This window comes from Conger conger, chromosome 18 (genome assembly GCF_963514075.1).
Source record: "Conger conger chromosome 18, fConCon1.1, whole genome shotgun sequence".
NCBI lineage: Eukaryota > Metazoa > Chordata > Actinopteri > Anguilliformes > Congridae > Conger > Conger conger.
Window position 1 is genome coordinate 30146279 of NC_083777.1, and position 65000 is coordinate 30211278.

At 46.7% G+C, this 65000-nt stretch overlaps 2 protein-coding genes across 5 annotated transcripts in view; one reads left to right on the forward strand and one right to left on the reverse strand.

Annotated features, from left to right (window-relative positions):
* Window positions 1-7658: 7658 nt before the first annotated feature.
* On the reverse strand, window positions 7659-52716 carry ptpn20 (protein tyrosine phosphatase non-receptor type 20). Its single transcript, XM_061227604.1, has 46 exons — window positions 52593-52716; window positions 52192-52355; window positions 51728-51793; window positions 51432-51617; window positions 50763-50829; window positions 49753-49839; window positions 49319-49394; window positions 48359-48506; window positions 47800-47871; window positions 47507-47681; window positions 47186-47321; window positions 46630-46768; window positions 45438-45590; window positions 44593-44778; window positions 44047-44206; window positions 43369-43585; window positions 40949-41040; window positions 39957-40034; window positions 39596-39703; window positions 39183-39299; window positions 38243-38442; window positions 38027-38128; window positions 37534-37627; window positions 37253-37338; window positions 35325-35508; window positions 33156-33379; window positions 31964-32062; window positions 30378-31435; window positions 29508-29766; window positions 28595-28765; window positions 27920-28094; window positions 27246-27456; window positions 27043-27080; window positions 25674-25754; window positions 24674-24738; window positions 24082-24243; window positions 23125-23308; window positions 22140-22237; window positions 21375-21457; window positions 20225-20385; window positions 18990-19138; window positions 18289-18379; window positions 13547-13881; window positions 11167-11382; window positions 10126-10188; window positions 7659-9739 (listed from the first exon to the last, which is right to left on the reverse strand). Exons 1-46 carry the CDS (start codon window positions 52714-52716, stop codon window positions 9644-9646), a joined length of 7236 nt encoding a protein of 2411 aa, XP_061083588.1. The 3' UTR covers window positions 7659-9643.
* Window positions 52717-58540: 5824 nt separating this feature from the next.
* The window catches only part of mapk8a (mitogen-activated protein kinase 8a), a 15107-nt gene continuing 8647 nt past the window's right edge, over window positions 58541-65000 (forward strand). For 3 of the 4 annotated variants that reach the window (XM_061228576.1, XM_061228574.1, XM_061228578.1), the window contains exons 1-6: window positions 58555-58757; window positions 60665-60843; window positions 61483-61612; window positions 62749-62807; window positions 63265-63403; window positions 64352-64517. In XM_061228576.1, coding sequence (XP_061084560.1) covers window positions 60722-60843; window positions 61483-61612; window positions 62749-62807; window positions 63265-63403; window positions 64352-64517 — 616 coding nt within the window. In that variant the 5' untranslated portion in view covers window positions 58555-58757; window positions 60665-60721. Of the gene's footprint in view, window positions 58758-60664; window positions 60844-61482; window positions 61613-62748; window positions 62808-63264; window positions 63404-64351; window positions 64518-65000 lie in introns of all 4 variants that reach the window. The other variant, XM_061228577.1, reaches the window with a different exon arrangement.

Consider the following 65000-nt stretch of genomic DNA (forward strand, 5'->3'; position numbering starts at 1 on the left):
TGTACATCAGCGTTAAGAGTGCTCAGTTAAAAACGTCGTAATCACATATTGATATGATTTCATAAAGGGTAAAATATAATTCTGCGGCGTTACTTGCTGTTTAATTATTCGCAGTGGTAGATCCTCGACCCTAATTGATGGGCTACTGCCCCGTATGATGTGTAATTAACGCCTCAGACATCCCCACAAGTGAAACAGTCTGGTGTTCGGTGTCGACGTGTCTCCGGATGTCGCTGCTAACCAGGGTCAAATGAACATCCCAAGACCCCGAGCTGTTTCCAGCGCCGGATGCAAATCATTCTCAGGCGCTTGGGAAATATATTTACGCGGATTATCACCTCACATTTGTTATGTCACTTTCTCATCCCAAACTGTCATTCGCTTTTGTACAGCTTACACATCACAATGCTAAATCAATGCTACACATCACAATGCTAAGTGCTGATCTCGGATCAGTTTCGCCTTTTAGTTGATAATGAGCATGGTTAGGGTATGGACGGGTGAACGGTAGGATAAGCACCCCTTCTCTGACTTTAAATGTGAATATGCGCCTCCAGACTCTCCGCAAAGTAAGTTATTGCCGTTGAAGCAATTGATTTCGACTGCGATTTCTGCTTTGGCGACAAAAGAATAACACACAGCTATGATCGAATCGTTATTTTACTTCTTCTTTTTTTTCAAGTTCATGCTATTTACTGCCGTATATAATTATTATTTCCATTTTCTAAGAAATTACTTTGCGGTTTACTTCAACTTTTTGAATTTGAATTCATATTATATACTTTTGTTTACGGAATTCCGTGACATTTGTGACCCAAACCAATTTCGTTATTGGCGTTAAGGATAGATACCCTTTAAATAGGCCTACGTATCTCTCCCCTGGAAGGATTTATAATAATTACTCAATGGAAAGTTCCTCTTGCACTCTGGAAGATAGGCCAAAAACAAAACATTGGTTGTGGATACAAAATCCAGTGATTCATAGTCTCCGGTTTAATTTAATGGCTGAGTTTTTTTTTTAATATATCTGTGACAGGAAATCAATATTATTTCTTGTTTAGTCTTTGGACAGGGTGGACTTTTTCCATGAAGTACTATTCCTTGAGCAGAGCTCCTTGCTTGTATCCAAAGCCAATGTAAAGTAGCCTCTGTAGCCTCGCTTGTGCATACTGTAAACTTAAAGGGACACTTGCTTCAGGTGTAGCCTGCCTAAGCAGGCAGCCGTGGAGCCTCGTGCCTAAGGTACATGACTGGGACCCGGAAGGTTGGTGGTTCAAGCCCCGGTGTAGCCACAATAAGATCCACTCAGCTGTTGACCAAGGCCCTTAACCCCCCACATTGCCTGATTGGGGGTCTTTTATCAAAAGCGAATGAGAGTGGGGCGACATGGCTCAGGCAGTAAGAGCAGTCGTCTGGCAGTCGGAGGGTTGCCGGTTTGATCCCCCGCCCAGTGTCGAAGTGTCCCTGAGCAAGACACCTAACCCCCAAATGCTCCTGACGAGCTGGTCGGGGCCTTGCATGGCAGCCAATCGCCGTCGGTGTGTGAGTGTGTGTATGAATGAATGGGTGAATGGAGAAGCATCAATTGTACAGCGCTTTGGATAAAGGCGCTATATAAATGCCTGCCATTTACCATTTACCATTTAGAGTGAATGTACGTCCACATTGACCACACTGTTACAGGAATTGCAGCCCTTTAAAACCGTGTCCCTGTCCAAATACTTACGCACCTCACTGTATTCGTTCCCCTGCCGGGTTGTGGCTCCCGCAGCTGATGGAGCGCGGAGGCTCTTAATCCACCGAGCCTCGCGCGTTATTAAGACCCATCAGGCTCCGTTTACGCTCCAATCATCCCCGCTAATTGCAATCATGCAAATACGAGCCAATCAATCATTCTGCTGGAGCGCCGCTGTCCTGCTAGGACCCCCGTTCTGGATGCTCCTTCCCCCTCGCAGCGCGGAGAGAGAGAGCCACTGAGGTGTGACAGAGTCACTTCAAAAACTGCGATGACAAGGGGCGGCCAGACAGTCAACAACAAACCCATTAACCTCGGCGCTGTTTACCTCCCGCGCCTGGAGGTAAACCAAGGTGTTTCCGTTTGTCGGGAGCGAGTCCCTTTAGAAACAGCCCCGTCGATAACCCCCGTGAATGTTTTTGTGACGCGCGCGGGCCAAAGTTGTGATTTAAACCTGAACCTTGGGAACCTCGAGAGGCTTTTATCCAAAATGGCAGCCCCCACCGCCAACCCTCACACACTCTAAAACTGACACAAACAAACGCGATTCCAGCAGCCCCACTCAAAGCAGACCTGGACACCCAATTGCCCCAGAGAGAGAGAGCGAGAGAGAGAAAAAAAACAAAACAAAACACTCCCTCCAGTGCAAGATAATTAGAAGCCAAGCCCAGAAGAAAGGCCAATCATAATTGGCTATTCTTGACTTCTGGTACCCCTCGTCTCTGTAAATAGCGGGGGCCCCGCGGTGTAGCCCCTCTTTGGGCCGCTCATGAAAGGCCCCTCTGTCCTGTGCCTCTCCTTAGCGGAGTCACCGCGACAGAGCCTCGCACAAAGAACAACGTCAAAAAACAAACACACGAGCACCGCGCTGTCGCCGGCTCTCGACCCGGCCTCCCCCTCGGGCCCGGCGGCCTTTGTGTCGTTATTACCCACAATCCCCCTCCCCGTGATCCCACGCGAGCCGCGGAAGAACTCGCCCGCTTGGCCTCTCCGTCTGACTTTTCACCAGAACGGATCGCGCGTTCTCACACGGGGGAACAGACGTCAAATAACCGGTCTGTTTCGCCGTAGACGTAGACTAAGCTCAGTCCTGGACTAAACTGAGTTTTGTATGTATCAATCAATTCAAAATGGAATTCAGTCTAGGAATAGTCTTAATGTGTGTTTTAAGTTTCTGCAAAACTGGCCCAATGTGAAATTGTATTGCAGCTGGATGTTAACCAGGACTGGATTGTTAGTGTCAGGAGGGAGAGTGAGGCAGCGTTTTGTAGAAGATGCGTCCCCTTCAGGGCAGTGCTCCTGTTTGATGGCTGCATGAATTGGCCACAGGGTCAATGAGTGTAGAACATGGCGGTACAGTATCTAACCTGGCTTTCCCAGTCTAGCACCAAATCATCCCTCAGTCTAATTGGGTAAAAATTGTGAACAGTGGAAAGAAATCAAATCAAACATTCATCCATCCATACAGTTGGCTCCCATTTAAAGTAAATGACTAGAACGTTCTTAACGGAACATTCCAACGCTGATGTAACAATCACTTCTGGTGTTTGAAAGCAGTGAAGAGTTCTAGAACACTGATGTTGAAGAAAACATTCCAGAAAGGCTGCTCTTGAACGGGTCACAAGGCAGGGACAAAACCATCGAGGACCCTGAACTTGTGTGAACCTACGGACTCGGGGAAACCGCGCCGGTTTCTGGAGCTCTGGCGCATGTTGCGCTGTGAATTAGAAGGGAAAATTAGTCAGATTAAACGAGGGAATGCAAAACTGACTTTGTTTGGCGGTATAAAAATCTGTCACGGTTGTTAACCGGCATTGCGCTTCGGCTGTGGCTCCTGGCGCGGGCCGTCGTCCGGGGCTGTTGTCGTGGTGACAGGGAGGAATGTAGGCACTTGGGCCGCTTGTGAGGAGCTGAGCGAGCGCTGCCCCCCCCCAGCCCAGTGGGGGGGCCATAACTCATGTGTGAGCCTCACACTCACCACTGAGGAATTCACACGGGACAGCGAACACAGCATCCCACACTGGGGTCCCCCCCCGGTACCCAACGCCGACATCCTGTCTCCCTCTCCACCACAGGGGGGCACGGCCCCCTTTCCTCCAGGCCCCGGGGTGTCCGTCCGTCCGTCCGTCCGTCCGTTTTCTCAGCGCTAGATCCGGGTCAGGGTCGCGGCGGCAACAGCCCAGACCCCCCTCGCCCCAGGGACTTCCCTCAGCTCGTCCCGGACGATCCCCAGGCCACCGCAGGCCGGCGGGGGGCTACAGCCCCTCCAGCGGGCCCTGGGTCTGCCCTGGGGTCTCCTCCCGGGCCGGGGGGGGTCTCTCACCAGCTGCTCCGGCTTAATTTCCTAAACATCTGTGTGCTGCACTGATGGGGCGGCCTGGAGCCTCGTGGCGGAGGTACGTGACTGGGACCCGGAAGGTTGGTGCGTCAAGCCCTAGTGTAGCCAGATAAGACCCGCACAGCCGTTGGGCTCTTGAGCAAGGCCCTTAACCCTGCATTTCTCTGGGGGGGATTGTCCCCTGCTTAGTCTTATCAACTGTAAGTAGTTTTGGATAAAAGCGTCAGCTAAATAACTATAGTGTACTGTGAGGGACCACAGTGAGATGGCATCACCAGAGAAAGGCTTAGTCTGTGGCTTTTATATTAAACGGTCAGGTCAAATAAAGGATTGGGTTTCCTAACCCAGGGACCCTCAACCAGGCTCACAAACATCCCGGGGACCCCCATCAAAATTTTAAGAGGGTTATATTTTTTAACAGTTTTAGAAAATAAAAACCTGCCAAAATGTATCGGCAATGGACACATCTGTACCCTGCTGGAAAAAACCCCCAGCTCAAGCTAGGTTTTGAAACAGCTGGTAGCTGGTTGACCAGTTAGACCAGCTCCATACATACTCAACATGGTTTGACCAGCTCAAGCTATGTTTTGAAACAGCTGGTAGCTGGAATTTAATCACTGGATTTTACGCCCCTCCAAATATGTGAAGTATGCCTCTTATTATTTTATCTTTGTGAAAGGTGAGTAAAAGGTGACACCATAAATGAATGAATGGAGAGCAGAGGTTCAGGAGCAGGGCAGCCCTGCTCTAACGGGTCTGCTGCTCCAGTGCAGATATAGTGCAGGTCTCTGGCATCTCTGAGAAAAATATATAATTGCGTTACCACTGTTTTGTTTCTACATTCCGTGTCTGCGTTGCTCTTTCTCTGGAAGTGATCATAAGGCCGTAATACAGTGTAGTCCCCATTGTGTAGGTGAAATGGTTTAAATCTCAACAACCAAATATTATACTATACACGACACAGGATATTCAATGAAAATAAATGTGATAAAAAAATGTGTTTTTGTCATCCAAGGCACATCCCACAACTATTTTGTTAAAAAAGATTCTTAAACTTTTTTCCCCTGCTGGGTCTCAGGAGAATGAGATGATCACAGGATCCTTTCTTCCATGTTGCCGTGTCCCGTCCTAAAAAGGTGATGAATTCCAGGCTTGGGCAGTAAAAACAGAGCCTCAGTCTATTTTTAATCACAACAGCCACTTAGCACTTTAACACAGCATCTTTACTGAGCAAATGGCTCTGAAAATGAACATTAATGTGCCAATTGGCTTTTTTTAGACAGGCCTTTTAAAAGACGCTCTGAATTGCACATAATCGCAGTGGACAAAATGTGTGTGTGAGTGTGTGTGCGTGAGTGTGTGTGTGTGTGTGTGTGTGTGTGTGTGTGTGTGAATGAGTGTGTGTGTGTGTGTGTGTGTGTGTGAGTGTGTGTGTGTGTGTGTCTGTGTGTGTGTGTGTGTGAATGAGTGTGAGTGCGTGTGCGTGTGTGTGTGTGTGTGTTTGTGTGTGGCTGTGTGTGTGTGTGTGTGTGTAGGCTTGCATCTGTGTGTGAGTATGTGTGTATGTGTGTGTGTGGTTAGAGGGCAGGGATGGGGCAGAGGGCCATTATGCGTGGGCTATTTTTACTCCATACTGTGTGTGTGTGTGTGTGTGTGTGTGTGCTGCGCTGCACCCAGCAGTGAGAGGAAGCCGCTGGCTCGTAAATCTGGGGCCTCCCAAACCAGCGCTCCAGATGGGCTTCCCACTCCAGCATGTCCTCCTCCTCCTCCACAGCCTGGAGCCGAACGCAGGCCTCCAGACAAACTCAGGCCTCCAGCCGAACGCAGGCCTCCAGTCTCCTCTGCTCCCGACGCTGTCTGCAGCCCCAGCGGAGGACCTGGCCTCTGAGCAAGGTTCGGCAGCAGAGATGGATCGTCGCCGCCCCCCCCCTACTCCCCAGCACGGGGGGTCCTGCCGCACTGCATGCTGGGAGCGTGGCGCCCCCCCCCCCCCCCCCCCGTTCGAGGGGCGAAGATCGCAGGCTCGCGGGGAACACCCCGCCGGCCAGCGCCGTTACCGAAAACGCACGGGCACTCCGCCGAGGACACAAAGCGCCATTATTGGAAACGCGGCTAATTGGAAACATTCAGGGCTCGTTCGCCAGCGAACGTGAGCGCAAATGCGGACCAGATGGATCCTCCTGGGCTCTCGGAGAAACCCCACACAGCCGCGACGGAGGTCTGAAAGCCGAGTGCACCCAGAAGGTCGGTGGTTCAAATCCCAGAGTAGCCACGATAACTTCCGTGCAGTTGTGGGCCCTTGAGCATGGCCCCTTAACCCCACATTGCTCCTGCAGGAGGGATCGGCCCCTCGCTTAGTCTAATCAACTGTAAATCGCTTTAGATAAAAGCGTCAGCTAAATAACTATCTTCTTCGCCGGAAGGTGTCTTCCAAGCCATATACAAGGCTATCAGAGTCTCACTGGTAAAAATCCACCTCGGAGCATGGCATTATTACAGCCGAACCCCTGAGATACTTACCATAGAGCTCATCCATGCACTAGAACAGTGCCTTAACAGATACCGGACCATAGACCCATACATACTTCTGAGCTCTCCTTTGGGCCTTAGTCGCGATGTAGCTGGACTACATCCACCAGTGACTATTGGCATTGTTCAACTGATTTTTATTACCACCAACATACACCATTGGTTTAGGGAACTCGTTTATGTAGCAAGCATTACGAGCGTCGTGCAAGGTGACAAGTGTTGGGAAGTCTCATCCCCTATTTTTATCATCCTCGCATGTACCTTCTGGAATATTCTGTGGCTGCTGAGCCATGCCGTAAAGCAGCCCAATGCAGGAGGAAGTTGTGTCAGCGCCGGCCTTACATGTGTACTCTATGTCAGATGGCTTAGGCTAAACAGTGCTGCTTCCCTCTTTGGACAGAGTCTCAGTGGGGCTCTCAAGTGGCGTGGGGGTGGGGGGCTAGGGGGTGAAAATTATTATTTTTAAACGCAGAATCTTAAACATCCTTCACGGGTCACGGCTCCGCGGACCGGCGGAACAATCACACCATTTACCCAAGAAACCTGCGTGCGGTATTCAAATCCGCCGACGAGTTCGATCGCTGAACATTCCGAGGAAACAAAAGAACCGCGGTCAGTTTAAAAAACGTTTTCTTAACCCCCCTTTTTCTCATAATTTATTCCACACAAACCTCCCAGGCGATGGGGTGCTTCAGGAAAGCTCACTCGCTATCGCGTTCCCCGCTAACCGCTAACCCTGCCTGGACCCTACAGGCATATACCGGGATGGAGCAGCATTTCAAATGTGCTTAAACAATCAAAGTAATTATAATACCGCTTATCGTGAATGGCTGTATTGTGCAGGCTCCTCGTCCTAATAGTTGTAATAACTTTAACATTCCGCCTAGATGTCCCACACCTAAATTACACTAAGTACAGCAGAGGAAATGAAATTATGGAGAGCAAACGTATTTCATAATGTTTGAATAAAGGAAAAACAGTTGTGCCGACTCGTATTTCAGACGGACACGGGACAAGCACGTACAGTTCACAAGGAAGTACAGTACAGCGCGAAGATTAGAATCGGTCAGTTTAATAATGAATCTGTTATATTCACAGGGTATGAACGAAGGACAGAATATCCACACGCTCTTGATAATACGGTTGATCTGATAGCATAGTAGAGAAGGCAATTGTTCATCCTTTGTGAAGATGCAGTTCAGAAGAATTACGTTGTACACAGTCAGGCCCCATGACTGCTAACATCAACGCAAAATGTCGGTGAAGAAGCAGTATATTAGGAACAGCTGACAACGATATATATAAAAATATCAATATTAACATCTCTCCCTCAACAATTCATGTTCGCTGAAGGATTACTGTATTGTCAGGCTTCTGGGTTGTAGCAGCAACATAGACAGCAGTGTCTGCATGTGAGCAAGACACTACAAGAAACAGCTGATTATTCTTTAGGTGGGGGGGAGGCATATTGCATATTGAAGTGACAGGAATCCCTGACCTCTTATTAAAAGTCAGGCTCACAGAGACATGAGTTGGAGGAAGACGCTTCATGTGCAGCTCCACTGACAGAATTGCAGCTAGAATGACCAGTGACCAGTAGGGGTCGCTGATGAGTAATGGATCCCTGTTGTCCCACCAGACCGAAACTCTCCCACCAGAGGGAAGTAACTGTAAAGGGGCAGCCGACCACAGTGGGAACTGGCACGGTCCGAAATTCACACCAGACCACGGGGCTCATTCCTGCTGTAGAACAGTACCTTAACAGGACAGGCCACCCAGTAGTGGTTCAGTAACAATGATTGCAAAAGAAATATTCTGAAATTAATCCTTTTCATATCATTATATAGGGTACGTTTTTGTTTCATTGACATTTCTCAGGGTTCTGCAGGCCCGGTTGATGATTTTACCAGCGTCTGAACAGTTGACATTTCAAATAAATATCTGAGCCAGTTCAAAGTTTTTTCCACTTATCTGCATTATTGTCACAATGCAAAGGTGAAGCTGCAAATGTTTGAGTAGGTCTCGACTGACAAGCTCACAAAACCGTAATAAATGCACACATTCGCGAGACTTAGCCGTCACACTGTGGGGAAACGTGTTTCAGTGGCTTGATGACGCTCCTATAGTTCACTGCTGTATGAATGCCTTTAACGCTATTGCTATGGCAACTTGCCCAAAAAGGTCCACCGAGTTTGGTCGGTTCTAAGGCACATTATTCTTCCTCCTTGTGATGGCTGTCATACATACAACCTACAGTCAGCATCCGTGGAGAGCGAACAGATGTGTTGCTGCAAAACAAACAACAAATAAAACCAACCAAAAAAAAACCTTTCCCTTTTAAGAAAACCAAACCTGCTAACAGTCTTCATGTGAATGCAAAAGCACTTAATTCCCCTGATTATCACTTGTTTCTTCATTTTTATATGAAGTCTTAATTGCGTTTTCTTAATTACTATTACCTAACACAAAACTGCACAATGACACATAGATCCAAAAAAAGAAATACAAAATATTTCAAATTATTGCTGAGAATGAAAAGGTAAAAAAAAAAAAAAAAACAGTCTACATTTAAATTCAGAGGAATTAAACACAAACGGAAAAAGTATTAGCAGTTCAAATTCAAATTATTCTACATTTCCTTCCAACTAAACGTTCAAGGTGGGATGACTACACGTCCCAGAAGGCCCTGAAATCAGCGGCCTGGTTCAAACGCTGAACTGAACAGCAGCACATAAATCTGCACGCGGCCAACGCTACGCACCAAACATCTGCTCGCTGTTTCAGATTTACAACCGGGCGGCCGTACAGCGGACACCAACACAGCTACGACTGCATAGTTACGCTTACCTCAATATCAAACCGCACACTTCAGCTGTAGTCAGAGCATTGAAATATCACACACACGAAAAAAAAACAAAACAAGAAAAAAAAACATATACAAATAGATATATGCCTAGAAATATATAGATATAATCTCTTCCTTGGGAAGTGGGGACCAGTGTTGTGGAAAATAGTCGTGGTTCACAGGGATTGGCTGGGAGTCACAGGGGTTTTTCCGGTTGCCAGCGGTTACCGTGCCGGAGCAGGATGCTCTGCAGAGCGTCCAGCCAGACTTTGTAACAGAAGAGGTACTGTTCCTGAAACCAGAGCGCACAAGGGATTCCACCGTTACACAGGCCGTCTGTGCCGGTTATTAGGCCCCGTACATCATATTTACAGCGGGGGGGGGAATCAAACACTCTCTGCAGCGGAGCGAGGTCCCAATCGGATCCCGTTGGATGTGCGTTCAAAGCGTTTAAACGAGGAAGCGCATGTTTAATTAATTAGCGGTTACCTGGGGAAGACCCGCTGCTGCCGCTGCCGCTGCATGCAGATGTGAATTCTGCGTAATTACAGGGGACTGGGAGATGACCCGTCCTTCCGTGTGAATTTATGTCGCCGTGCTTTCGCAGCTGATTGGCCCACTAGCTGGTGTGTGCGTGACGGAGAAAGCAGTGTTTTGTTCTCCTGGAGAGCGCTGTACCTTTGTCTGCACCATTCCATATCGCTGCGATCTCATCTCCTTCACGATATCGCTCACGTTGATCTGTGGAGAGACACAGCCAGGGGTCAGGCAGTGGTGTGTGTCAGGACATCCAATACATGCTGTATATTACATTCGCAGGTTTCGTATGTAATGGGAGATGCTCCTCGTTATTTCTCTCTGTATGGTTTATGACTTTACGACACGTGCAAAGCGATACGCTTCCATCGTTTTAATTGGAGTTTACAGATACATTTATTATGGAGGAAGTTTGGCTTGTGTACGTTCCCCATCGGTGGAAGGACCCATGGGTCGATGAGAGAGAGTTGGCTCGGTAGCACTTGATTAAAGTGCACTATAACCGCCAAGTGATTGTCAAATTTTGTTCTCTTGGCGTCTTCCGTGTAGGCAGCCATTTTTGTTTGCCGTGGACTACCTTTTCAAACTGTTGTTTTCAAAGTTTTAATATGTTGGCGAACATTGTGAGTCAGGGTTAAGTGTGAGTGGGGTTTTGAGGGGGTTATAGTGCAGGCTATTGTGCAGGTCATAGTGAGGGTTTGTTTGAGGGGGTCATAGTGCAGGTTATAGTGGGGTTATAGTGCAGGTCATAGTGAGGTCATAGTGCAGGTCATAATGAGGTCATAGTGAGGTGTTTGAGGGGGTCATAGTGAGGTGTTTGAGGGGGTATAGTGAGGTATTTGAGGGGGTCATAGTGCAGGTCATAGTGAGGTGTTTCAGGGGGTCATAGTGCAGGTCATAGTGAGGTCATAGTGAGGTGTTTGGGGGGTCATAGTGAGGTGTTTGGGGGGTCATAGTGAGGTGTTTTAGGGGGGTCATAGTGAGGTGTTTTAGGGGGTCATAGTGAGGTGTTTGGGGGGGTCATAGTGAGGTGTTTGAGGGGGTCATAGTGAGGTCATAGTGAGGTCATAGTGAGGTCATAGTGAGGTGATTGTGGGGTCATAGTGAGGTGTTTGGGGGGTCATAGTGAGGTCATAGTGAGGTCATAGTGAGGTTATAGAGCAGGTTATAGCGCAGGCTCACGCTCAGGTCCCTCTCGATCAGCCCCAGGATGACGTCGGTGCAGATGAGGACGCCGGTGCGGCCGATGCCGGCGCTGCAGTGCACGATGAGGGGCCCCTGGGCGTGCGCCGCCCGCATGCAGTGCAGGAAGCGCAGCAGCTGTGCCGAGCTGGGCGGGGTGCCGTGGTCCGGCCACCGCGTGAACTTCAGGTGCTTCACCACGCGCTCCTCTCCGCTCTGGAACGGGGCGAGGGGCACCGTCACACCTATCACACCCGCACACGGCCCAACACAACACCCAACACCCACACACGGCCCAACACAACACCCGCACACAGCCCAACACGACACCCAACACCCACACACGGCCCAACACCACACCCGCACACAGCCCAACACGACACCCGCACACAGCCCAACATGACACCCAACACCCGCACACAGCCCAACACGACACCCAACACCCACACACAGCCCAACACGACACCCAACACCCACACACAGCCCAACACGACACCCAACACAGCCCAACACGACACCCAACACAACACCCGCACACAGCCCAACACGACACCCAACACAGCCCAACACGACACCCAACACAACACCCGCACACAGCCCAACACGACACCCGCACACAGCCCAACACAACACCCGCACACAGCCCAACACGACACCCAACACAGCCAACACAACACCCGCACACAGCCCAACACAACACCCAACACGACACCCACACAAAGCCCAACATGACACCCGCACACGCCCCTGCACACAGTGCTGCCAAACCCCGGGCACTGACATTCCCCAAATCCAAAGTCTGTAAATTTAAACAAAAAGTCGCCAAATACACAGTGGGGGAAGTGTCACTCGTGAAGTCGGTTTTGTCCTAGTGGTTGTCAAAAAGTTTCCAGATTTGGAGACAAATTCCCCAAATTTGGCAACACTGCCTACACAGCACTGTGCAGAAATGCTTCGACTTTCAGAAGGTTCTTCAGTAGATGTATCCTGGGGTAGGCAATAATTCGTAGACACGCAGCTGAAATATGTTCATGTGTGTAGTGCTTACAGTATGTGAGGGCTTTATCTCGCTGGGTCTACTGGATAGATAAACTATAAATAAGTACAATTTCATATGGGTTGCCTCTTATATTTGCTCTTAATGCATGACTCTGTGCAACGTGTAAAGCAGCCAGCACCCCTAGCTGTGGTTCACAAGGGGATTTGTGTTTTGTAGATGAATGCATTTTAGTGTCATTTGCCCATCCGTGCCGGTTTACCAAAACAATCACATCGTGAGACACTCTGAGGAGATCACTGTTCTGCTGCAGCTACCTCTTTAGACACTACCTCAACACTTCCTCTGCGCTTAAATTCTCCGCCTCTTAAAGCCCTGTTTAATGCCTTTAATTGCGGTCTGATCAAAACTCCCCTCCCTCTGTAATCCAGGCTTCTCCCTCAGTCGATTCCGTCATCGTAAAAAAGCTTTCAAACAACGGCCATTTTGTTTTTCATTCGATGTTTTTGGGATGATGTCACTTCCCTGGATGCTGAGTGACACAGCAAGTAACCGAGGCTTCGATAGGCAGCTCCTTCTACAGACATTTACACCTGAGAGGTTGGGTTCTTGCTTGAAAATGACCACGGATAGTCAAACAGGGAGAGGAAAGTTGTGTTGTTTTTGGTGAAAAACATAGAGGAGCTCCACCAATCATGTACACTGTTCTGCTTCATCCTATCAAATAACCACCGGAGCAAGGATGGTTTCCCAGAAAGCAACATTTCCCACCAATCACCCAACTAGCTGCTACCAAACTACTATGTAATTGGTGGAGTCTCTTTTCTCCCAGTAAGGTGCTGTCACCGTTAACCGCTCGCTCACATTTACATTCTTACTTTTACATTTTAGTCATTTGGCATTTTAATCCAAAGCGTCCTACCAGTGCGCACAGGTTCTTCCACAAGTTAAAGGTACAGTAGATCATTTTGTACTTCTAATGGTCATGTGAGGAATTGCAGCAACAAACATGCTCAAACCACAACCCTTTTATCCCACCCCTTCTCTGTGAAGACGCTGACGTTGAAACGCCATTGGCTGCGGCAATTAGAACCAATTTCCAACCAATGAGCTTTAATTATTGTACAGCTGTACAATGTTTTGGTACAGAGTGCCGGCCCGTCAACTGCACATTTTGAAACCCGAATTTAAGGACTATAGACACCGGCAGAGGGTGAGTCAGCATGTCAGCGAGCCTTTTTCAATGGTAGGGATGGATTTACAACGGTCTTGTAACAATGTTTTAACACAAAAACCTTACCTATTGTACCTTTAAAAGCACCATAGTCCATAAACAGCGAAACGCGCATGAAGAGCCGCTCTAAACAGAAAGACGAGGCTCACCTGCTTCTCCACCACCCTGATGACCTTGACGTGGAAGTAGCCCTGGGTCTGGGCGTTGTCCAGCAGCAGCCGGTAGCGCTGGGTCTCCAGGGGCGCGCGGGCGCTCTCGGGCCAGTACCGGTGGCACTTGACGCGGCCGCGCTCCACCTCCCGGGTCATCATGGCGACGAGGTCGGCGCGGCTCTCCCACACCATCTGCCAGAAGCAGTCCAGCGTGCCGGGCAGCGGGCCCTGGGCCGAGATGTAGCGGAACTCGTCCGGGCCCACCCGCATCCGGACGTGGCTGGCGTTGATGTACTCCCGGGCCGGGCCCACCAGGACCCGCGTGCCGTCGTCTGCGGGGACCCCGGGGGGGGGGGGGGAGGAGGGGGGCGGACAGCACGTCACGCGAAAAAACTCAAACTCGTAAAAAACTTTTATGACACGCTGAGATATTTAACCGCATAATACGGCGTAGCTATTAATCGTGAGCTGAGGATTAGAAGGTTCATATTTCATAAATATGTTGTTTATTATAGGGCACTGGATGCATGTGTGAAGTTTTATACGAAAAGACCGTTTAAAAGTATGAAACAGTTTCTAAATTTGAAGCTCAATGTCTCGAACCTCTCAGGACGCGGATAGAACCTTATAATTCTCAGCTCACGAAATGGGACTTTTATGCCTCTTTTATGACATGCTGAGAATAGATACTTCTGACATAATGTGGCTTAACTAAAAATGGGATTTTTTATTTCTCGTGGCGAAACGGTGCGTAGCTATTTCTGACCAAATGTGGCTGAGGAGGGTGAAATATTCCCTGAAAACGATTAAGAAAAGTTAATGGTGCGTTAAAGTTCTGGGATTCCAATTGTGGTCGGGACTGAAAAACCGGCGTACACAGGGGTCCTCGTGACCGGGTTTGATCTGTCGTTAGGCACGCTTGCTTCTTATGACATTTCATTACATTATTGGCATTTGGCAGACGCTCTTATCCAGAGCGACGTGCAGTTGATTAGACTAAGCAGGAGACAATCCTCCCCTGGAGCAATGCGGGGTTAAGGGCCTCGCTCAAGGGCCCAACGGCTGTGCGGATCTTATTGTGGCTACACCGGGATTAGAACCACCAACCTTGTGGGTCACAGTCACTTACCTTAACCACCTCACTACAGGCCGCCCCTTCATCGCCTATTCGCTGTTCGTCACACTGTTGTTTAACCACCAGGCATCTCTCTTTGCTTTTCTTTTTTGTTGCAGATTTGGGCATTTATTATTTATTATGAGCAAATATGTTTTTCATTTTTCCCGCCTGGCCTTTAGGCTAGACAGCACAAGAGTTCAGTTCTGGTGTATCTGGTGTAAGCCCTACTTCATGGGTGTGCTAATGACAAACCCAAGTCCTCCGTCTCATTTAGGGTCTGATAGTCAGGACTTCCTGAATAATCAGGGTCAATTACAGAAATTCTGAAATTTAGTATGAGTAGTATGCAAGTATGCGGTTTCACACACATTCAAATGAATAACTGAATCAACTCGAGGATACTCTAAAGCTGTCTCAGCTTTGTTTATGAAGAATCATATGAATATTTGAACGGACATGGCCATGTAAACTATTAATATGAATCATATTTATCTATAAATAACAATAATATAATGTAATATTGAGAAATCCTAACTTATTTTGTGTGTGGGTGAAGTGGCGTGAATATTATTTTCTCACATGAACATAATGTATCGTATTTTAAGTGTCCCATATTTATTCATTTAAGAACACAGAGGTGCTGTTTTCATTAGCGATTGTGTCCCACTGTGGTTCTTTAATGGAATATAAAAAAGGCACTTGCACAGCTAGTAGCATTTCCAAATTGCTGGTTAGAATTAGATTTGGGGTATTTCGGGTTTTTTATGAGGCGGTGGGCAGATAATTAACTGGTAGCACACTGTGACTGATTAAAGCTGAACACAATGCACACTTGTGCTGCTTTCAGGGGAGCACAATGTGAACGTGTTACTCATTGGCGAGTGGATACAATGAAAAGACAATGACTTCCCTCCGCGGCTAGAATGTTCTGGAAAATGTGCTACAGCCGCAGACCGAGATACAGGCCTGAGATTGAGGGAGGAAGAGGAGGGTGAGGTTCTTCGTCATTCCCCTGACCAGCACACAGCCTACTGCAACTCCACACTCTCATACTGTTTTTTTACTTGAACTAAACTCTCTGGGGAAAAGGGTTCTTTGGCTTGTCTCCATCGGGGAACCCTCTCCACAGTATGGTGTGAAAAGTGTGAAAGCTCCCATTTTGAACCCGACAAAGAACCCTTAAACTTGTAGGGGTTCCTCTGTGGAGACACAGAGGAGCCTTTTGGAGCCCTTTCTGTCATACAGGTAAAATCATATAATTTCTGTAAAATGAATATAGCCCATGTATATGTACACTGTCTTCTGCTTTATCTCAGGAATACAAATGTTTACCTTATTCACATTATTATTATGACAAGCGATTAACTATAACTTCACTGATAAATATTGTTTTATAAGCCTAAGGTACAGATGCCTAGGGTAGAGGTTGTAACTTAGCAAGCGTTATAAACAGCAAAACAATACTGCTAACACTGTAGCAACATACGTAAATTGGATTTTCCACATCAAATGTACAAACAAATTAATGGGGGTGTATGGGTGTGTGTGTGTGTGTGCATGTGTGTGTGTGAGTGTGTGTGTGCGTGTATGGGGGTGTGTGAGTGTGTGTGTATAAGTGTGTGTGTGTGTGTATGTGTTTGTGTATATATGTGTATATGTATGCGTGTGTGTGTATGTGTGTGTATGTATGTGTGTGTGTATGTGTGTGAGTGCGTGTGTGTGTGTGTATGGGGGTGTGTATAGGTGTGTATGTATGCGTGTGTGTATGTGTGTGTGTGTATGGGGGTGTGTATAGGTGTGTGTGCGTGTGTGTGTGTGTGTGTATGTGTGTATGTGTGTGAGTGTGTGTGTGTGTGTGTGTATGTATGGGGGTGTGTATAGGTGTGTATGTATGCGTGTGTGTGTGTGTGTGTATGGGTGTGTGTGTGTGTGTGTGTGTGTGCGTGTATGTGTATGTGTGTGCGTGTGTGTGTGTGTGTGTGTGTGTGTGTATGGGGGTGTGTATAGGTGTGTGAGTGTATGTGTGTGAGTGTGTGTGTGTGTGCGTGTGTGTGTGTATATGTATGTGTGTGTGTGTGTGTGTATAGGTGTGTGTGCGTGTGAGTGTGTGTGTGTGTGTGTGTGTGTGTATGGGGGTGTGTATAGGTGCGTGTGTGTGTGTGTGTGTGTATGGGGGTGTGTATAGGTGTGTATGTATGCGTGCGTGTGTGTGTGTGTGGTAATGCCACCACAATGGGTGGCGTGAAGCTTCCTGTCGCGCAGCGCGGCTGCTTGAACGGCGTCCAGCAACAACAGGCCCCGGGGCCCCTCGCATCCCGCCGTCTCCGCCGCGCGGTACTCAGAGCAGCAGGCCGGCGAGAGGCCGCGATAATAAACAAACACGGCTGCACACTCTGCAGCACTGCATTGTGGGCCGGCGCGGGGGCTCCCGCTCTGTCGGGGGTTCGAAACAGAGACCACCGGAGTCAGGCCGAGGATCGGGGGTGGGGGGCGGAACAAACAAACTGCCACGGTCCTGTCACTCAATCACAACAACAATAATGCAGAGGTATTTCTGTTCTCTTTAACCTCTCTTTTAACTCCTGGTCCTGCGGGCCGCAGTGTCTGCAGGTCTTTGCTTCAACCGTGTGCTACACCACCTGATTTCACCTGATATTTTATCTGCTTGGTTCAGATAATAAGCTGATTAGTGAAATCGGGTGGTGTAGTGCACGGCAGGAGCAAAGACCTGCAGACACTGCGGCAGGACGTGGAGTTGAGCAGCGCTGGTTTAAAAAAAGGGTTCTGTCAGAGAGTTCTGCTCGCCAAGTATTTCAGTCTTTTAACTGAGGTGACAGTTTGACTCATTTCAGAGTTTGCCAGTCGGGTAAGACAATTTCACTTGTCAAGCACACAGCTAATAACAAGCTAATATTTCCTGCTCAAGACACGAGAAGTGGAGACTTTTTTTTAGTGTTCTTTGGCTTTGCCTTTTCGGTTCTGTGCAGGACCCTCTCTAGTAGGCGTAAAAAGTGTGAAGTCTCCCAAGATCATTTTGACCGACAGAGCACCCCCATACTCGACCGGCTCCTCCGTGCCTCCACAGAGAAGCCCTATTCGAGCACGACCTCCCCCTCACCCCCGTGTAGAATAATAAATAGGAGTGAGCGGGATCCCTTTGGCCCGTTATGAATATGAATATGAATGTGAATGTGGAAGCCGGGCCATTTGCGCGGCGTCAGGGACTTTCCGAACCTCCGCGGAAATAAAGAGGCAATGTTACGGTAAGCCCCGGTGTCGGCAGGGTGTGTAATGTGATGCGTGTCGGGACACCCGGCGCACGGGCGCTGTACCGCCATGCGTCTCGTTTCGCCCCGGGGCTCCTAGCACGTTAGCGCGTCGCCGCGCACAACCGCGTCCTTGTCCTCTCGCGAGCCGCGCTCCCAGACTAAACACTTTGGGCTCGGCGTTCCGCGTTTTTGTCAACACTGAAGTGCTGTGCTCCCCCCGGCTCCCCCCCGCTTGTGTGTGACTCAGAGTTTTAAAGAGAATTACCGCGAGTACGGCAGCTCATAAAATGACGGATTAGGGCAAGGAGTGAAAGTGTTGGCGTGTTGTTATTATGGTTTTAGAGGGGGCTTACAGGGCAGGATATCCCGGTATCGATTCTTCTCCCGGTTTTCCGGTGCTTTGCCAACCAGGCAGTTGTCGGAGGGTTTCAAATGTTCCAGTGCCTGAGGGGGAACAATAAGACATTCTGTGGGTTAATCACCATATTCCAGTTTGGGATAATCAACTCCATACGGGCTGGCATCTCCCTGCCCAACCCCCCCTCCCCCTCCAGTAAAAGGCCAGCAGTGTAAGAGCTGTATGAGCAGGGTTTCTCACGGCCCGAGGTGCTGCAGCGCAGGGGTGAACGTGGAAAACTAAGGCCGTTAAACAGCCTAGGAGGTGAGGACCATAACGAGAAACAGCGCGCTGACCTGCGCTGTTATTCTGCGTTTATAGCGCCCTCACCCTGCGCCACCGAGCGGGCATCCCCCCCCCCCCCCTGTCACCGGCTTCTGAGTCCCCTAGAGTAGAGAGGGCGTTTCCAGACAGAAAATTTCACACACTAGTCAAGGGTGAGGACTTGTGTGCAGATATAGCCTGTAGTGTAATGTGTTGAGGATGTTGGGTAGTGGGTTGAGGATGTTGGGTAATGCATTGAGGATGTTGAGTAATGTGTTGAGGATGTTGGGTAGTGGGTTGAGGATGTTGGGTAATGTGTTGAGTATGTTGGGTAGTGGGATGTTGGATAATGTGTTGACGATGTTGGGTTGTGGATGTCGGGTTTCGCAGTACCATGAATTCCTTCACCAGCTCCTGCTGGTCCAGCTGGTGCTGCAGGATCTGAATGAGCGCTTTGACCCTTGACCCCGAGTATCGGCCAGTGCTGGAGGGGCGTATGAGCGGCAGGCTGGACAGCTCCTCCTCTGAGACTATGGGGGGCCCTTCATAAGAGCGGGAAAATGGCACGCCTTACGGGAATGCACAGTACTGAATTTATGTTCACAGTTCACTTAAAGCACTGATGTCAATGCCGAGCTGGCCAGAACCTCCTCAGGAAATAAAAATGGAGGTGGTTCGAACAATTAAAAAAAAGCGAAAGTATATATGATGACAATATGAATATTTACACGATTCATAGCAACATAACAACAGTGAACTCAAAACCCACATAAATAACTATTATGAGAGACAAAGCTCTTGTACAATAACAGGGATTTCTGCATTAGTCACTTCCTACGTTTTAGGATGTGTTCATGTGCGTCAAGAATCCTTGCAGATGACTGTTACCGCGTCATTTCGAAATTTCGCGAAATAACAGGGGAACACACACAGACATGTTAAACAGGAGCATTAATCTCATCTTTTGTGTTCCGTAACCGAAGAAAATGAGAGTGGAGTTGGTGTCAGCGAGCAAATTGAGAGGATTTTGTGAGGATTAGTGTTGGGCGATGGGAAAGTTGTGTTGCAGGTACTCTTGCGTGGCGGTGGGTGATGTGTACAGGAACTGCGTCTTGCCTCAGTTGTTTGAAGTTGTTTGAAGGTGAGAATCCTCAACCCTCCAATTAACTTCAAAGGCTCATGGCAGACGAGGGTTTTTCAGATGGGAAAACGACCTTGCTCAAATATCCCTCAAATATCAAATGAAAACAGAAAAACTACAGCAACGGTGTCCAGTCTTACCCAAAAAGGGCTGGTGTGGGTGCAGGTTTTTGTTTTAGCCCAGCGTTACGACACCCAGCATTACAATTTCCAAATTGGGTTAGGTTTTGCTCATTCCAAAGACCATATGTAAAGAAATAGCCTTGTATTATAATCATAACTCCCATCTGCCCCTGTTCCCTTTCTGAGATGCGGGTTTTCGCATATTTTTACAGCACACAGAACACGTGAAAGAAATTGTAGTTATGAATGTGCCCGTGTTGGGGCATATGGTAAGAAAGGAGTCGCTGTTCCGATATCGCTGCTCAATCCTCCGGAACATTCTGGTTTTCCCGGCTGGGAAGGACTGGGTCGGTCGAGAGCTCTACCTGAGAGAGGCGTGGGCTCGCTAGCAGAGGGCTTAGACGAATCTCCGTCTTCATCATCATCATCATCATCATCATCATCATCATCGCTACTCCAGCTGTGAGAGTGACCTTTGACCTTTTCCGTGGCAGATGTGTCTTGGTGTGTGTGTTGGGGCTGGGTTCTGAAGGGGGATCGGGGGGTAGGAATGAGGAACATGGCTACCATTCGGCGGTGAAAGTCACGCAAGGTGGATTTTCCTGCGATTTTTCCACCTAGAGGGTAGAAAAGCTTCTAATTGTAACAGACATGTAATTGGCGGATACCAATTACATGGATCAGTCTCCTGACCTGGAGGAGAACACAGGGGACGAAAAAGGCATTCACAAAGCACACATTATATCTTTTTATACCTCTAAGCATGCAAAAGAGAACTTTCTTCCCATTATCGCTCCCTGTTTACATAAAGGTCGATTGATTATTTTTAGCCTTGTTTACCCTACAACTTGTCATTTGATGCAACTTGCATCTAGACTGTGTCTGGATATGATCTAACCACATTGCATTTCCACTTGGTAGTCAGATGCATCTCCGGTTAGCCAGACTGAAATCAGATTGCTGTTCAGTCTCTGCAGTTGCTCCGGAAAATTGACGTGTGCCAACTGCAGAAATAATTTAGTAGAAGGAGCACATCTACTAATTGCAATGCATTTGTGTGCTCCTAAACTTTTCAACTTACAGTAGGAACGCACACATAGTTAGCGAACTGCCCCGTAACCAGGCAACAGAGGCCACCAGCCGGCACCAGTGTCTGTCCCGGGGAGGCCCTGCCACTTTAACGCAGGTTCAGATTACCGGGCTCCAGCAGGCATGAGCACTGCGCTGTAAAGTACGCAGTGACATCAGATTCCCGTCTCTAAGTCCCTGCTCTCCTATCATCCCTGGCTTTCTGTCACCGTTTAAGCGGTTTGGCCACATCAGTGGCTCTCTGCTTCCTCCTGGTGGACATTAATGGGACGTCTCACCAGGCGAAACTGCTCGATATACAAGATATTTGAGCTGAGTGCTGTGATCGATGTGGCACACATTGGCTGGTTGTTCTCAGAGTGAGAGCTAACGGCTGATGGGTGGGGGTGGGGGTGGGGGTGGAGGGGTACAGGGAGCGGTTCCTACCTATCAGAGGCGTCCTGCAACATGTCTGAGACACACAGGGGAGGGCAGCAGGTCTGGGGTGTGGGGGTAAGGTTTCGACCTTCCTGTGGGGGGGGGAGAGAGAGCGAGGGAGAGAGATAGAGAGAGGGAGAGAGGCGGGAGGTCACTCAGAGTTGTTCTCATCACCTGAGTTTCACACCCTTCTCCACAGGAGAGAATGTGACGCTTCAGTAGCTCATCTTCTAGATTCCCACGGCCTGCCAGCCTGGCTCTCTTTAGCACGTTAGCCTCCTCTTAGCACGTTAGCCTCTCCATTGTCCACAATCTCTTACGTCTATCTCTCATTTGGGTATGATTATACGCATCACCCCTGGGCAGTGACAAGGTCCAGACATACGAAGATGCTGATGTAATAGGTCTGCTTCGTGATGTCAGATTGCATTTATATAGCACTCTTCATGACCTCAAAAGAGCTTTGCAGTGCAGGGAGGACTCTCGCCTCAGCACCCACCTGTGTGATTAATGGCAGCCATTTTGTGCCAGAAAATTCATAAAATATCAGTTAATGTGGAGGGAGGGTTATTGCACCAGTTGAGCTGTGATTGCTGGCGGCCATTTTGAGAGAGCCGGTTTTAGAATTTTGCCAGGACACCAAGGAAAGCCTCACCCTTTTACAAACAGTGGCATGAGACATTTCAGATTCCGGCATCTATATCCTACCGCAGCATTAGTTAAAGGAAAGTTGTGGAAAGTTGTGGATGTCGCTTTTAGGCGAGCGTGTTTCACCTTGTCTAAACTCTCAGGCGATTCTTCCTGCTTTTCTTCACTCCAGGACGTCCGTGATTTCACCAGATGCTCTTGAGCTTCTGTTTCTATGGTGATCTCTGCATTCCAAGCAAAAGTGCACACATGCATGGACATGTCAGTGACATATCTAAAGCTTCTATGGTTGGTCAGTGTTGCAGGGAAATTTCAGATAATTGTTATTTACTCTAAGAGTTGTTTATATGGTTTACTTTGCAATTAGCATGTCCATCAGCACAAACCCAGGATTGACAAAAAACAGGGTAAAATATGTTCTGGAAAATATTGTATTTAATTGGATTAAGTCATGCTGGGTAGTCTTAAAGGTACAGTAGGTAAGATTTTTGTGTTAAAACATTGTTACAAGACCATTGTAAATCCCTTCCTCTCATTGAAAAAGGCTCAGTGTTGACTCACCCTCTGCCTGTGTTTATAGTCCTTAAATTCGTGTTTGAAAATGTGCTGTTGACAGGCCGGCACTCTGTACCAAAACATAGTATAGCTGTAGAATAATTCCAGCTCATTGGTTGAAAATTGGTTCTAGTTGCCACAGCCAATGGCATTTCAACGTCAGCGCGTTCACAGAGAAGGGCTGGGATAAAAGGGTTGTGGTTTGAGCATGTTTGTTGCTGCAATTCCTCTCTTAACCGTTAGAAGTCCGAAATTACCTACTGTACCTTTAAATACATTACAGCTTTCCATTTTGACAGGGAAGCAATGTTTTTACAAAGAGCAAGTGTTCTTGTTCCATAAAGCAACACAGATTTCACAGTGTTAGTAATGTGACATTACATTACAGTTATTTAACCAACACTTTTATCCAAAGCTACTTACAGTTGATTAGACTAAGCAGGGGGAAAGTTAAGCACCTTACCCACGGGGCTATAGGCTGCCCTGCGTGTCCTATGTGTCTTACGGTGAGAGTTTTTGCTGGTGTGAGAGGGGCGTGTCTGAGAGTTAAACTCACCTGGTGAATCCTGATTGGTGGTGAGCACAGGCTCAGGGGCGGGGTTGTGGGTGTGGTCTGGGTTGTGGGCGTGGCCCTGCGGCGGGCTGTCTCTGCTGACCGTGAGCTGCACGGAGCCCTCAGTGTGACGCAGAATATCCACCACCTTACTGTGACTGAGTCCAGAGACAATGATCCCGTTCACCTGTACACACACACACACACACACACACACACACACACACACACACACCACCTTACTGTGACTGAGCCCAGAGACAATGATCCCATTCACCTGTACACACACACACACACACACACACACACGCTCACACACACCACCTTACTGTGACTGAGCCCAGAGACAATGATCCCATTCACCTGTACACACACACACACACACACACACACACACACACACACACACGCACGCACGCACACACACACACACACACACACCACCTTACTGTGACTGAGCCCAGATACAATGATCCCGTTCACCTGTACACACACACACACACACACACACACACACACACACACACGCACGCACACACACACACACACACACACCACCTTACTGTGACTGAGCCCAGATACAATGATCCCGTTCACCTGTACACACACACACACACACACACACACACACACACACACACACACACACGCACGCACACACACACACACACACACCACCTTACTGTGACTGAGCCCAGATACAATGATCCCGTTCACCTGCGCGTGTACGCACACACACACACACACACGGACAGATAAATGCACACAAACACAGAATTGATCTGAACCCCTCCCCACCCCCCAGAAAAGACCTTTTCTGTTCTATGGTCCCTATGACCCTAAGTGACCCCAGCAGTCCTCCAGAGTCCTTACTGATATGATTTGACATGTGACTGACGTGTGATTGAGGTGTGATTGACGGGTGATTGACAGGTGATAGACGGATGATTGACAGGTCACCTCCAGCAGGATGTCCCCCTCCTGCAGCCTCCCGTCCTGCTGGGCCAGGCTCCCGGCGCAGATCTCCTTCACCCTGAGCACGCTGCCGCTCACGCCCCCCGCCAGCGAGAACCCCAGGCCCTCCTGAGCCCGCCTCTGGAACTCCACCTGCAGGACGCAGCTCTGCGGGGGAGAGGGAGGGGGGGGCCGGGTCACGCTCTTCCACAACCAGGCCCCTATATGCCCTACACCGCTAACAGCGCTGGAGAACAGCACAGGCTCAGGAACACTGACAAATTCGTTTTTTCTAACAAACCATAGCAGTTCAATAACAGTAGAAATCTGTAAAATCATGGTTGGGAGTTGGCCTGATTGTCTAAGCTGTAAAAAATAACTGCTGTAAAACGTATAGTAATTTACGCCAACAGAAGGCCTATAAAAGGGCCTGGTTGATGAGAAACGAGGATGACGCTGTTATATATTTTGGAGGGAAAGGCCAGTGGAACATTCACGGGTGAATCTAGCGAGGGGGCAGCCCCAGGGGGATGGGAACGGAGCGGGATTAGGGGGTCAAGGGTCGGGGGTCGGGGGTCGGGTTTCAGGTGTTGGGTACCTCCGGCTCTGAGGTCATGGAGAGACGCCGGCGGAACTTCACACTTGCCTTGGGCGTGGCTTTGACTGGAGAGAGAACGAGAGTGAGAGAGAGAGAGATGGGGAAAGAGAGAGAGGGCAGGAGGGAGAGGGAGAGAGAGACAGAGAGAGAAAGAGAGAGAGAGGGCAAGAGGGAGAGAGACGGGTCAGATAGGCATTTAATCACCCATAAGCGCCCAAAACTACGCTGGTGTTGAGCACAGCTTTCTGAGTCCCTGGTTAGTGGGAGTCATTATGGCGTTTTCCCTGTAAGCAACATCATCTTTCCACTCTTTCACGAGGCTTCATCATGAAGACTCAAAACCACAAAATCAGGCTCCAGTTGATTAAATAATATTCACAATTACTAAACAGCTACTAAACATACTAAACATTGAAGTTCTTCCAACCCGACTAAGAGAACTGACTTAACAAGCTTGAATTATAAATATGTTGAAAATTCAACTGAAATGTTTTTTCTGAAAGCAAGTGACAAAAGACACCTTCACATGGTAATTGCAGCGTAGGCGACATTAGAAAGCAAGATTACAGAAACATCACTCCACAGCGCTATACGGAGACGCCACAACGCAAGACACCGAGTCGAACCCAAACCTGTCCAGAGAGCAGAGTCTGAAACAGGTGAAAACTCACGGCGGCGTTCCCCCTGTGCTGCCATTTCAGCGTCGGAGCGGAGCTGCCCTCCATTTCATGATGTGTTGATGAACGTGTCTCCTGCTCACCTGATCGACGCTTTCCCCTTTTCAAGAGCTACCTCCCGCCTAGCCGTCTCCCGGGAAACCGCGGCGCGGGCGGGCCGGGCTAGCGGACGGCTCGCACACACACGCGCACACACACACGCAGCCCAATACTCCGCAGGAGGCCGAGTCTCGCTAATAATTAATCCCCCCACCGCCCCGCACCGGCCCCGTCTGTCAGCGGGGGAGCCGCACCGCGTGACGGGCGCTGTCAGCGGGAGAAACCAGAGTCCCTACCCTCCACCGCCGCGCTCTGCTCCTCCAGCCGCGGGAAAAACCGCATCTCCTTCTTCCACTCCAACAAACCTGCAGAGGGGGTGCCAGAACGTGTGTCAGATATACACGGAGGGGAAAAGAAATGATTGATTTTTATTTAAATGTTCCACTGTCTTGTGAAAACATGGAGCATTCTAATGGACCATCACCTTGTATAAGACGTAAAAAAAGATTTGAAAATGCATTCCCAGAAAATAACGGTCTCTCTGTCGATCACTGAATTTGCCCTCACAAAATTACACTCATTCCGAAATTCAAAATGGATTCCTTAGCCTATATATACACACGCGTATCCAATATGTCCTGTGTTCAGCGTACATTTTGTATGTATTTAGTCTCAGTGGTTCCTGTGCTAGGTGTGAATGAGTAAAAGCCTAGTGCGTTGGTGATGAATGGGGGGTGACATGGCTCAGGCAGTGAGAGCAGTCGTCTGGCAGTCGGAAGGTTGCCGGTTCGATCCCCCGCCCGGGCGGTGTCGAAGTGTCCCTGAGCAAGACACCTAACCCCCAAATGCTCCTGACGAGCTGGTCGGGGCCTTGCATGGCAGCCAATCGCTGTGAGTGTGAGTGTGAGTGTGAGTGTGAGTGTGAGTGTGAGTATGTGTATGAATGGGTGAATGAGAAGCATCAATTGTACAGCGCTTTGGATAAAGGTGCTATATAGATGCCAACCATTTACCATTGATGAAGTGGGCAGGGGGTTCTCTAGCAGGAGCTGACACCTCCCTCCTCATGTGGAGGGGGCACCGGGGCAGGCAGTGAGCAGCTCTCCGTCTCGTTTCCGTCACTCCTGAGCGCGGTTAAACCTGTCGCCCCGCCGCACTGGGGCCAGCGTGGAGACTGGCCGAGGCTCTGACAGCCCGCGCGCCTCGTTAGCCCAGGGGAGGGGTACACGGACACGCAGCGCGGTGGGCTGAGCAACCAGCCTGTCCACTGCAGACCGCGGTGACTCAGTCTGAGCGAAGGCAGAGGTACGCTCCGCCAGACGGTAATTATTTCACGACATGGTGGAATATAAACGAATCTGCAGAGCGTGTCGGTTACCCGGTGGACAAAGGCATGGGTGCATGAACCAGGTGCAGAGCTGGTGCTTTGGAATGTTTTAGTTTTTTTTCAAAAGTCAGTGTTCCATTGCTTTCAGTTACCAGCAGTGGTTGTTACATCAGCGTTAGAATGTTCAGGTGAGAACATTCCAATCGCATATTTCTGATCTTTAAAACATCTTAAAGGGCTATTGGTGCCCTGCTAAAATAAAAAAATAAAAACCTGCAACTGCAGAAACTACAGAGGCTTTATGAGATAAATTTATGAAAACATACCGTTCCATTTGCCCTTCGACATCACGGGCTGGTCATCTCTAAACAAGAGAGACACAAAACAGAAGAGTCAAACATCACAGCACTGGTCAACCAATCGCAGATGGTTTTGTTAGCACTTTGATTGGCGGGTGAACCAATCTCAGATGGTTTTGTTGGCACTGTGATCGGCGGGTGAACCAATCACAGATGGTTTTGTTGCTCACCTGGTGGCCTTGAGCTTGACCTTGCGCGGGGCGACCTCGCACGCCTTCACCGCGTCCTCCAGGGACATTCCCATGGTGCACTTGCCGCAGATGTAGAGGATCTTGTCGCTGGGCTGAATGCTGCCCTCTTCGCTGGCGGGGGAGTCTGGCACCACCTCCAGAACATAAATGCCCTGCCACTTACTGCCGATGCCCCCGGTCAGCCTTATACCTAAAACACACAATACAATAATAATAGAAATGTCATATAAAAACAACCTGCACAACCCCCTACCCCCAATCTTCTCAGAGCCCATTGGTCAATGGTGGCCTTGGTGAGTATTTGGATGACAACACCTCCTGAGTATTGGTGTTGGTGGGCCAGTAGGTGGTGATCTTATCTCTGAAATCACCCCCCAATGCCCCAGTGCTCTCTCAACCTGCCACCTAATCCTCCCCTGAATTAATTGGCAAAAAAACGGTTCTCTCCCTCTCCACCTCAGCTGATGGCACAAAATGGCTGCCGTTGCATCACCCAGGTGGGTGCTGCACATTGGTGGTGGTTGAGGCGAGTTTTTCCCACTGTGATGTGTCTGTGAAGCGCTATATAAATGCTGTAGCAAAATGTAAAACGGCATAACGCCCCCATCTGTCCCGTAGCGGTCTTTAGCAAAATGTAAAACGACACAACGCACCCATCTGTCCGGTGGCGGTCTTGCACAGGGTGATGTCCGGCAGGCTGTCGGGGGCAGGTGGGGCCCGCAGGTTCTGCACGGCCCGGCCCAGCACCATGTTCAGCCGCTTGGAGCAGCAGCGCAGGATCATCATCGCCACGTCGTCTGTCACGTCCGTCACGCTGTGCCCGTTCACCTGCAGAGCGACCGGGGAACAGCGTTAACGCAGCGCTAATACATCGCTAATACAGCGCTAATACAGCACGGATACAACGCTAATACAGCGTTAACACAATGCTAATACAGCGCTAATACAGCACTAATACAGCATTAACACAACGCTAATACAGCGTTAACACAACACTAATACAGCGCTAATACAACGCTAATGCAGCGCTAATACATTGCTAATACATTGCTAATACAGCACTAATACAGCATTAATACAATGCTAACATAAGGCAACCATTTACAAAAAGATTATATATTTTTGTCATATTGTTGAGCACACAAAATAATTGACGAACAAATTGATTTCATCCTGTATTTTCTGTTCATATTCATCATGGGGCCCATCCATCAGCACTAGAGCGGTTCTTAAATAGGATGAACCGAGGATGGGCTTTTCAGATTGTCACGGTTAGACGTTGCCCTCGTTCGGCGAAGCTGAAAGGAGGCCCTTGGCTCCCGCCGCACCGTGATGAGCCGGTCCCCCGCGCGCAAGCGGCCGTCGGCCTTGGCGGGGTTGTCCAGGACCTCCTGCACGTAGTAGCAGTCGTCCAGTTTGCTGCGCGCGATGGTGAACCCAAAGCTGCCGCTCCAGGACTTGGTCAGGGTCACGTTCAGCTCAAACTCCTTCATCATGTCCTGCCCGAGACGTTCAGAAAGAAAGGAAAGGTTTAAAAAATAAAAAAATAAAAAAAATTTCATTGAGCCTGTCTCAGCTGCTGCAGAGGAGAGGAATATGGAGCCTTTGATAAGCAGTTTAAACATTCTGTTATTCTTCAGAATGAGTACATGTAAATACATTAATACATTACATTACATTACATTACATTAATGGCATTTGGCAGATTATAACACTCTGGTGAAAGCCACATAGTTCAGAGCTATAAAGCAGACATGGAAACCTGCTTTTCAGGAAGTAAGCTTTATTTTTATTACATTTTGCCATGAGAGGGGTGCATGGTGAAGGTGGTAGGTCGGCTAATTCAGACGTAAACTCTGAGACCCTGGGAGGTCAACCTGTATAAAATGAGCCAGACAACAAATGTGTAGTGTATTTTATTGCATCTACGTACAGCTGTAGCATGGACCATTGGTCATGGGGTTATAGTTTTGCATAGATAACCTACAGTACAGTAGTGTGTTAGTGATGTTGCATGTTCACCATCTTTAGTCTTATCCAGTATGATGTCATTGTTTCCTATATAACTCATGTGGATGTGCCTATATTCTGAAATGTTGTCAGTTGCTCTTGAAAGGAGCATTCACTAAACGATTGCAATGTATGTTATGCAACGTGTAATATAATGTAATATTGCAACTATTCAACTTGTCATTATTGTGTTGTGGAGCCAGAGGCACGGGTCTCCTCTGCAGGCCTCACCTTCCTCGGGTCCTCCTCCTCCTCCTCTTCCTCCTCCGGCCCCTCCCACACGTCGTTGCTATAGTAACAGGGTTCGGGGACGGGCTCGCAGTCGGAGGGGGGCAGCGGGGAGGGCGGGGCCGCGGCGGTGGGGGCCCCGGGGGCCCCCGGGCTGAGGCTGGGAAGGGCCTCCAAGGACGAGGTGATGGTCAGGTACTCCTCATCCTCCAGGATCGTCAGCCCGTTCCCCATCACCACGACGCTGTCCTCCCTGACTGGGCTGCACACACAGGCCCCGAAACCGATCACTGAACTAACATTCATCATAATCAATACTGTAAAACATCCACCACTGCCACTTTCCAATAACGATCAATACTGTAAAATGTCAACAGCTCCCACTTTCCAATAACGATCAATACTGTAAAATATCAACAGCTCCCACTTTCTAATAACGATCAATACTGTAAAATATCAACAGCTCCCACTTTCCAATAACCATCATTACATTACATTATTGGCATTTGGCAGACGCTCTTATCCAGAGCGACATACAGTTGATTAGACTAAGTAGGAGCAATGCAGGGTTAGGGGCCTTGCTCAAGGGCCCAACGGCTGTGCGGATCTTATTGTGGCTACACCGGGATTAGAACCACCGACCTTGCATGTCCCAGTCATTTACCTTAACCACTACACTACAGGCCACCCAATACTGTAAAACATCTTTCCAATGCTGAATGTATTCCAACATCCAGGGCTTTCTACTTACTGAATTCGCCAATGATCAATACTGTATATCGATCTTGATTTTGTTTTGTCTATTAGTTTTCAATACGTATATGAAGTGCATTTTCTCCAGTTAAGGCAAGTTAAGGTGACTGAGGGTGTTACCTTTCAGACGTGACAGTGTGATTGGTGTTGGTGTTGTTGCTTAGCTCCTCCCTCAGCATGGCAACTGTTGCCGTGGAGAGGTCGTTGTCAGCGCACACTGTTTCCTGGTCGCTGGGGTCACTGCTGGTGCTGGAGCAGGGGGAGGGGGCGGGGTCTGCCTGAAGCTCCGCCTCTGTCATCGCGTCTGGGCTTGACCGCCTCACCTGGGGTCCCGTCCACCTCACTTGGGGCCCCGCCCACCTCACCTGTCTACAGGTGTTCTCAGGGCAGCTCACCCGTCTACAGGGGATCTCAGGGCTGCTCACTTGTCTACAGGTGTCCTCAGAGCTGTTCACCTGTCTACAGGTGTTCTCAGGGCTGCTCACCTGTCTACAGGTGTTCTCAGGGCTGCTCACCTGTCTACAGGTGTCCTCAGGCCAGCTCACCTGTCTACAGGTGTCCTCAGGGCTGGTCACCTGTCTACAGGTGTCCTCAGGGCAGCTCACCTGTCTACAGGTGTTCTCAGGGCAGCTCACCTGTCTACAGGTGTCCTCAGGGCTGGTCACCTGTCTACAGGTGTTCTCAGGGCAGCTCACCTGTCTACAGGTGTTCTCAGGGCTGGTCACCTGTCTACAGGTGTTCTCAGGGCTGTTCACCTGTGCCCAGGTGTTCTCAGGGCTGGTCACCTGTCTACAGGTGTTCTCTGGGCAGCTCACCTGTCTACAGGTGTCCTCAGGGCAGCTCACCTGTCTACAGGTGTTCTCAGGGCAGCTCACCTGTCTACAGGTGTTCTCAGGGCTGGTCACCTGTCTACAGGTGTTCTCAGGGCAGCTCACCTGTCTATAGGTGTTCTCAGGGCTGGTCACCTGTCTACAGGTGTTCTCAGGGCAGCTCACCTGTCTACAGGTGTCCTCAGGGCTGGTCACCTGTCTACAGGTGTCCTCAGAGCAGCTCACCTGTGCACAGGTGTGCTCGTGGACCCTCTGCAGCAGCTGCCTGTTAGACTCAGACCTCACGCCCCCCAGCTTCAGATCCATGGACCTGGACCTGAGCTCTCTTGTAGGAGAGGGAACGGGAGACTGAGAGACACAGGAGAGTGATCACAGACCCTTCTGAGACCCGACAGAAACCTTTTTGTGACATAATACAGCTGGGATGACAAAAGCATGTTGCAGTGAAAATATATTATTTATTTTATTTTATTTTTCTTGAATGTCCCTTCGCATAGTAGAATATACAGCTCTTGAGCCAACCAAGAGGACCAGAAGGCGGGGTTTGTATTTTTTTACATTACATTACATTACATTACATTAATGGCATTTGGCAGACGCTCTTATCCAGAGCGACGTACAACAAAGTGCAAAGTACTTTTTGAGAGTATTTCATAGATTCCAATACACCAGACAAAAGTAGACAATAGACTAGTAATGAGTAGAAAAGTATTTGAATCCAAAACAGAATGAATTGGATAAAAAAATTGGTGTTTTGCATTTGCTTGCGTTCAGTGTATGCGTAAAAAAAAAAAAAAAAAGTTTCATGAAAGAAGCTGTTACCATCTCGCATGAGGGTTTGTTTCCTGAAACACGTTTTTAAGTGAGGAACTTCACCTTGGCGTTGGCGTCGAATTCGGGCAGCGTTCCCGGATCGGGGCGGCACAGCGACAGGGTGACCCTCTCCGGAGCTCCCCTCAGGAGGTGCAGCACTCCCTGCGGGGGGTGGAAGCGATAGGGCCGTCTGTGCAGTGCATCATGGGAGTTGGCCGTCGTCCGCGGGGAGTTGGCGGGAGGCCTGGCCTGACTCATTCCTAAATGAGCTAAATGAGCTCCGTTTTAATCCCGTATTTTCCGGGGACGGCAGGGCCCTGCCGTGTGCTGCCAGGAGCTAATTCCCCCAGATTAGGGCGTCTCCACTGTCACGCGAGAACAGGGGTGGATCTGATCTTATCCGAAAATAGTCAGCGTGCGGGTGCAGGTTTTTGTTGCTTTTAGCCCCACAGTAAGACACCTGAGTCTACTTATCAAGGTCTTCTTGATTGAGGACCATGATTAGTTAATCAGTAGAATCGTGTGTCTTCGTGGTGGACTAAAACAGAAACCTGGACCCACACCAGCCCTTTTTGGGTAAGGTTAGACCCCCCCTGTGTTAGACGCTTTTGAGGACACAGAGGTAGTGATAGACAGAGAGACTTTTTTTGTTTTTTGGTAGTTTTCAGATTGAAATAATGACTGAAATGACTGTAGGTTTTGAAACAGCTGGTAGCCGGCTGACCAGTTCAGACCAGCTCCCTGCTCGACATGGTTTAGCTGGCTGACCGGTTCAGACCAACTCCCTGCTCGACATGGTTTAGCTGGCTGACCAGTTCAGACCAACTCCCTGCTCAACATGGTTTAGCTGGCTGACCAGTTCAGACCAGCTCCCTGCTCGACATGGTTTAGCTGGCTGACCGGTTCAGACCAACTCCCTGCTCGACATGGTTTAGCTGGCTGACCAGTTCAGACCAACTCCCTGCTCAACATGGTTTAGCTGGCTGACCGGTTCAGACCAACTCCCTGCTCGACATGGTTTAGCTGGCTGACCAGTTCAGACCAGCTCCCTGCTCAACATGGTTTAGCACTAGCAGTTGACCAGCTCACACGCAGCTAATTTCCAAGCTTGCATCGTTGGATTTTATAGCAGGGTTTCTTATTCATAGTGCAGTTGTTTTTCCTGAAAATGTCCCCCATTCCATTGATTACGATGACTCTGCCTCATCACACTGAAAGAATAGCCCAAATAATAATGCAGCCCCCCTGTGTTTACCTGATAGGACAGCCCCTTCAGCGGAACGCCGTTGACGGCCAGGATGACGTCACCCTGCTGGATGAGTCCGCTCTCTTTGGCCGGCTGTCCCGGGAATAGCTTCTTTATCCGGACAACATTCCCGTTCCCGTTCCCAGCCTCCTCCGGGGAATCCAGCTCCGAGATCAGGAAGCTGAATCCCAGGCCACTCAGGTTCTTTTTCAAAGTCACTTCCTGTGTGTTGTCTGCGCAGACACGGGGGTCAAAGGTCATCTGTGCTGCTCACCTACCTACTTCCTGACTTCACGGTGTCCTGAGGGAAACGCTGTTGTCAAAATCTAGTCAAAGGGGAATGTCCATTCCAGTTGGTAAATGTTAAATATGACCATATGGTAGAAAGACACCAATAACAAGACCCCAGTGTTCTATAGATCTGTCTCTCATTCCAGAAAGATCTGCACACCACTAGTACTACAATTTTATGTCACCATGGGAAGCCACACCAACTTTCCAGAAATAGTGATGTATAGATGAGTCATGGAGGGCAGTTTCAAAAGCAGAGCAAGTAAAATATTTAGATAACCACAACTTAAATAATTGTGTTTAACTTTCCAACAGGGAGGTTAATAAAAATACAAAAATATTCCCTTTCAATATACGGTTAAGGCATAACAAGTAATATAAATATAACAGATCCAATACAACTACGTAAAGGATTGTACCAACAATCTAAAATACAACAAGACAACAGACACTGTTCAGACAAAGGCAAGCCTTATGATTACGATAACGGTAAGGTTACAGTGCGATTAACATGGTAGAGGTATGACACAAAAAACAGTGGAAATGTGCTAAAAATATATTACTTCATCATTTGTGTTGTTCTTTGGCATGATCTGATCTCCTCAGTCGACACTACAGCAGAAACTGCTGCTATAGGATTAAGTTATATAGCATGGAATTATGAACCATCATTTCTACTATTGTTGGCAACATAACTGGATTGCACTTTTTGCAGTTATCAGTGAGGTGTTACGCAGTGTTAGTTCAGTGTATGTGGCAGTGGTGTGTGAGACTTTGTCATGGTGTGTGTGTAACAGTGTATGAGGAGTGTAACGGTGTGTGTGTGTGTGTGTGTGTGTGTAATGGTGTATGAGGTGTGTAACAGTGTATGTGTGAGTGTGTAATGGTATATGAGGTGTGTAACGGTGTATGTGTTTGTAATGGTGTAAGTGTAACGGTGTGTGTGTGTGTAATGGTGTATGAGGTGTGTAATGGTGTGTGTGTGTGTGTGTGTAATGGTGTATGAGGTGTGTAATGGTGTGTGTGTCTGTGTAATGGTGTGTGTGTGTAACGGTGTGTGTGTGTGAGGTGTGTGTGTGTGTGTAATGGTGCAAGTGTAATGGTGTGTGAGGTGTGTGTGTGTGTGTGTGTGTGTGTAATGGTGTATGAAGTGTGTAACGGTGTGTGTGTGTGTGTGTAATGGTGTAAGTGTAACGGTGTGTGTGTGTGTAATGGTGTAAGTGTAACGGTGTGTGAGGTGTGTGTGTGTGTGTAATGGTGTAAGTGTAACGGTGTGTGAGGTGTGTGTGTGTGTAATGGTGTAAGTGTAACGGTGTGTGTGTGTAATGGTGTAAGTGTAACGGTGTGTGAGGTGTGTGTGTGTGTGTGTGTAATGGTGTAAGTGTAACGGTGTGTGTGTGTGTAATGGTGTCAGTGTAACGGTGTGTGAGGTGTGTGTGTGTGTGTGTAATGGTGTAAGTGTAACGGTGTGTGAGGTGTGTGTGTGTGTGTGTGTGTGTGTGTAATGGTGTAAGTGTAACGGTGTGTGAGGTGTGTGTGTGTGTGTGTAATGGTGTAAGTGTAACGGTGTGTGAGGTGTGTGTGTGTGTGTGTAATGGTGTAAGTGTAACGGTGTGTGAGGTGTGTGTGTGTGTGTGTAATGGTGTAAGTGTAACGGTGTGTGAGGTGTGTGTGTGTGTAATGGTGTAAGTGTAATGGTGTGTGAGGTGTGTGTGTGTGTGTAATGGTGTATGAGGTGTGTAACGGTGTATGTGTGTGTGTAACGGTGTGTGAGGTGTGTGTGTGTGTGTGTGTAATGGTGTAAGTGTAACGGTGTGCACGGTGTTCCCGCGACATGGCGGTGACAATACCGCTGTCACTCTGCAGACGTGTTTCTCCTCTTCTTACCGTCCGACACAAAGCTGTAGTCCGCGGTCTTGGCGACGGACAGGGGCGTTTCCACGGGAACGGCGGTGAGCTGGCGGCGTGTCCTGATGGGGGAGGGGCTCTGGCTGGGGGGGGTGATGGGGCTTCCGATGCTGACGGAGTCGGGCACTGAGACGGTCTCCCGCTCCAGGACCAGGTTCACCACCTGGGACAGACACAGTGATGGTCAGCCTCATTACATTACGTTATTGGCATTTGGCAGACGCTCTTATCCAGAGCGATGTACAGTTGATTAGACTAAGCAGGAGACAATCCTCCCCTGGAGCAATGCAGGGTCAAGGGCCCAACAGCTGTGCCGACCTTATTGTGGCTACACCGGGGATCGAACCACCGACCTTGTGGGTCTCAGTCACGTACCTTAAGCACTACGCTACAGGCCGCCCTTCTCACTGTGCAGATACAGCCGTGGCCCGTGTGAACGGGAGTCTGAGGGAGCGCTCCTCACCTTGTCACGAGTGAGATATCAGGCTCTAAGGCTGACCAAACAAGAGACTGGCGAAACCGTGCGGACTAAATGAATCAATATGCCGAAGCAGTCAGGGCGAAATTCTAACGTATGTTAATGTGACAATAAGTTGATTTTGTGAAAAATCATTTAATGACACTTTGGCCATTCTTTGGTTTGCCAAATTGAATAATGAATTTGCTCTTGCTGTCATTTCCTTACATAACCAAGAAATATCTACCATGGCTCTGCCTTTCCTTTCTGAACATAGGGTCTTTAGCTTATTTCTACAAGAAAAACGAATCTAATCTTATCTAATATCTACATAGCTTAAAGAAATATAAACAGGAAAATCTTTTGGCTTGGTTTCATGGTTAAAAAATGAATCCATGACATTATAATGGTTGGCATAATTAGACCTACATTTAGGTACACAATGAAAATAAGGGTAGAAACTTTCTAAGACAATTTTCCCAAAATATCCTTTAATTGAACTCATGTTGAATTATGTAATTACATTGTAAACTCACAGTCTTCATTCCAATGTTACCCAATCAAAAACGGAAGCAGGCTCTGCTAAGCTCCGCCCCTTAGCCGGTCTGCCATGATGTCTCTCTCTCTCTCTCTCTCTCTCACACACACGCACATATATATACACACACACACACACACACACACACGCACACTCTCTCTCTCACACACACACACACACACACACACACACACACACACACACACACTCTCTCTCTCTCACACACACACACACACGAATGGCAGCTTGTCTTAGGACTGAAAATCCAATTAGGGGGCCGAGTAAAAATAACAGCAAAAGTAAACATATGTTTTTTCCGGCCGCACGTCAGTTTGGATTCCAGGAACACTGCGTCCTGCGCCAGCCATCGCCACCGGGAATGTCAGACCCCGTAAATGACACAATCCCGCTGACAGACTGGGGCGGGGGGGTCGGGGGGTCTGTCAGGATGGGGGGGGGGGGGGGGGGGGGGCAGTGACCCCCGGGCGTCGCCCCTCCTGCTGTAAGTTATTAACTACACAAGTGCCGGCCGGAGACGGCCGACGGATGGCATTAGAGGCCCGGCCCGTCAGTGACCGCTAACGAGACGGGAGTATGGACCCGCCGGGCTGCTCTCCACACACGCAGATCCACGGCCCACGCTCCCTCCCGCTGCGTGCCTGTTCCCCTTCCAGCTGAGAACTGATTTATTATCACTTCAGTGCTGAAATGGATTTGAGATTTCTTAAAATTGAGCTTGATTATACTTCTTGTATCTCATATGTTTTCCATCGAACACATAAAGCACATTTACTTTATTCCTTACTGGCACAACCGACATTATCTGTTGTAAAAATACTCCTAGCTTGTAGGAAAATGACAGAAGGAAACGTGTTGAAGTGCAGTGTGGGGGCGGAGGGGGTCATACAGTACCTCTCCTGTCTTCTTCAGGCACTCCACGGCCTGTTTGTGGGTCACGCCACGCAGGTTAGTCCCGTCTACCTCCAGCAGCCTGTCACCTGTACACGTACACAACACAGAGTCACCTGTACACATGTACACAACACAGAGTCACCTGTACAGAGCACAGAGACACCTGCACAGAACACAGAGTCACCTGCACAGAACACAGAGTCACCAGTGGCTAAAGAAAGTGGGGGGGTGTGTCTAGCAGACGGGGGCTCTACCCGGGGGGGGGGGGGGGGTGTCTGTACCTATCAGCACTCGGCCGTCCTGCTCTGCCGCTCCTCCTGGCACCAGGCTCTTGATGTAAATCCCACCGTACCGCACGCTGGTGTTGATGCCCCCCTGAGGACGAACATGGCCATTACAGGCAACGCACACATTTCAGTCTTACAGTGGTTTTAAAATTTACCATGTTAGTCCTCACCTTAAGAATCATTTATCCATCTAATTTCCAAAGTGAGCCAGTGGTCCTTTCTGTTGTGCTAACTGAGGCCCTCTAGAGCTGGAATTTGAGATCAATGCCCTAAATCATAACCTTCCTTCAACATGCACAATAACTGAAAGATTTACCAATGAAAGAAATATACTGAGAGGCCATTAGTTATGTCTCCCAGTAACATCTTAGCTCTCTTACAGTCACACTGATTCCCACAGTAACAGCAGTAGGGAGCAGGCTCTTACAGTCACACTGATTCCCACAGTAACAGCAGTGAGGAGCAGGATGATGCTTAGCTCTCTTACAGTCACACTGATTCCTAGGCTGCCATTCTCCTTCTTCAGCTGCACAAACAGCAGCTCTGCCGGCCTCAGGCTGGATATGGAGGAGGACCTGGAGCAGCCGTCCTGTGAACGAGAAGCATCAATTGTACAGCGCTTTGGATAAAGGCGCTATATAAATGCTTTTACCATTTACCGTTTTATGGAAATAAAATGCTGAGGAGAGGCGATATAGCCTACCTGCGCGTCCAGGATGCGCACCACCGGGATGTGGAGCCTCCGGAGGGACTTGGGGGTCATGATGCCCGACAGCACCTCCTCCAGCTCCTCCACGGCGGGCCGGTACTCCGCCGACAGGGTGGTCTGCGAGTCGAAGCTGTGCTCCATCATCAGCCCCACGCTGCTCTGCGTCAGAGAGCTCTTACTGTCCCGCAGCGTCGCTGTGCAACACCACAACACACACAGTGACGCGGAGACCACACCCGGGTCACATACACCAGATCTTATACATTTTAACTTAAGATGGCGGCGTCTGTAGTCAGATCCCTGAGAATTATCTGTAAAACATGTTTGCAAACCAAAAACTACAATCTTCTGAGAAATGAAATGTATTCTGCAATTGATTTTGATATTGTTACATAACCTTTCAGTACGTCTTCAGAGTTTCAGGTTTTTAATCTCGATGGAAGGAGATTCATGTACTGTATCACAGCTGTTGATTCTCATGGCTACCCTTTTCTAGTTGTGCTATGGAAACCAAGGCATGTGACATGGTCAGATCTGTTTCTTGTTTATGTGTTGATATGTCTTTTCCAGGCTTTGGTCTCAAAGAAAAGGCTAACATATATTTGGGTTGTGACACAATGGGCTTCACTTTGCTACCTTTGCTAACTGTGGTATGGACGCTAAGCTAAGGCTAACATACATAGCTATCTTTGCTAACTGTGGTATGGAAGCTACGCTAAGGCTAACATACATAGCTATCTTTGCTAACTGTAGTATGGAAGCTACGCTAAGGCTAACATACATAGCTATCTTTGCTAACTGTGGTATGGATGCTAAGCTAAGGCTAACATACATAGCTATCTTTGCTAACTGTGGTATGGACACTAAGCTAAGGCTAACATACATAGCTATCTTTGCTAACTGTGGTATGGAAGCTAAGCTAAGGCTAACGCACGTTTGGGCTGGGACACGATGAGCTCCACTTCGTTTGGGCAGCTCTGCAGGATGTTGGCGGCGGTGCTGAACGTCACCCCTTCCAGGCTGGTCTTGTTGAGGGAGATCAGCCGGCCACCTGAGACACATCCCACAAAACAGACCGTTTCCGTGTCGACGACACAAAGCTTCAAAATAAAGCAAACACTGCACAGAGATCTGTAATCCCTTTCCATATCCTCTTTTAGCTGCCGCCCTGAGAAAGGCACTTTTAAGGAAGGCAAGAGCCAAAGAAAAAAATCTAGTGGCAACTGCAAATGAGATTAAAAAGGACATGAAAACAAAATGCACGTAGGAATAAAGTATGGTAAAATGAGACTCAATACGAAATAACCCTATTTAAAAACGCACATTTGAGCGTATTTAAGACGTTACCTGGTCTGATACGCCCATCTTTATCGGCTGGCCCGTCCGGTATAATAGACGCAATAAAAATCCCCAGATCCAGCTTCCCTGTGTTGTCTTCTCCAACGATTATAAAGCCTGCGCCAGGAATTATAAACAAGACACACAGAGCAAGCAGGTCATGTGTGCTTCTTGTGATTTGTATACACCATTTGATTATTAAATTGTGACAATATTGTTTGAAGTTGTGTGATATCAGAATCATAATTTTAAGTGTTGCATAAATTACATATACCAGTACCGTATAGTGCACATGTATTCAAATAAGTTTCTATCCTGAAATGCAGGGAAAGAGACTCTTAAACTTGTCAGGAACAAGAACTCCACTCACCCAGGCCAAGTTTGGGGTCCTTCTTCAGGGATACACATATAATTTCTCTCTCTGGAGTCACTCTACTTGGGGTGTCCACTGCATGAGAAAAAAAAGCATGTCTGTTAACATGTCTCTGTTTCTCAACCAGTGTGCCTCTCATTTGAGTCCCACGCCCTAGTGATGAACCATTTCCTCAACTAAATCCTTAATGCCAATTATTCAAAGATTCAAAGTTTCATCAGTGAGGGTGTACAGTATTTGGACTGCTGACCACAGTTAGCTTTGGAATCACTTCAGTAACCAGACATGGGCAAGTCACTACACTCTCAGAAAAAGGGTTATTTTGCTTGTCTCCATAGAGGAACCTTTTTTTTAGCTCTTTATAGAACCCTCTCTGGGAGGTGTAAAAAGAGAAGAACCCTTGGACTTTGGGTTCCTCCATTGGAGACACAGAAGAGCATTTTGGAACCCAGAGAGTGTACACTGAAAAGCTTTAGCAAGATGAGTTTATCGATGGATGAATTATCACACAAAGCATTCTCAGTCTCAGTCAAAACACATTTTTTGTAACTAGCCAAGCAGGCAAGCAATTCAGCTTGTACGCCATGCTCATGGACACAGGAGGACTTCTGTACCTAATACCTGAATCTCTCAAGCCCTGTTTCTTTAGCCAGTATACGACACTTCCAAAACATAAGAGGTGATCTGGAGGAGCTCTGTCTCCCGCGACCTGAGGGATCGGCAGGAGGACTTAATGCCACTGCCATTAAGCTGGCCTCTTTCCAAGAGCACTGCTGATCCGAGTCCAGAATAAACAGCACTGAGAACTCATCCGGTTATGCAACCTCAGTCTCTCGATTATATATATATACCCCAGCTCGTATGGAGGAGGAGGTGGTGGAGTGTGCCTAAATACCCTACCTCCTATGGAGGAGAAGGTGTAACTTCAGTTTCTCCATACTGTACCTCGTATGGTAGAGAAGGTATAATTCAGCCTTTCCATACTCTACCTCTGATGGTGGACGAGGTGATGGAGTGTGCTTCTGAGTCATTTTTCTGCAGGGAGCAGTTGGACAGGGCACGAGGAATAGGATCTGGAGAACTGGGGGGGGGGGGGGGGGTGTGTGCGGGGAAACAGACACAAGTCATAAGGACAATCCTTTTTAAAATGGCTGCCCATTACACACGTCCACGTCCATAAATCGCAGTTACATTTCAGCATGGAGGAGGTTTACCTCCATTCACCAGCAAATCTAGTCAAGTCATACATTACATTACATTACATTATTGGCATTTGGCAGATGCTCTTATCCAGAGCGACGTACAACAAAGTGCATACCCATAACCACGGATAAGTGTGCTGAAAGACCCTAGAGGGAAGTACAATTTCAATTGCTACCTGTACAACAAAGATAAGGGCCAGGGCCTATCTTTTTTTTTATATTTATTTATTTTTTTAACAAACAAATAAACAAACAAACAACAAAGTAAAAGTGACCAAACTTAATTATCCAAATACTGCTTACCTAGCCAACTAAAAATACCGAAACACAAAGTAAATCACAAAGACAACAATTAAGGTTCACAGGGAGGTAGGGAGGGATGGGGAGAGGTGCTGCTTGAAGAGGTGTGTCTTCAGCTTGCGCTTGAAGGTGGGGAGAGATTCTACAGTTCTGACCTCAACGGGGAGTTCGTTCCACCACCGTGGAGCCAGAACAGACAGTAGTCGTGAGCGTGAGGTGGAGGTTCGGAGAGGGGCCTCCACCTCATAGATGGACCTTTATTCCTTATGCCTTAAAACTAAAATATGAATATGCATAAATATGAATAAAATACAATACATAGTAACCTACTGTACATAGGAAAACATAATTTAAATAATAATAATAATAATAATAATACATAGTATTAGTATTATTGTATTGTAAATAAAGGAATCACAATAAGAACTGCCATAATATAATTTATACAATTTATTTTGCCTGACAAAAATAGAAATTGACCAGACATCACCCAATGCCTGTCTGAGCTACTTGCCTTCTTAGTAGGGCTAAGCCACTTAAAATTAAAATTAATCCTTTGCTGATGTAAGCATACAAACACTAGATATTGACTGGTGATACATACATTTAGCGAGCACATTGCATATGTATTTACGCTGTTATTAAATGAACGCCTACAATGAAATATAAACAGCTAGTGCAGTTAACTAATCTGAGATTACGTAAAGTGTTGGGTTCTGGGTAGTGTAGTTCAAAGTACAGGAACGGGGCTCACTGTTGGAATTAGACCTAACCTGACGGTCAGGGTTAAATCCTGGGGGTTGAGCTTTGTTTATTAAGATAATCTGGATTTACATAAACTACAAACATGCGTTACTCATTCTTTACACGTGGGCAGTATGCTTCAGACACTTGTATTTGCAGCTGTAATGAAAAAATTAGTTGTCTTATTAAGTATAGAATAATTAATTGAATTCAATGTAATGTCATTGAAGCACCATGACTGCGATAATCTTCAACCTACTACAGGTGAGAGAGTGAGTGAGTGAGTGAGTGAGTGAGTGAGTGAGTGAGTGAGTGAGTGAGTCAGTCAGTCAGTCAGTCAGTCGGGTTAGTCCATTAGGTGCTTCACATCTAAAAAGGCCTGATTCAGGGCAGTACACACATACACTCACTGAGGCAGACCTGTACACCAGCTTGGCAGAGAGTGGTGCGAAAAACAAAAAACATCCAATGAGCAGCAGCAGGTCTGTGGCCAAAAACACCTTGTTAATGAGAGAGGTCAGTGGAGAAGGGCCAGCCTGGTCCAAGTTGACAGGGAGGTGACAGTAACGCAAATAACCAGACATTACAACAGTGGTATGCAGAAGAGCATCTCTGAACACACAATCCCCTAAGTAGATACAGCAGCAGAAGCAATAAGTCAAATGAATACTGAATATTTATTGGGGTGGCCTGTAGCGTAGTGGTTAAGGTGCATGACTCGGACCTGCAAGGTCGGTGGTTCGATCCACCTTCATTGGATACTGGCCGCCTTCATCCTACACAATGTTTGCACTGTGTGTTTTGCAGCTTCTCTTTATATACAGTACTGTGCAAAAGTCTTAGGCGCCTGTATGATCCGCACAGCCGTTGGGCCCTTGAGCAAGGCCCTTATCCCTGCATTGCTCCAGGGGAGGATTGTCTCCTGCTTAGTCTAATCAACTTTACGTCGCTCTGGATAAGAGCGTCTGCCAAATGCCAGTAATGTAATGTAATGTAATGTAATGAATAAAGTGCTCAGTGAGTGTACACAGTAGCTGTAACTGACGGGGGTCGTCACGGAGATGGCGGGGACGGGGGTCGTCACGGAGATGGCGGTGACGGGGGTCGTCACGGAGATGGCGGTGACGGGGGTCGTCACGGAGATGGCGGTGACGGGGGTGTACCTGCAGTCGCGCCGCTGCTCCCCGGCGTCGTGGAGAAGGCGCTGCTCTCTGATCCGCTGCTCCAGCTTGGCGGGCAGGTCCTCGCAGGACTTACTGAGGCCGTCGCAGGGCAGGAGGCTCAGCCCCGCCCGCGGGAGCACCGTCTCCGAGCAGGACAGCCGCTTCATGCGCTCCTGCTGCGACCGGCACGCGTCCGCGTACCGCCAGATGTTCTCGTCTGCGACGGAGAGGGGAGACGTGAGGAGCACAAAGGCCGAGAGGCAGAGAGGTGCGGTGAAAAACGGCCGACGTTTCCACCGTCCTGACGGAAGGCTTGCTTTGCTACTGGGAGGTCAGTAAAGAGGGGAGTCAATCACCCGGTGCCCTGTTTCATGAAGCAGAATTACTGAGTTAGCTGAGTGACTGCATCGAGTAAAACCTGGAACGCTCCCAAATATGGAACATGGACTGAAGTAAAAAGATCTGTTCCTGCCACCTAGTTATCCTGTGAGCCCAGTAATCCTGCTTTGTGAAATACCCCCATGATCCCCACAAACATAATAAATACACAGACCCATAAATGCTGACAATACCCACAACCTTTGATAGCCATTGTAGAGCAGGCAGCTGGACCAGCAGCAGCAGTATTAGCGCAGCGTAAGACTAAAGATAAAACGTCATGTGAGAAGTAAGCGCTACCTGAGGCCAGACTCTGGCTCATCTTCCGGGAGTTCATCTCGTTGTGAAACTTGTGCTGGGAGGAGCAGAGGTTGAGCAGGTACTGGGAGATTTTTGAGCTCTCGGTGACGAAGGTGTGCTTTTTCCCATTGCAGCTACTTTCGACGGTGAACTTCCGGCGCTGAGAAAAACGGTGCAGACATCGAGAAATTTTTGGTGTACTTACTGTATGTACAATGGAAGCTACATCTTGTGAGTTGTTGCATTTCACTATTAGAAGATGCATTATTTTTCAAAACACAGCTTTTGAGTATGAGGGGTAGTTAGTTTGCATGTCATTGGTTCTGCATTTAAAAACATTCTGCAGACTAACAGCCATTGACTGAAATTATTTATGTTTACTGTGTCTTGTTCAAAAGACTAATACAATAACTAAAGCTTTTAGAAAAAGCTGTTTGGAGCAGAAATATTTGTTTGAGCAGTCACGTATATCACATCACATCATATAGAAGTTAAATTATTATTGGTGAAACATGGCAACAACACATTTTGGCCGTGTGAACTCACGGTTGCGGAAATGCTGTCCGTTTCTTTCCACTGGAATCTGAGGCTCGCAATCCGGGAATTATTTTTGACTTCGTAGACTATGAGTCCTTTGGCACATATTCCCAGAGCCAGTTCTCCAATGACAGGCTTCTTCTCCCGAGCCACACGGTAGAACAGCACTCCGTACTCTGGGAGCTGTTGGGCAACCTAGGGAGGAATCGTCAGCATACAGTATGCTCAAATTAGGTAAGTACCCCAGGGTGGATGTTTGGTTCATCTTGGTATTGGCAGGATTTGGGGCTTCATGAACCCCAATAAGGTAAAGCTTCCACATATTGTCCAATCAGGGATTAGAGTCACTCATGAGACTATGGGGCTCATTCCAATCACTTCTTTTTCTCATCTTTTCTTTTTCTTGCAATTTTTTCCACTCCTACCTCCACCCATCAGGAGAGGTTAGGAAAAGCGGCAAGAAAAAGAAATTAAAACAGCGAAACCGAGAAAACGTGAATTTGGCAAATGGAATATCCTTGCGTCTTCAAAAGTCAGTCTGAAGCCATGTCAGTTAGAGACGTGGCAGGTGGGGAGAGGTGGATCCACAGGTCGATAATTTCTACATCAAGCTTTCCCAAAAAACACTTCCACAAAGAAGTGTTCTTGCTCAGAGGAAAGATTGGGAGTTCCTAACTTCTACTTCTCGCTCCTAGAAGGAATATTTAATGGGTTGGAATGTCCTAAAAAGATGACGGACCTTGATCAATTTCTGGGACAGGAGCAAAGAAAGTAAAAAAGAGGAGAAAAATAAGTGATTGGAATGAGCCCCTGCTCTCGGCCTCCTGGGGACCTTCCCTTTAAGTCGTCCTCACCTTTAAAAACTCCAGCTCAGCTTCTTCCGGAAGCATTTGGGCATTATTGGCGTGTTGTCTTGGCAACTCTTCCTTCAGACAGTGCAGGGCCATCTTCCCCAGCACAGCCTTGGAGACGTACTGCTCCGGCTGGAAGTAGTTCTTCCCATAAACCTTCACAGAACGTTACACAGTGAACTTTGGGCAAACCTCCAAATGCTAAGAATGCTAATAAACTGGCCAACACAGCCAAAACATGAAATATGATTAATAATCATTAATGACTAATGCCTACTGACACTGGAATGTTGGGCCAAATAACATTTATTCCATTTACATTTTGGCATTTAGCAGACCCTTGTATTCAGGGGCACTTAAGCAGATTATATTTTACAATGTAATGAAACACTGCAGCGTAAAAGCATACTATGTTCAGCGTGTTCTTTTTGAAGAAGTGAAACATCAGCCAAATCTCTTTGCCAATCCTAGTCAAATGTGCCTGGCACCCCAAAGGGGAATTTGAGATATCCATGCCAGAGTGAAACCATGGCATCAGGACCACACCAGTCAGAGGAGGAAGAACTGAGGCAGTTGATGTCAATTCCTCAAATAAACCACAAGCAGGCAACCCAGCCCGGGCAGCCTCTATACCCTTTGCTTTAATCGGGTGTGCAATAAGTAGACTTCAGTAATGTCAGCTATTTTGATAACAGCAAGTAGAAAATGAGAGAAGTGAGAGATAACCATCAGGCCTGTTTCCATTGAGTGAGTCTTCTTCCCTATAGTGCCTTGTGACCCCAACAACACAAGGGCTCTATGATGCCATCGAAACCTTTACGAGCCAATGAAACCCACTGTTTCCCTGTGTGATCAGCAAATGACAACACCCTCCTCAAGGACAAAAAACTAACAGCCCCCCCAACCCCCTAACCCTCAACACACCACTCCAGTTTGTAAAGGTCCTCCAAGCTGTCAAAGGACTAAAAATGAAAAAAGACCCCTTGCCACTTGATGAAAGGGTTAAAAAAGACCCCTCTATGTCTCCATAGAGGAATCCTATTTGGTGCAAGGGCTCTTTGTCTGCCAAATTAATAAATCTGGTAGCCTTCACAGTTTTAACACCACTTTAGAGGGTTCAGCACAGAACTAAAAAGGGGTTTTCCTACAATCCACCCCACACGTCACAGCAGTAACGTAGCCAGCACATCCTGACCTCAGGCATGTAGTCCCCATACTCGGCTTGTAACGCCAGCGCTCCGAGCAGCAGTCCCGTCTCTTCGTTGCAGTGCAGCCGATCCTCCAGGATATCCTTCCGCAGCTGCAAGTAGTACTGGTGCCGTGTCAGTTTGTGCCTTCAAGAAGGAACAGAAACGCTTTCGAGCCCATCACGACAAAAATACACAGCAGTATGTCATAACCTAAGGCTGTCCAATCCTGTTCCTGGAGGTCTAACATCCTGTAGGTTTTCACTCCAACCTAACAAAGCACACCTCATTCAACAGCTAGAGCAGGGCTGTCCATCCATGTTCCTGGAGATCTACCATCCTGCAAGTTTTCACTCCAACTCTAACAAGGTTGAGCTGCTAATTCGTAGAATCAGGTATGCCAAATTAAGGTTGAAAAAAAACTAAAAACCTACTGGATACTAGATCTCGAGGTTCGGCAGCCCTGCTTTAACCCCTTTTCTCCCCATTACTTAATACTCATGCAACACTCAGCGAAGGAGAACACAAGACGGGACCTGTGTGATGGGGCAGTTGTACACTTACAGAGTGAACCCAATGTCGTCAACGAAAAACTTGACTCGAAGAAAGAGAACAAAACTAGCAGCAGCAAATTTCTTCCAACAGTCAGGCGCAACTTTGGAGATTTTAGTTTCGTGTTCCAAGAAGAAAAACTCATTATCTAGAAAAAAAAAAAAAGGCATCACAGGAATCAAACTCAGTGACACGTAAGGAAGGAAGACTCAAAACCCTACCACAAAAATGTGCTGTTACTGTAAATAATTAGCAAAACAAGTTATGAATGCTTTACTTAATGTAGGTAACAACAGATTAGGAGTGGGACTCTTAACACCAGTTATCGCCTACCATCGAGGAAAGCAAGGCCAAAGTAGAAGTGCTCCACCAAGTTGGCGTGGGCCACCACCATGTCGAACACGTCCCTCCCCCTGGACTTGATGTCACACTTGACCACGATCCCCTGGCCGTTCGGCATGATGACGCTCAGGGTCCGCTGGGACGAGCAGGACTTCCCTTTCTTTGACTTCACCGTGACAGGGGAGGCAAAAAGGGCAGGTCACGTTATCTGTGAGAAATTCATTTTGTGGCCTCCATTTTGTTGTTTTTTTAGACCAGTCTCGTAGGGAGGGGATCGTATGTACCACAATGGATCCAGGAAGCTCCAAGACCGTATGGGGCTCCTCCATCACCTTGGTGAACTCCGGTCCCAGACTCTGTGGAGCCAAACAGGTCAAAATTACACCACAATACATGACACTTATAGTGGTCATTTTTCATTATATATTTTTTTTTTTTTTTTTTGCTATTCTTCAATTAAAAAATTGACAGAGCAGCCAAAATTGACACAGGAAACACACAGCCAGGAACAGTCTATAACTGTTAAAAATTCCAAGAAACTTTAACCTCAAAATGATGCAAGTTTACAACGAAGCATTCACCAATATGCTTCACAGAAGCTAAACCCCATCCCAAAGCAACGCTGTCCACAGTTTCCGACTGTCATTCAGTAAAACTGCTGCTATATGTATGTGAATATGGTTCCTCTGTTGAAAGACCACACCATGGAGAGGCATTGGCTGTTGAAGGAGTGTTTAGCAGAAGACTGTACCAAGGCCTTTCCTGGGTAACACCAGGGTGTGACCGCATTTTATCTTTTTGTAAACCTTTCGTGATTGTAAACCCAGAGAAGAGCAGACCTACCATGGTCCTCCTTTGGGTGAGGCTGATCAAGGAGTCGCTCATGGTGGAGGACGGGGGTCTGGGCTCCGCCGGTCGCGGGACGTCCAGGCGGGGGCTCCGCGAGATCCAGCTGCTGTCACTCCCTCTGTGGTGAAGCCTCCGGGGAATTCTGGGATGGATATGGAAAATCACCGGAGGACTACATTTGACAGTGACAGTACTGTGTGTTATCACTGGAGGACTACATTTGGCTGTAGTAGTACTGTTACATTAATGGCATTTGGCAGACGCTCTTATCCAGAGCGATGTACAACAAAGTGCATACCCATAACCAGGGATAAGTGCGCTGAAAGACCCTAGAGGGAAGTACAATTTCAACTGCTACCTGTACAACAAAGATAAGGACCAGGGCCTACTGTGTATTATCTACATTTGGCAGTGGCAGTACTGTGTGTTATCACTGGAGGACTACATTTGGCAGTTGCAGTACTGTGTGTTATCACTGGAGGACTACATTTGGCAGTGGCAGTACTGTGTGTTATCATTGGTTGACTCATTTTGGTGGTGCTATGGGTTCACTGGATTTTGTTTGGTGATGATAGACAGGGAATACACAAAATATATCTTATTACAAATAACAAAATCTTTTCCAAAAAATGTATCTAGTATCTAAAAATGTATAAACTGCAGTCAAAATGGTGGAGGTGTACTGTAAGTTGCTTTACTGAGAAACCATATTTACTGTATATGAAATGCGTGTATTGGATGTACTGTCCATCCCTGGCGACTTGACTGATGATTTGAGATGATGTATGAGGTGGCTGCACTATGTTTGATGGTGATAGCACCGTACGGATTTGATACCAGTGACACCAGACACCTCAGATAACAGTCACAGTTTGGGCAGAAGACCAGGCAAACAGAAGGACAAATGTGGCTCAATCCCACCGCTAGCGGGAATGGCGGTAGGGGTCTGCTCACCGCTCAGGGTTGGTCTGGTACGAGTGAAACACAGAGCTGCTGTTCTTCTGGGCCCAAGCTGCCTGCTGGTGTAGGCCTGAAACACACACCAAATACAAGAGTGACTGCACTAAAGGAGAAGGCAAAATGGCCACACATATCCTCCACCAAGACCAAAATGTGAGAAAACGGTTGGATTAAATATTACAGTAAATATTCATTCAACAACAAAAAACCAATTTAAAATCTCATCTGAAGTACTTTCAAAAGAGTTCCTTTCATATACTCCTTATTCGCTTATACTCCACTATGTTATAGCAGAATTCATGTTAAACACAGTCAAAAAACTGATAATAAGTGTATTATGTCTTGTACTGAACATCCAATAAGAATCTGCGTCTAATACAGGGCAAATACAATTCCTTAGCACAAAAAGGCACAAAAGGTCTGCTGACCTGGCTTGCTCTCTGAATCCGATGGCAATCTGGAACCTTCTCCCGGAATGTTAGTGTTGCTAAAAACAGAGTATGGTCCCCGTTTACCTGGGTAACAGGGATATTATAATCAAATTAATGTTGACATTTAGAGCAATGATAAACACAATCAAAGAGATGTTTGGACAGTGTACAACAAGTGAAGTGCTTGTGACCCTTGCCTTATTCCTGACGGCCCGTTATCAGTGGGACTTAACTTGCGCTCAGTTTAGGCTAAATCCATAATCCAATTGCTGCCATTGTATCATACCATTGACAACACGTCGCCCCAAACTAAAATGGCTGAACATGTTCCAGGATGTGACTGTACTGTACATCACAAAGAAGACAGTTCCTATGAAGGAGGGAATTTAATTTACCATTTAATGTATAACGGCAGCCATTACTGTCCTCACTGAAGTGGGCGGGGTGTCGCTGTAGGGGGTGGGGCTTGGTCGGTGATGCCGAAGGCTTTAGGTATGTAGGCTAAATGATAGTGCAGTCTTTGAGTCAGATTAAGGTCAAGACCTTTTTTTTCCCCCACCATTCGTTTGAAACGTTCAGCCTTTCTGGCGGAGACTCAACCGAGAGAGGGAGACAAACAGGCCAGTCTACTCCTAGAGCCACACAACCTGTGTGTGTGTTGATAACAGAGGTGCATAGATCAGAGATCAGAGGTGCTGTAAACCTGTGATGATGTATTGCAGTTAGAACTGGATATTTTTCACATTTTAAAAGGAAACGATTACGTAGCGATTATAGAGTTAAAAGGTCACTAATCCACGGACTTAGTGAAATGTGAACTGATGAACATGGCACGTTTTGTGTTATGATTGAAGTTGTTGTGTGATTAGATGCGTGAAGCCCTCGCTTAAATCTAACTTATATCAGTTGTTGAGTTATTATAAATAAGCATGGTGTTATATTTCCCTGCTGGTATACAGAACGGATGTTTGTGTGAATGTACAATCGTTAGACGGGAAGATCCTTACCGTGCAGCCTCTCTCTGATCATGTCACTCCTGTCACTCAGTGGAACTGCATCAGACAAGGAATCCACCTGCAAACATCCAAAAACACACAGCATACACTGTATACCTGTACACGTGTAACACTCGTGATGACACTTTTCATGAGATACCTCAATATGTCAGGGTCTATAGCGAACATTATTATCAAATAACTAAGTAGGGCCTCCCTTGCCCCTGGTGTAAAATCCGGCTGTGACCATCTTGAAATTACCAGCTACCGGCTGTTTAAAAACACTGCTTGAAATGGTCGAACCATGTTGAGCGCAGAGCTGGTCAACCAGCTACCAGCTTGTAGCATTGCGGCCAGAAGGCTTATTGACGTTGAGTCATGACGCGACCACTTTTCTACCTACATATAATAGATCACAGTTTTGTACTTAACATTAAAAAAATGTCAATTTACGCCCCACTAATCAACATAATATTGTCCTCCGTGAACGACGTTCATTAGATGTTTGGTGAACCGATGTCAAAATGTTTGGGCGGGATGTACCTTGGACCAATTATACCATGTCTGCCACAAATACTATCCATTTCATCACCTCTCTCTGAATGTGAAATATCTCATGTCAACTTGTTGTGAGTAATCCACACAGTACGGCCGAAATATCGTGGGACCCGACGTAAAGACACTCACAGAGTCGCGGAAGACGTCCTCCACCAGGCGCTGGATGACTTTACTGGGAGGGGGCAGGAGGGCTCTCTTGTGGTGCATCTCGCACACTTCCAAAATGCTGTTGAGGTTGACCCTCTTGAAGGCCATTTCTTCGCACATGCTCAGTAGAAGGCAGTTCAAGGTGTCACTCAGCTGGATCGGCTGTAGGAGGGGAAAAAAGGCGGGAAAATCACATTTTAAGGGTTTTTTTGTACACTATCGTGTTGGGCTATGTTCTTTCTTTCTGAACGTCCGTGCCAGCGGGAATGTACCTGATTCTGAGGAAGGTGAAAGTCAGCCGACCAGTACAGACTCATTCCCAGGGAGTAAATGATCATCTGAATGAGAAATTATGGAAATACAAAATTAAATGCCTGCATTCACAAGACATTTGTCCTCAACATAAATTTAGAAATACTTATAAATCTTGACTTATATGTGATTTACACAAGATTTTCACATGATGTACAAATGTTACAGTTAACACCCTACATAACTCATACTGACACGAAGGAACTGGGCAAAGACCTGTGGTAATTTGAAACATTTCATCCAACATATTGCTTGTGATTGGTCTATATGAACTATAAGACATGTGCTGGTGGCTGAAACCCCTACACTGGATCCAATCACACTGGTGCAAGTCAGCAACGTCTCTCAACAAGGACCAGAAAATAAGCCTCGGAAACGGAGAATCCCGGTTTTGGCCGCTTGTGCCCAGTCCGGCACGGCTGACCTTCTCTGTGGCCAGTTTGCTGTTGCCGTGGCGACCCTGGAGCGTCTCCGGGGCGATGAAGGTGCCGACGGCGTCGGACGGAGTGCAGTTCTTAAACGCCAGGCTGCCGCTCCCCGACAGCAGGAAGGACCCGGGGCTGATGATACTGCACATGCTGCTACCGCCTGGAGAACAGGGCAAGCGCATGGTTCACATGCTCCAGAAATATGTTTTACAATGATTTTAAGAAAAATATTCTCCCAATACAGTACAGTAGCAATGATATATCACTTATAGCTAAAAACAAAAAACAGTTTGCAGTTCCCAGTGCGACAGGTGCTACGTGACAGCAGCTTAGCGTTTAACCCCGTTCAATCTGTGAGATCGCCTGTCAGGTTACCTGTGCAGAGATGACGCGTTACCTGTGTAGGAGATTTCCAGCAAGGACTCTGCTGTCGCTAGGAGCAGCGCCCACACCTCGTCCTCCTCCAGAGGACCCCCCCTGGCCTCCAGCACCTCCGCCAGGGTCACGAAAGTGCTGCTCATCCTGCAAGGGCGAAATTTAACACATTTCAAACGGTGGGGGGGGGGGGTCTGCTCTCAATAACAGAGTGTATTTGCCCGCAGAACTCCTGCTCACTGGATGTTTTTTTGTTTTTCCCCACCATTCTCTGCTCTAGAGACTGTTGTGCATGAAAATCGCAGGAGATCAGCAGTCCTGTCGAGATACGTAGACCACCCTGTCTTGCTCCAACAATCATGCCACGGTCAACGTCACTTAGATCACATTTCTTCCCCGTTCTAACGTTTGGTCTGAACAACAGCTGAACCTCTTGAGCTCATCTGCATGCTTTTAAGCATTTAGTTGCTGTCACATGATTGGCTTGTTAAATATTTTCATTAACAAGTTGGTGGACAGGTCTACTTAATAAATTGCTCACTGAGTGCATATGTTTTCATTGCTCTGACATAAAATCTTGGCGGCCTTGTTAGGCAACTGACCAAGCATTTTTCATTGGTTCTGCTGAAACACGCAATTACCCTGTGCTTTCTTGATTGTGCAGAGACACAATCCGCACGAGAGATATTTAGGGTCTGAACATCAGGGTTTCCTGAAAAGTCTGGAGAAACACATCTTTGTGGCTGAACCTAAATTCAACACTGCAAAAAAGTTTGTCTCAATAAGTGTTTTAAGTGTCTTGTAATGAGATTTTTTTTTTTTTCATCTGAACAAGTACCATATTTGAGACATATTCCCACTAGCTTTCCTCTAGCAATGACAACTGAGACAATTTGCATTGTCTAATTTAATTTCTATATATTAAGAAATATCTGTAAATGTAAAGTTTGTGTCAGGCACACCACTCCCACCCTGTATGTAACACAGAAGCCTATTTTTAATAGAAAGTGTTGTTTTCATGTTCAGCTTTACTTCTGTAAAGTGAACGACTAGCTCAGGAGGTTAGAACGGTCATCTGGCAGTCGGGAGGGTTTGACTCGATGAGCGTCACCACATCGAGACACTTCAAAGACACAAGACACCTCATCACCAATCGCCCCTGAAGCTAATCGGTACCTTAGATGGCAGCTTATCGCCGTTGGTTGGTGAATGAGAGGCGTCAATTTCCGTTATAAATGCAGTCCGTTGGCCATTTAGGTTCGAGGCTGAAGAGCGTTTGAGCTGCAGCGCTGGAATTAGCCGCGCGTTATTACATCTGTCTCGTGCCTTAATCCAGGTCATGTGCTGCCTTTAAAACATACAGTCACGAAGTCAACAGTACACGGCAGGCAACGGCCCATAGAGGAAGGCCTCAGCAGACCTTATTTACTTTGATTACCTTTTGGTCTTCTGGGGGAAAACCATGCCATATGTCACTTTCTTCTACCAGACCATTAATTAATTAAAATCTGTGTCCTGGATTCAACAGATATTAATTTTAAAAAAAAGGAAAACCCTGCTGAAAAAACAGCTCAGGCTAGGTTTCGAAACAGCTAGAAGCTGGAATTTCAAGCTGGTCATAGCTAGGTTTTACACCTGGGCTAAGTGACTTCCAGTAAGAAATCTTGCCCCTCCCTACCTCCCTATGAACCTTAACTGTTGTCTGTACTTGTCTTATTTTCTTGTGTCATTAGGATGATACCTTTGCTTTGTTTGGCTAGGTAAGCCGTTTACTCGTATATTTGCGTGGCGCGGTATTATTTAAAAAAACTTATCATGAGAATTAGACTAATCATTCTGATGATCAAATAGGCCCTAGTCCTTATCTTTATTGTACTGGTAGCAGTTGAAATTGTACTTCCCACAAGGGTCTTTCAGCGCACTTATCCCAGGTTATTGGTGTGCACTTTGCACTTTGTTGTACGTCGCTCTGGATAAGAGCATCGGCCAAATGCCATTAATGTAATGTAAAATCTAGCTCAATTTATCCACGCCGCAGAATAGTTCCACCATCACAGAAGACGCTCAGAATAGGCAGACAGGGCTGTGCCTCAACTGTCTGAACTTCTGTTTCGATGTTTGTGCTGTCAATGATTGGACAACGCAGCACTACGTTTCAGACTCACTGCCACCGCCTTGTTAGCAGGCCGCTAACAACCAGAAAAATGGAGAAACAATCATTCCGATTTGCTCTTGCCTGGTAGCTTGGTTAAAAGTCCATTTTGCAATTAATTAGGCATGACGCTACAATGAAAGAAAAATGGAGCAATGTTACCAGGAATACAGTCACCTGCTACGAAAGGTAAACGCGTCTTCTTCTGGGAAAAATTCTTGGCCCCGGAGGCCTTCAGGTTGTTACTGGAAAGAGTGCCGGCTGACCAGTAAGGGGCGCTATTCTACTCTGATCAAGGCGCAACCGTGAGTTGGTTCAGTGTCTTCTTCAAGATGAGGGGTTCTGGTCCTATCTCACTCACTGCCTAACCATAGAGTCTGCCTTAAGGATCCCACTCTACCACCCAGTAAACCCGAATGAACTCTCTCCACATCAAAGTAAGGTGCTCTGAGGTTTACAAAATGGCTGCCGTATTATGACATGAGAGTCCAAATCAGAATTTCCACTCTCTGATCAAAATAGAATAAAATAAAGTACATTACATACAAAAGCTGAATATATTATTTTAAAATGCAGGATGATAAAAGTAGACCTCAATAGCATGCAATGCATCAACCAGTTAATATGTATTGATTCTGTGTATTAACTGGCAGCATATACCTGCATTATTCAATTCGTTGCATAGGGCTTTTAAGCCCACAAGTTAAGACTCATCTGAAATGAATATTAAAGGTTTATATCAATACTGTATTGATTCTACTTTATTGTTCTTATGACTTTTATTGTTTTTTTTGTATTGATTGATCGTTTTCATTGATCGTTTATTATTTTATTGTTTGACTGTTTTTATTGTTTACAAAATGACGAGCCACGTTTTCTTACGTTCTTAGAAACTCCTGCCCTCTTCGGTGACATCTCAAAATATCACAGCTGTAGTGCAGTTATGGCTCTATGCTTATCTCAAAAGACGAAGATTTGCATAAAACAGCACAGCGAACTGGTATTTCCATTTTGGCACTGGAGCAATGAACACCGCATATCAATAGCGCTCAATTTTATCAGTATTTGAATTATTTATATTACATATATTTGCTTTGCCAATCATGTCCGACATGTGCTTCCGAAACAATAATGTAAGCTTATATCCAATTTCAAATGTGAGCAACTTGATATTTGTGTTTCTATGATACAGCAATGCTATTAGAGAGAGCCTTATCTATACAAGCTGTAACAAACGAGCCTGTCTCTACGTCAGGTGCCACAGTCGGTGCTTCAGAGCAGGTTAGCCCTCATATGCCAGTTTGTGAATCATAATCTCTTTCATTAAAAAATGTTCTCGTGAAAGTTTTCCCACAATACCTGGTTTATCTGTGAGAGAATGTACACTCAAGACTCGCAAAATTAAGTGGAAATTAAATTACTAAAACGCATTCCAAGGTTAAAACAATGCTGCTTTTGATTCACGTCTGTCTTTTTTTTAGCACAACCAAAAACGTGTTTTGGTAACCTGGCGATACAGTGGACGAATATTTGTAAAAGTAACATTTTATACAATTTGTATATCACCCATAATCATTATTGTCCTCTTCTCATTTAAAACATGAATATGTCTTGATATCTGATGTCAAGGAGCCTACAAAAATATGTCCAATCGTTATTCTGAGTGACATAGCTATCATACACATGCAATAGCAGCTATAATTGAATGACGAAACACAAAAATACATTCTGAATACAATATTAAATGTAAACAAAATTTTAGTTCAATAATTTCACTTTACCCATGATTGATAATGGGGGCAGAGTCGAAAAGAAGACAATTACCTTGTTACATTCGCTGTCACGAAGATTTCTTTCCTCCGGTATTTTCTTCGCAATCTCTAAAGCTCAGAAGTAATCCTTAATCATTGCGTGCTGCTTCGTTTACTTTCTGTAACTAAGCACTACTGTACTACAGCTACTCTATCAGGTGACTTTTCACTGGCATGTTTACCATATTTAACTGCTTCCATACTCATTTTCTCCATATCCTTATTATGTCTGCTCGGAGCGTTTCGAACTTTTTCTAAAATTGGCACTATTCTTAGATCCTCGCAGTAAGAACTCAATTGGATTATAATGGGCGGTTTGACAAGCCACAGGTCATAGGAGCGACCCACCAATAGGCGTGTAGAAAATTCCGGATCACGGCGACTAATTTACTTAATCCGTCTAAGGTTCTGAACTAGCACACTATTTAAATCCAGCGTTGAGAAACGTCAAAGTGTGGCTCACTGCGAGACAAAGTGTGATTTTTGTAAACATTTACTTGTAATTATATAATATGCTTGGATTCTAATTTTAATTCTACATTTACCTTTTAGAATTTGTATCCAGATTTCCCTATCTGACTGGCATTTTTTATTGATTCAAATCAGAAAAAACAAATGAAAAAATATTCCATAAGTGCAGTATTATTTTTTATAAATATGATTGATTGAGGTGATGATTGTGCCTTATTTATTTCATTGTACATACATACAAACATACATACATACATACGTATTATTATTATTATTAGTATTAATATGAGTATTGATTGGTGGCTTGTCCAGAGTGTGTTCCGATGCATGTTGGGCTAGCTACGAGTACCCCCCACGACCCTGACCAGGAATAAATTCGATAATGGATGGATTATTATTGTAGTCAATGTCACTGTTTTTCTTGTTGTAGTTACTTAATAATAATTATGTATATATTTTTGTCTTTTTTACATTTTGCAAGTGCATTCATAATTTTTAAAAATAGAAGCAAACCTTTAAAAGCTTTGGATCAGAAGGTAGATTAAACTTAACCACATTTCATGATATTGTAATCATTGTGAATAATTGTTTTAGAGCACAAATTTCGAGTTTGCACTCTAATAATGTTAATCAGTGCATGAGCAGAACCCTGAACTTGGCCCAATCAGCTGTGAGCTGACCAGGCAGTGGGTGTGTCTCAGATCACAGACTCGAGCAGGCTGGAGCAGAACGCATTATGGGTCACCGTTATATCGAAAGCATGTGACCCACAGGGCTTGACAATCTACATTTATAGCCTTGTGGGGTACCAATAGGCAGTGGATTATCAGTCACCTGACTGATCATACAGTTAGTGGTTAATTGTGACCCTCATGAGACCAATCATGTTTTCCTCATCCAAGGAGAGGAAAGGCAATAAACAGATGGAACTTCAAACAAGCATCCATCTGGTACTCATCATACTCATCAATTACAAACTATTTGCACAAGTAAACAGCAATGAACAATTGCCTTTGGGGAGAATCAGATCTGGGACAAAGGTGAAAATCAGTGCAAATATTGCACAGAAGCAATTGTTAATTGTTGTTTTTTTGTTAGCCTACCCCCTTTGCAAACATTTAATTATTAGGAATACCCTTCTATTTATTATTTCTTTTGTACACATGATATAACTGGATGTAGGCTAGAGAATAAAACTTATACTGTAGCAAAACACCATAAAAAGATGCTGCTACCACATATTTGTGGTTCTAATAACCACACTGATGTGTGGAAAATTGCTGTTTATCAAATCCAGACTGGTCGATAGTCCTGGGGGCATCTTACACGTCTCATTAACTTTTTTTTAGATTTAACATAAGCTTTCAACCAAAAGAAAGTCCGAATGCGCAGGACAAGACGGGGTGAATTCGGGTAGTTTGGGACGCTGTTCCCAAATTACCTCAGCTCACCGTACAGGGGGAGGTCCTCATATCGCATGATGTTTTGGTTGCTGGAACTCTTACGTCACCGAAACGCAGATGTCCAGTGACGTACAACGCATGTTTTTTTTCCAGCGCTCGAGCTGCACCAGCACCGAGGGCCTGAGAGGAATCGCTGTGGTTTGCAGAGGTTAGCAAACAAGCTAGCAATGTTTCTGAACATAACATAACAGCGAATATTGTTTTCTACAAACATTTCCCGTATATTTGAATGACTGGAATTGAAAAGCGATTGAAAGAGGAAGGTTATCCTTGTATTTTTCGATCGAGTGGTGAGTTTTTATTTTATCAAGATATTGTAATAGTATTGCTTTAGCTACAGTTGGGATGATGGTAATCAATAATATACAGCTAGCCAGAGTTTGTTACCATTGGCCACTTGACTAGCTAGATGGTCAGCTAACATTGTCTATTCGTTGTTGGGTTGCGTTAGCACTTACCTTAATCTACTGTCTTATCGACTGTTTGCCATATTCACTAGCTGCCTCGTACTATCTGTTAAGTGTGTAGCTAGGTACATACGGCATAAACGTAATTTAGCTAACGTTGGGTAGCTTGACTAACTCTTAGCTGTGCTGCCGATTTCGTTGGAAATGATTCTGTCTTTGTATTTGTTATGCGCTATAATATTAGCAGGCTTGCTAGCTATGGTACATTCAGTAACTTCACCCGTATAAATAGTAGAAGCATAGCTCGGAACATAACATGGAAGCTAACTTACCCACCTACCTACCTACCTACCTACCTAGCTAACTAGCTTTTTGGATAGCGTTAGCTAGCCAGTGCTAGCTGTGCAGTGTGCACATAATTCGAGATATGACGTTCAGCCATGTAGCCGAAGTACCGGCGCGTATTAGCTAGTTGCCCATACCGAAGTCAATTATCCTGTGTAAACCCATATGAACGATATAAAATCATCCATAGCCATTTGGTTGGCGTGAGGATGGCGCATAAGCGCAGTGGCTCCCTGAACGATGATAAATAAGAACTCGCACCACCTTGCTAGCTGTGATAGCCATTTAACCTGTATTAAATTTTATAGTTACATACGCATGTTATGTTTCATACCGGCCTGTACACTGTATTAGCTAGAGCGTTAACGTCAATGCACTGCTATATTATAATAAATTATTTATCTTGCGGTAATATAAGCACTCAAAGCAATCATCTGTCATCCGTCGAGGTATTTTACTCGAAGGGAATATTAATCTTGTATAAGACAGGCTTTGGCTGAATTCTTACATTAGCCTAAATGGGGGGAAAAAATAACTCCATGAACTATTCCCGCAATAAACCTTTATTTTTTATTTATAATGACGTCCGAAATGTAGGGCTCGTTTGTTGCCACCACCTGCCACCCCAAATTCTATATCTGATCTGCGATTACAATTATCACTTTCCAGTCTACCTCTATATTTATACTCCGCATTCAGATTGGTGTGAAATGACATTTATCCTTTGATATTTACGATATATTTGTGTTTTGCTTCTTGAAAAAATGATTTAAAAAATGTCATCCTAATGGTTATCAGATTGCTCAGATATTGTGTATTGTGGTTTGTGTATTTATTTCATTATTTCACTGCTACCATGAGGAGCAGCGTCGGAATTAAGTGATTTTTGCAACTGTCTAAATGTGATTCTGCCCGATAGGCAGTAAACAGGTAGCTTTGCAGCACTGTATCGACATCTGAGGTGGCTTAAAATGTTGCCAGACAGGGAGGCACACGGCAGGAAATGGCATGCGCCGTCTCTGCCAGTAATTGGAATGAATTATGGGAAGTGTAGTTGTATTGATGCCAAGAATTGGTCAAGGCCACTGAAATGGCACATAGCACGGGGTGGTGTGAATGCAGCCTTTTAGTGCACCGGTTATGAATTTGGCCATAAGATTTTGTATTGAGTATGAAAACGCATAACAATGCATCACATTTCTTGTACTGAGATAAAGTGCCAATCGGCAAAGCTCTAATGGAAATGGAACTTCTGGTTATGTGGGTAATGTTGGTTCTATGAAGGATGAAGGGGCTTGCCTGATTTCTTGCATGACTGGGTGTTTAATATTGATTAGACTGCAGTTTAAAATGTAGATGTGGTCGTTTTATGAAATAATGATAATGCTACTGTAAAGCACCTTCCGTGTGTCACGATGGTAACATCTATCTTTGCTTGCTTGCAGGTGTTCAGAACGACGTTTTGTTCGAATGCCCAAAATCCAATCTGCCGAGGTCTAACCATGAATAAAAACAAACGGGACAAGGAGTACTACAGCTTTGATGTCGGGGACTCGACCTTCACCGTTCTGAAGCGCTACCAGAACCTCAGACCCATTGGATCCGGGGCACAGGGAATCGTCTGGTAAGTTTAGCTGCACAGAGTTTACAAGTAATACAATTTAAAAACGTATACAAAACTCAGCTGCGCATGTTTTAACTAGGACCAGACGTGCCGTTTTTGATGCGTCTGGTGCACTCTGAGATTAATCTAAGCTTCATATGATTTTTTCACTCTGATCTAAAATAATGGACTGATTATAATCTCAGCTATCAAATTCTATATAATTTCAGTGTTGTGAACCATGAACTATTACTAAATGATTGTCGTTCAGTACCGTAGTTGCTAGAGCCACTGTGTGGGAGTCACATTTTCAAAATGTGCACTATTTACAAAACATATCCGTTTGATGGCTGGCTTGTAAAATGCTGCGTCTGTGCAACATCAAATTCATTTAACCCATAGCTAAAACAGAAATCAGAATCGTGATAGGGGATTGCTGACACAAGCATTCCCTGTGTCAAATAAGGACAATCTACCCGCAGTGGTTGCTGCCTTTCTGTCACTGTACACTGTATGCTGTACAGACAGGGCAGGTGGGCATGGAGGGGCATGGGCTGCATTCTTTCTTAATACACAACACGTAAATGCTCCACTTAGTCACATCAATATAAATCTTTTAAAAATATGGTGTTGTAGCTCGTGATGCGTTTTGTGTTTCAGCTCTTCGTACGATCACAACCTCGATCGAAATGTTGCGATCAAGAAACTTAGCCGGCCTTTCCAGAACCAGACGCACGCAAAGAGAGCGTATAGGGAGCTGGTGCTGATGAAATGCGTCAACCACAAAAATGTGAGTCTGCCGTTTCCTCGGTTCGTCTCTGCAGGTGCCCAAGGCGCCTGATGCACAGTAATACAGGTGCCTGAGCTGTTTCTGCGCTCCTATTGCAGCTGAGTAATGGGCGTTAACACAAAATGTTCTCACAATGTTACTGGAATGTTTTGTGAATGTTATAACGTTGCCGCTACATGGTAGTCAATGTCAATGTTTCCTGTTCGCTGGGTGCTACAGTAGCTCGACTGTGCTGGTAATTCCTGCTGAAGTTTCCCTCTGTGAGCTCCTGTGGAAACGGTTAGCGTAGTTGTACTGCTAACGGTTTGGCACTGTTCCCAGTGTGTGTAAACATATCGAGGGGCATCTCTGGTGCTGGAACAGAGCTTGCTGCTGTCAAAGTCACAGATCTGGGTGAAATATGTCATGGTTTTGAATTCAAATACATTTTTTTGCTCAATTCATCTTGCCTGGAGCCATCCTAGAGGACCAGAGAGGGTGGTTTGAGAGTATGTTGTAGGTTCCAGTCAATTGGACAAGCTCAGTAAAGCGGAGAAAAAGTATGTGAATCCAAATATTTGACCCAGGTCTGGTTAGTCATGATTTTGTCAGTATTGTGCCAGTCTTAGATCTGAATGGTTAGTATTGGTGTTTCCAAAGCAAAAAGGGGGTGACATTGGCTCGGGCGGTAAGGACAGTCGTCTGGCAGTCGGAGGGTTGGCAGTTCCATGCCGCCCTGGGTGTGTCCCTGAGCAAGACACCAAATGCCCAATTGCTCCCGACAAACTGGTTGGTGCCTTGCATGGCAGCCAATCGCCGTTGGTGTGTAAGTGTGTGTATGAATGGGTGAATGAAAAAGTATCATATGTACAGCACTTTGGATAAATGCAATAAATAAATGCCAACCATTTACCATTTAAAAACAGTAGGTTTAAACACGCCTCCTCCTGTGTGTTGTTCTTTGATTTGTTGACAGAAGCTCCTGTAGGTCAGTGCAGCTTGTAATGGATGAACACTTTATTTAATCAGGGGACTGTGTTGTTTTCACCCGCCCAGGTCCCCTTGACTGCAGCAATGCCGAAAAACAGATCAACAAACAATTGATATTGTGGACTAAATATTAATATTTATTGTGATGTGTGTTTTTATTTTCACAGATTATTGGCCTATTAAATGTATTTACGCCACAGAAAACGCTTGAAGAATTCCAAGATGTGTAAGTACTTGCCTGCCTGGATTCATTGTTGGGATTTGCTCTGATGCTGATGGTTGTATTTATTACATCATTGTATTTCTGCTCATTTCTGGTGGTCTGTTGCAAATTTCATTATTGCCTCAGTTGAGCTTTATACATTAATTTAGCCCACATTTCTCTTCCACGAAAGTAATTTACGTTGACTTTAAATGACGTTATTATGATATATGGGCTAGTTGGGTTTGGGCAGTACTTGAAATTCAGTGCATGGATGCAAGATAACTCCACATTGAATGTTAACAAGACACTTTTATTATATATTTGTCAGTTCCTGTATACAGGCTGGGCTGAAAAAACAGGACCTTTGAGTGGTGCTCTTTGGGCCTGGCCTAGTTATGGCTGGGTTTTTGGGGGTGTAGATGAATGTAAAAGCTCTTAACCTTGGTGGCTGCCCGTTCCTGTCTCTTTGGCAATGCAGGTACCTGGTGATGGAGCTGATGGATGCTAACCTGTGCCAGGTGATTCAGATGGTGCTGGACCACGAGCGACTGTCCTACCTGCTGTACCAGACACTCTGCGGCATCAAGCACCTCCACGCAGCAGGAATCATACACAGGGTGTGTACCTGCTGAAGCACTAGTGCGCTAGTCTCTTTAGCGCGGCGCTAAGGCGCTAGTCTCTTTAGCGCAGCGCTAAGGCGCTAGTCTCTTTAGCGCGGGGCTAAGGCGCTAGTCTCTTTAGCGCGGCACTAAGGCACTCGTCTCTTTAGCGCAGGGCTAAGGCGCTAGTCTCTTTAGCGCAGCGCTAAGGCGCTAGTCTCTTTAGCGCAGGGCTGAGGCGCTAGTCTCTTTAGCGCAGGGCTGAGGCGCTAGTCTCTTTAGCGCAGGGCTGAGGCGCTAGTCTCTTTAGCGTGGCGCTAAGGCGCTAGTCTCTTTAGCGCGGCGCTAAGGCACTAGTCTCTTTAGCGCGGCGCCAAAGCGCTAGTCTCTTTAGCGCAGCGCTAAGGCGCTAGTCTCTTTAGCGCAGCGCTAAGGCGCTAGTCTCTTTAGTGTGGCGCTAGTCTCTTTAGCACAGGGCTAAGGCGCTAGTCTCTTTAGCGTGGCGCTAGTCTCTGTAGCACAGGGCTAAGGCGTTAGTCTCATTAGCGCGGCGTTAAGGCGCTAGTCTCTTTAGCGTGCCGCTATGGTGCTAGTCTCATTACCGCAGCGTTAGTGCGCTAGTCTCTTTAGCTCGCCGTTAGTGCGCTAGTCTCTTTAGCTTGCCGTTAGTGCGCTAGTCTCTTTAGCGTGGCGTTAGTGCGCTAGTCTCTTTAGCGCGGCGTTATTGCGCTAGTCTCTTTAGCAATGGACCCTGTTGGCAAGAACTTCCCACATTTGAAACGTGTTTTTTGTTCTGCAACAGGTTCTAGCCCAGAATGACAATGTCTGATTAGACTAATTAAGGTCTTGATTTGAGGCCTTAATTAGTCGGGTGTTTTAGTGCTGGCCGATACCAGAAGCTTGGGCTCACCCGGGCCCAAATTACGACAAAGTACGACATCCTCTCCGTTCCCCGTCCCTCCCCAGGACCTGAAGCCCAGTAACATCGTGGTGAAGTCCGACTGCTCGCTGAAGATCCTGGACTTCGGGTTGGCCAGGACGGCGGCGACGGGGCTGCTGATGACCCCGTACGTGGTGACGCGCTACTACAGGGCCCCCGAGGTCATCCTGGGCATGGGCTACCAGGCCAACGGTCAGTCCCCTGTCCTCCCTCCCTCCCTCCCTCCCTCACTCACTCACTCACTCACTCACTCACTCACACACTCACTCACTCACTCACTCACTCACTCACTCACACACTCACTCACTCACTCACTCACTCACTCACTCACTCACTCACTCACTCACTCACTCACACACGCACACACACTCACTCACACACACACTCACTCTCTCACACACACACTCACTCACTCACACACACACTCACTCACACACACACACACTCACTCACACACGCACACTCACTCCCTCACACACTCACTCACTCACTGCTTACCCACTCACTCACTCACTCACTCACTCCCTCACACTCACTCACTCGCACGCTCACTCACTCACTCACTCACTCACTCACTCACTCACTCACTCACACACTCACTCACTCACTCACTCACTCACTCACTCACTCACTCACTCACTCACTCACTCACTCACTCACTCACACACACACACA

Coding starts and splice junctions, on each gene's coding strand:
- ptpn20 (XM_061227604.1), bottom strand. CDS start 52,716: ATGAGCAGCACTTTCGTGACCCTGGCGGAGGTGCTGGAGGCCAGGGGG. Junction 51,794..52,191: donor GCAAACTGGCCACAGAGAAG/GTCAGCCGTGCC, acceptor TTTCTCATTCAG/ATGATCATTTACTCCCTGGG. Junction 32,063..33,155: donor TGAAGGGGCTGTCCTATCAG/GTAAACACAGGG, acceptor CACCCCCCGCAG/GGAGTGCTGCACCTCCTGAG.